Source organism: Coffea arabica, chromosome 4e (assembly GCF_036785885.1).
Source record: "Coffea arabica cultivar ET-39 chromosome 4e, Coffea Arabica ET-39 HiFi, whole genome shotgun sequence".
Lineage (NCBI taxonomy): Eukaryota > Viridiplantae > Streptophyta > Magnoliopsida > Gentianales > Rubiaceae > Coffea > Coffea arabica.
Window position 1 is genome coordinate 17,957,242 of NC_092317.1, and position 72,089 is coordinate 18,029,330.

The 72,089-nt window shown below is 35.3% G+C and overlaps 3 protein-coding genes across 8 annotated transcripts; all 3 read right to left on the reverse strand.

The window, feature by feature from the left end:
- Window positions 1–14,840: 14,840 nt before the first annotated feature.
- Window positions 14,841–26,654, reverse strand: LOC113742112 (uncharacterized). The gene is made up of 5 exons (XM_072046525.1): window positions 26,622–26,654; window positions 25,877–26,084; window positions 25,681–25,714; window positions 18,050–18,112; window positions 14,841–15,188 (listed from the first exon to the last, which is right to left on the reverse strand). Exons 1-5 carry the CDS (start codon window positions 26,652–26,654, stop codon window positions 15,179–15,181), a joined length of 348 nt encoding a protein of 115 aa, XP_071902626.1. The 3' UTR covers window positions 14,841–15,178.
- A 1,411-nt stretch (window positions 26,655–28,065) lies between these two features.
- On the reverse strand, window positions 28,066–29,924 carry LOC113742014 (probable aquaporin TIP3-2). Of its 5 annotated transcripts, none has more exons than XM_027269688.2 (3): window positions 29,196–29,924; window positions 28,824–29,074; window positions 28,066–28,695 (listed from the first exon to the last, which is right to left on the reverse strand). In XM_027269688.2, exons 1-3 carry the CDS (start codon window positions 29,332–29,334, stop codon window positions 28,300–28,302), a joined length of 786 nt encoding a protein of 261 aa, XP_027125489.1. In that variant the 5' UTR covers window positions 29,335–29,924; the 3' UTR covers window positions 28,066–28,299. The 5 variants fall into 5 exon arrangements, with proteins under 5 accessions (XP_027125489.1, XP_071903847.1, XP_071903845.1 ...); XM_072047746.1 differs by having other exon boundaries at window positions 28,824–29,089; window positions 29,256–29,588; XM_072047744.1 differs by having other exon boundaries at window positions 28,824–29,089; window positions 29,196–29,552.
- A 16,408-nt stretch (window positions 29,925–46,332) lies between these two features.
- Window positions 46,333–48,792, reverse strand: LOC113740871 (probable leucine-rich repeat receptor-like protein kinase At1g68400). 2 transcript variants are annotated; one of them, XM_027268387.2, is made up of 3 exons: window positions 47,743–48,792; window positions 47,264–47,653; window positions 46,333–47,141 (listed from the first exon to the last, which is right to left on the reverse strand). In XM_027268387.2, exons 1-3 carry the CDS (start codon window positions 48,602–48,604, stop codon window positions 46,501–46,503), a joined length of 1,893 nt encoding a protein of 630 aa, XP_027124188.2. In that variant the 5' UTR covers window positions 48,605–48,792; the 3' UTR covers window positions 46,333–46,500. The 2 variants fall into 2 exon arrangements, with proteins under 2 accessions (XP_027124188.2, XP_071902841.1); XM_072046740.1 differs by having other exon boundaries at window positions 47,264–47,656.
- Window positions 48,793–72,089: the final 23,297 nt, after the last annotated feature.

Consider the following 72,089-nt stretch of genomic DNA (forward strand, 5'->3'; position numbering starts at 1 on the left):
AAACTGAAATCTAAAATTTGAAATCTAAATCCATTTAATTATTGAATAGTTAAGTACTAAATTTGATACATTTGAATGTATATCATATTAAATAATAAGTGAATAATTTATCACTTATTTTTGGGATCAAGTTTTGCCTAGAAAATTCAGTGCTACTTAATTAATTTAGATGTACTATTTTTTACTTATCAAACGCAAATAAACATATTAAAATCTGAACCCATTAATTTTAAATGTTAAATTGAGTTATCAAACAGGGTCTAAGTTTTTTGCCAAACTTAAACCAACTTATCGAATAATGTATGTCACATTAAAACAAGAGTTATACCAACATTACAGATAGCCTCTAAAGTTATCAAGTCCAACATGTGATGAGATCCATGCATATTTTACGTCTTAATTCTTAAGCCCTCACAACGCACTAAAAAAAAAAAGATAATATAGCTAGATTTTCTACGTGACCACGCGTGCTTTATTCGTGAACTTATTTAAGGCAATGTATTGTGGACGATAAATGAACAGTTTGTTATGAAATAATAAAATATTGTGAATATTTATTATATTTATCTCATCCTCTAAATGGTGACATATATTTCACGTTGTTCGAGACAATAAAGCTATTACGTCGTACGAGAAAATTGTATCACCATCTTAAAGAAGGTATCTATTATACTTTTTCCTATAAATAGGGATTACCTCCTTTGTAACAAAGGAATAGAAAACTGAAGTTTCATTTGAGTGAATAAAATAATAGTACTTTTCTCTTATCCTGAACTATTTAATTTCCCTGTTTTCTTAGCATATTACCCACCACATAAATAACTCAAATTCTATATCACGTTAGTATTAGTTTTACAATACGTTATCAGTACGAGACTCTATCGAAATTCTATCGATGTCAGGCCAACTAATAGGCACTTTCTTGGGCAATTCCTCTAGTAAACTTCAAGTTAATATTTCTCACATCTAACTCATTTCAATTTTAATTATGGCTAACCTTACAAAATAAGAGTTCATTTCTCTTGATACTTTTGGAATAAATAACTTATCATGGGCAATAGATGTGGAGATTCATCTTGAATCCATGGATTTTGAAAAAATTATTGCCCAAGATAATGATACAACAAGTCAAGACCATGCAAAAGTTGTAATATTCCTCCGTCATCATCTTGATGAAGGGTTAGAAACGGAATATCTAACGGTCAAGAATCCGTTTGATCTTTGGAATAATTTAAAAGTTCAACCACCTAAAGTTGGTCGTTCTTCCAAAAACTAGATATGACTGGTTTCATCTACGGTTGCAAGGTTTCAAAATCGTTACTGAATATAATTCAATCATGTTCAGAATTACCTCTCAATTAAGATTATGTGGTGAAAATGTAACTGATGAGGATATGTTAGAAAATTATTTTTCACCTTTCATGTCTCGAATGTGCTCCTGCAGCAACAATATCGAGAGAAAGGATTTAAAAGATATTTTGAACTTATTGCATGTCTTTTGCTAGCTGAACAAAATAACAAATTATTATTGAAAAATCATGAGTTCTGACCAACAGGTGCTAGTCCATTCCTCGAAATGAATGTGACTCAATCTTCACATTCTAGACATGACAGTGGTCGTGGAAGAGGCCGTGGACGTGGCCACGGTTGAGATCCTGGTAAATATATGTCTTACCACCATGACCATAATTATGGCAAGAAACAAAATAACCGTCAAAAGTCGGTTGATAAGAAAAATGATGAGAAGATAAATTATGAAGATAAATGCTACAAATGTAGTATAGAAGGCCATTGATCTCGTACCTATTGTACGACGGAGCATCTTGTTGAACTTTATCAAGCATCATTGAAAAGAAAAAATAAAAATGTCAAGACAAATTTCATCGATCAAAAGAATATTCGTGATAATAATGATATCTATGCTAATTTAACACATTTTGATGTGGCTAATTTCTTTGCACATTCTGAAGATACCAAATGACTATCCTGAAGATGCAAAATGATGTGACGAATACCCAATGAATGTTTATATTTTTGTTCTTTTATTATTTTTGCATCTTTTATGTAATTTACTTTATGAGTTATGTAATTTATAGATTTTATTAATGTTTAAGAAGAAATCGATGCCAAATGCTTGGAATTAAACAATGGTAATGATGACATTTGTCTCATTGACAGTGTAACTACGCACACCATACTTAAACATGAAAAGTATTTTTTTCATTTGGATATGGGGAAAACAAATGTCAATACCATATGTGGTAGTACCAAATTGATTGAAGCCTCCGAAAGAGCCCATATATTTCTTCTTGAAGGAACTAAAATTGCCATCAATAATGCACTACTTTCTACTAAGTTTCAAAGAAATTTGTTAAGTTTTAAAAATATCTGCTGAAATAGATATCACATCAAGACCATGAATGAAATAAATGGTGAATATTTATTAATTACAAATATTACTTTTAAAAAGAAATATATATTAGAAAAGTTGCCTTCACTCTCCTTTGACGTATATTATACAAAAATAAGTGCAGTTGAACTACATCACCTAGTAGACCAAAAGTCTACTATTTTCAATAACTTTATGATTTGGCATGATCATCTTGGCAATCCTAGTTCCATAATGATGAGACGAATAAATGAAAATTCATATGGCCATTCATTAAAAAGTCAAAAAATCTTAAATTCTAATGAATTCTCATGTTTTACTTGCATTCAAGAAAAATTAATTATTAGACTATTATTAGTTAAAGTAGGAATTGAATCTCCTACATTTCTAGAGCGAATTTATAGTGATATATGTGAACCTGTAAATCCACCATGTAGACTGTGACGGCCCCACCTCCCCCTAAGGCGAACCAAAGGGTTCGGCGGACCGCCTGCCCAACTCTCGCCAGGACTCACTCACTCACTACAGACAAAATAAGATAAAATCTCGAGAAAAAGTAAAACAAAACCAATTTCCAAACTTGAAACGCATACTTACATTCATTTCTTTCCCGAAATAAAATGCAACCCAAATATAACAAGAGCTTTCAGTTCCCGTACTTCGAATCCCTATTCGACCACTAGAGCGAGTACAAGTTGCAATAAAATTCAAAAGGACTAGACGATACTATTCTATACAGGTCTCTCGCCCTTGCTCGCATCCCCTGTAAGGAAAACAAAACTAACGGAATGAGCTAAAAGCCAGTGAGGTCTCGTATGTACAATTAAAGCAACTAAACAAGACATTAATCCGCTAATAACAAGTCATTTAGAAAAGATTCACAATATAAAGCAATGATAACACATTCATTAAAAGGATACATGCTCACATGGAACCCTTCGTTCTTTCATTCACCTTTCATTCCCTTATTCCTCCAATCATTTTAAAATGCATTTTGTAAGTGAAAACCACTCCATTGATATTGTTACTCGTTCATTCATTTCTTTCTTCCCCCTTCTGGACATTGACCAGACTCCACCCGACAACGTGGTAATGCTCGAGTCTACCAAACTTTCACCCAGGGTCACCAAATCACCCGACCGAGTCCGCTTCTGGCTCGAGTCGACCGGCAACGAAGGGCAAGGGTCCAGTTCAGCCACGAGGCTTACATTCATGTACAACTAGCATATAATCAAATAATCATTGAAAATTTCACATTTATTTAGGTCGAGTGCGATAAAGTACACACTCGCCTAACAAAACTTAAGTTCAGCAATCATTGAAAACATTTAGCAGTTAATCAACATCCACAAAAAGTCACATAGTCAATGGAAACATAACGTACAAAGAACACTCACCTATTTAAGCAAAATAACGTCCAAAGTATTCGTCCGGGTGATACCCTCAATCACCAAGGAACCCTAATATAATCAAAAGAACACATTATGCTTCAACCATAAAAAACCTAACTGATTCAAAGAGAATCCAAAGACGTACTAGTGCAGTATATAAATGTGAGGTTTAAAGTAAAAAGTGTACATTTAGAATTTACGGCCGAGAAAAGGAAAATAAAGAAACCCTAAATGCACACCTAAAACCTCGCTTGATAAAATTAGGTTTTGCGGCCGAGAAACCCTAGGCAATTCTTCTTTGTTTCGGAAAGAAAATGAGTAAACATTTGAAATTCAAAACTTGACATTTATAACTAAGTATCATGCTTAAAACGGTTGTCACATTCACCATGCGAAAAGGTACAAGTTCAAATGGAATCTAGTTCAAGTAACACCATTAAAGTGGACCTACGTAAGTCTAAGAAAAGTAAGTCCAACGCATCCCCAAATCACATTTCAAATCTCACTTTTACTTATTCAAACTTCAAGAAAATAAATGGACAGCATTTCCCCTTAATTTCTTCACTTTCCATCCTACAATCAAATACCAAATCTCATCCCAAATCAAATATAATTTCACATATAAAACACCTTTCGGCATAACAACCACAACCGAAACTATACTTATCGGATTGAAACGAATCTTATGGGGTTTTGAAGCCAAAACATAAACCTACATTTCTTATGAAGACCTCCAAAGCCAAATCATGCCGTTTCATGGTCAAAAATGGAAATCCCCACGAAAACAGAAATCTGTCCGCGAAACAGGGCTCATGGGCAGTCAAGGGTATTTTGGTTATTTCACATGCTACAGTACTCCAATTGAGCTGAAATTTTACAGGTAGATATCTAACTCAATTACCAACAACTTTCATTTTTTGGGCAAAGGCTGATTCGGCCTCCTTCAAGGACGAACATGCAGTGTAAAATCAGGGCAGATTACTAACCCTAAGCTGGAATTTCCGCACAAAGTCTGAAATTTTCCGCAAACAACTACAACTAACACACAAATGCTTCATTTCTCACCATATCAAGCCATCATTCATGGCCAACCAATAACTATCATATAAAAACAGAAAAATTCCCCAAAAAAACAGAAACTTATCTAACTCTACCTCAAACCATAAAATCTTCCATACAATAACATATTTAACCACCACAAACCACTAATTTGACATTAGCATGAACAAAGAGGAAGTTGGTAAGCAAAGTATCTTAACACCTCAAGAAAGATGATAACTTAGGGTTTTCCTTTCACAAATCCCTCCACTAGAAGCTTTAATCCTCCTTATCTAGCAACTTTGATGGTGTATTTTGCAACTTACTTGGTTAGAACTCAAGATTGAAGCAAACTGAAGTTGGCAAATGAAGTTTTCTCCCTTGGTTTTTGTCTTCAAGAAGCTCGGCCAAGAAGGTAAAGAATGAAGCAAAAATTGGTCAAAATTAAGGTTTTAGTAAAGGTAAAGAAAGTTAGGCAAGTCCAACTTCCAATCGTATCGCGACACATGGCACTTTTAATGGTTCAAACTTATCTTCTTTCTTCCAATGGTTAATCTATCTAGCTAATATCGAATTATGTCCTAGCACCTTGTCAAATAATATCTCTGAATAAAAATTCAATTAATCGCCAAAAAGTTATCGTACTAAGCGCATTAGCGGGTCCCACGTCTAGAATGCACTTCAAATTAACGTACACTAACTCATACTAGGAAAAATGATTTTAAAACTATACCTACTTATAAAAATGCATAGAAAATTTAATATTTCCAAGGAAAGTATAAAATGTAGGCAAAGAAATAAAATAATACTGAGCAAATGTGAAAATTTTTGGGTTCTCACATGGACCATTCAAATATTTTATGGTGCTAATTGATGCATCAACAAGATGGTCATATGTATGTACTCACAACCTGGCACTTGCGAAATTACTTGCACAAATAATTAAATTACGAGCATAATTTTCTAATTATCCAATTAAGAGAATTCGTCTGGATAATGCTTGTAAATATTTGTCACATGCTTTTGACGATTATTACATGTCTATTGAAATAACGGTTGAACATCCTGTAACTTATGTTCACATACAAAATAGTCTAACTGAATCATTTATTAAACGAGTACAATTAATTCTAGACCATTGTTAATGAAGTCTAAACTCCCTCTATCTAGTTGAAGAGATGCTATATTACATGCAACAATACTTGTGAGAATTAGGCCGACAAGTTATAATACTTATTCCCCCATACAATTAGCATTTGGTGTTACTTCCAATATTTTTCATTTGAAAATTTTTGGTTGTGCGGTCTATGTTCCAATTGCACTGCCCCAACATACTAAATTAGGCTCCCAACGAAAATTGTGATATGTTAGATATAAATTACCTTCTATAATTAAATATGTTGAACCATTAACTAGCGATTTATTTACTATAAGATTTACAGATTGTTATTTAGATAAATCATATTTTCCGACATTAGGGGAAGAAAAGGATCAACTGAAAAAGAAAATCACTTGGAAATATCATTAGATTTTCATGATTCTCATACAAAACAATGTGAACCGAAAGTTCAAAGGATTATTCATTTGCAAAATATTGCAAATGAATTACCAAATGCTTTTAGTAATGTCAGAAGAGTTCCTAAATCATATATGCCTGCAAAAAATGCTCCGGTTAAAATTGATATCCAAGAAGGACAAATTACAAGTGCTAATAAATCTATAGCACACCTGAAGCATGGAAGACCTCTGGGTTCCAAAAATAAAAATTCTCGAAAGAAAAGAGAACAAAATAACAATAAAATCGAGAAGTCACTAATTGATCATAGACTTCAAAATATTGTAAGTGACAAAATTCAACCTCCTTAAGAGGTTACTCCTGAAGAGCATACCTCTAAAAAGGATGAAATTATTGAAACTTCAATAAATTTTGTCACTATAGGAAAAAGTTGAAACCAAAATGAAATAATTATTGATGATATTTTTGCATATAATGTAGTACTTAAAATTATGGAAGAAGTGAGGATTATGAACCTCGATCGGTTGGTGACTGTCGACGAAGAAATGATTGGCCGAAATGAAAAAATACTATCCAATCTGAATTGGACTCATTGGTTAAAAGAAAAGTTTTTGAACGTATAGTCCAAACACCTGAAGGTGTAAAATCAGTGGGATATAAATGGTATTTATAAGAAAAAAAATGAGAATAATAAAATTGTGAGATAAAAAGCAAGGAGCTCAAAGATTTTCACAAAAACCTGAGTTTGATTATGATGTTGTGGATGCGATCACATTCAGATATCTTGTGAGTTTAACAGTGTATGAATATTTAAATATGTGTCTAATGGATGTAGTCACTGTTTGTTTATATGAGAATCTTGATAACAATATCTACATGAAAATCTTTGAAGGATTTAACATGCTTGAAGCATGTAAATGAAATTTCAAAAATATTTATTCTATTAAATTGCAAAGATTTTTGTATGGGTTTAAACAATCTAGACGTATGTGGTATAACTATCTCAGTGAATGTTTAATTAAAGAAGGTTATACCAATGACCCAATATGTCCATGTGTTTTATAAAAAAAAATGGATCAAATTTTGTAATTATTGCTGTGTATGTTGATGATCTTAATTTAATTGGAACTCTTAAAGAGTTTCAAAAAGCCGTCGAGTATTTGAACAAAAAAATTTGAGATCAAGGATTTTGGAAAGGCTAGATTTTGCCTTGATTTATAAATTGAGCATATAGAAATGTGAAAATTTTTTCCACCAAACTGTTTATACCAAAAAGTTATTAAAGTGGTTTTATATGGATAAAGCACATCCATTGAGTACCTCGATGGTCGTCAAGTCTCTTGATCCAGATAAGGATCTTTTTGGACCAAAAGAGGAAGATAAAGAAATTCTTGATCCTAAAGTATCATATCTCAGTGCAATTGATGCACTGATGTATCTTGCTAATTGTACAAGACTAGATATATCATTTGCTATAAATCTATTAGCAAGATTTAGTTTCTTTCCTATAAGACAACATTGGAATGGTATTATACATATTTTTTGCTATCTCCAAGGAACAGTTGATCTTAGTCTATTTTATTTGAATAAATCTCGACATAAATTGTTGGATTATACTGATGCTGGGTATTTATCTGACACACATAAAGTAAGATCTCAGATTAGATATCTATTTACATGTGGTGATACAGCTATTTCGTGGCGATCCATAAAAGCAGCCAATAGCTCTCACTTCTTCTAATCATGCTAAGATAATAGCAATCCATGAGGCTAGTCGAAAATGTGTTTGGTTAAGATCAATGATCTATTATATTAAAAAAAATAGAGGGTTATCCTCTAAAAGAGAAAATCCTCTGATTGCATTATATGAAGATAATGTGACTTGTATAGTGTGACGTCCCCACTTCTCCCAAGGGCGAACCCAAGGGTATCCGCGGGACGCCTGCCCAACTCTCGCCAGGACTCGAGACAAATTCAATTCAAACCTAATCTAATACTAACAATGAAAGTCTGAATAAAGGTACGAAGTCACTTCCATACATAAATATCCAGTCTTACATCACAATTTCAAATTTACAATCACTTTCCCCAAAATACACAACATCCAAAAGTGTCTAGTCGATTACAATTAAAACACTAATACAAAAGTGCCTCAAGTCGGCATTTGCTTAACTCCTTCCAATCGGGTTCCTGTTACGGAAAACAAACTAATGGGATGAGCCAATACTCTGTGAGGCCAAGAAACACACATGCAAACACATAATCCAAGTAGTAACAACAATTACATTGTAAGTAAAGCTATCAAGTTCGAATAATTCACATTTCGAATAGGAAAAATAAACAGAAACAGTTCAAGGATACTGTAGCTCTCAGGAGCTAAATTCCACGTAGTCGAGTCAAAGTCTTGATCACAAATCATGCTGACACTCCGTCAACCACATAAGTATCAAATCCGTAGATACACCACTTTTCTTCGAATCCCGTCACCGTTACACCCTTTTTACCGGGCCAACTCATCAAAGTTTTGATAATACTCGAGTATATCATGGCAATATTACACGAGTAATGCCGAGCAAGATCTCTCCAATAGATCATACTCTACCAATATCTCATGGTTTGCTAAGCTTATCGACCCATCCAATGCTAGCTCGATTCGCAAAGTTAACCAAAGAGTTTGGGCGTCCCCCGAATACGAATACGAATACGAATATAAATACGAATATAAGTCGATGAGCAACGCTCGAATCGACGATTCCAAATACGAATCACGAATACAAATCACATATACGAACCACAAATTCGAATCACATCCACATTACTATGTACAAATCGGATATGAATTCACACAGCAAAATATGAATATAATTTCATTTGGAAGAGAACGAGTGCGGTAAAGTACACTCTCGTCTCAAAATTTCAAATTCATATAACGAATAAGAAACAGATAACCACTTAACAACAAGTTCATACACTTGACACTCACCAATCGAAACAAGGGAGTAAGTGCGTAAACGAGCCCTTGGGTATTCCCCTCAAGATCCTCTTGAAGGTCTCCTTGAACACCTGAGCAAATAGTAATTGTCTATTACACACTATCGCTTAAAACCCCTAATTATCGAGGAAGATTGCACACTTGTACAAACTAAGAAAATTTCACGAAAATGAGCCTTAATTACTCGTAAATCGAGACTCAAAAATGGGGTTTTAAAATACAAGTGAAATCTAATTTTCATCTTTAAAATCAAGTGTAAAACGGTTTAGCAATATCAAAGGAAAATAGAGAGTTTGCAACCCTCAATTTCCTTTAAGTTCGGAAATTTCAGATTTGTCGCCCATACTTTGAAAAAATCGTATCTCATTCTCTATAAGTCCAAAATTGGAAAACTTGGTGCCGTTGGAAACTACTTCCAAAGTACTAAAAGTTCCTATAAGACAATTTTCCATGATTCCAAACGGAAGGTATTCAAAAATTAGCTCAAAATTGCTGTTCTGGGGCACAGAAGACAGGTTTAGGTCGATTTTTGGCCAAATTTGTAAATTCGGCAAAATTTACTTGATCCGAACTAACCTCTAAAATTTGGAATTCAATTAGAGTTACAAACAAGGTTTAAAACAAAGCAAGCGGAACGAGAATTGGAGATTTGAGCACCGAGATACGGTAGCTCAAAGTTGCCAAAATTTGGAACCTGTTTACCATTTTCCAGATTTGAATCACTGTTTTTGGGACAGCGGTTGAACATCGAAACGAACTTGAAATGGCACCAAATTTGGCAGGTTTATCCTACCATATAAGGGCTATTCCTATACCAAATTTCACAGGAAAATTCATTCGGGAAGTCAGTTAATGAAAGCACGAAAACTCCAAGAACTTCAAGGCAAATCTGCCTTGTATGTTCCATTTTCCGTTTTCAAAACGTTCGGCCAACAAAGTACCTCAAGCACGGTCCATGTGCATAGACAATGTCTAAGAGGTATCCAATACACATTTTTTAGGTAATTAATCACCAAAATTCCGGATAACAAGTCCCAAGTCATTGTTAGTTTCAAATCTGTCCAAAACACTGTTTTCGTTCACAAAGTCAGTTTTGAATTTCGATCATAAATCACTCAATTCAACTCGGAATTGAGTTTGGTTTGTGGCGTTAGAAAATAGACTCATAAGGCTATATTTTTTCAGAAGAAACCATTTTTAAAATCTGTCCATAACCAGCTCATTCGTGAGCATCAAGTTGCAGCTCATGTGCTGCCTTCCAAGAAGCAACGAAACAGGACACTGGATTTCAAACGAATGGTTTGGCTTGCTCAAATGGAACCAGGACATGAATTTTATGCCAACGGAAATATGGAAATGTCTAGTTTCCAATGCCACAAACGGCACTCGATTTTGACCTCGGAGCAACAAGTTATGGCCAAAACAAGAAGACTGCCTGGGCAATCCGGGAACAAAATTCCAGTTTTCTAACCTTTCGAAATTTCAACATTTGAGTGACCAAATCAAGTTATTTTTCAATGAAACTTTTTAAAAAACCAATATAACATGTAAACAACATAAACAAGCCATTAGAACCTCAAAAGTTTGCACAAAAGTGGTCGGACAAGGCAGGGGTAAAACGGTCACTTTTGCTCCAAGCACCCCTTTTGATTTTCTACAACCATACAACATTAATCCACTAATTTAAGCACTAAACCACCATTAATTTCATCATCAATCATCAAATCAGTCCATATATCCAAGGTGGGAGTTCATAGAGCCCACACAACCATTTTTCAACATATCCAAGCTACCCATATGCATGCATACTCTTAAATGTCCATTACTACTCTCAAAAAAATAAGAATTTAAGAGTTGATCGTTACTTACTCGCTTTGATGTTCAAGACAGAAATTTTGGCTCTCCTTAGCTCAAGAAAACCCACGGATTGTAGCTCCTTTTCTTAGCTAGATGTAATCTCCAAGTGTTGAGCTATGTGTGGTCAAATTTTGGTAGGATTTGGTGATGTTTTGTTGAAGAAATGAAGATGGAAAAATGGAAAACTTTGAGTTGTTTCTTTGCTTCCCTTGGCCGGCTGTTTGGAGCAGAAAAAAAAAGAGCTAAAGTTGAAAGTAAGCTTCCATGAGAAGCTTTATAAGTTGCTTCAAAATCAATTAGGAATAATGCGCGCACGAGCGCGTTTTATGCTCGAATCCTCTTAAGTTTGTTGCACTAGTGCACTAAACCTCTAAGACACTTGTATTCATATTAATATTATTCACTCTTAATTGTCCTAAAATAAGGGTCTAAAGTCCCTCAATTAAATAGCGCGTGTGAAACCCGTATTTCCAAATCAAGCGCGATAAAGCGAAACCTCCAAGAATTTCTTATAACGATAGTACTAATAACTATCACTTGAGTACTTAAACATAAAATTACCTATTTTAGGACCATTGTGTAAGTCTCCAATTTTTCAAACTTATTGTACTCTCAATCGGTTAAAATTTCCAAACACGTTTTCACTATTTTCACTAAACGAGCTTCCAAAATTAATTTTTGAAACAAGTCACTTTAAAAATATAATGAAACTATAATTCCATGTATTTAGGTCTAAATAGGTTAGAAAATAATATTCGGAGTAAATGGGCAATTAAATATTTAAATAAGCTCGAAATGAAATTTAAAATAATAAATTTTGCGAGTCCTCACATGAGTAGAGTTTTAACTCCTCAAATCTCAAATTAACTTTTCTTAATCTACTATTGATCATTCTTACTTCTCCAAAATTAATACACTCTCGATTCAAATATAGTCTCGAAAAATGTGTACTCGTTGTTCCGAACTAAACGAGTTTTCGAAAAGTAAATTTTCTAACAAAACGCTTTAAAACATAAGAGAGGCGTTTTTCCATATAAATGAATTTTAAGTAGTCGAATTAAATAATTCGGAGAAAATGAGTGAATAACTATTTAAATAAACCAGTAATATATGACGAAAATAAGAAAATTTTCGGATCCTCACATATAGCCCTATTGAAAGGAAGATATATTAAAAGAAATAAAACAAAACATATTTCACCAAAATTCTTCTTTATCCATGATCTGAAAGGAATGGTGAAATCGATGTGCAACAGATCCGATCTAGCAATAATCTAGCAGATTTATTTATGAAACATTGCCGACTACAACGTTTGAATGCGTTGATTAAGAGATTTCAAATGATGTTTGAATCAGGGGGAAAAATTTGAATACAAGAATAGTGTACTCTTTTTCCTTCACTAGGATTTTTTTTCACTAGATTTTTTCCTAATAAGGGATTAACGAGGCATATTCTTTGTATAATAGACATTCAAGGGGGAGTGTTATGAAATAATTAAATATTATGGATATTTATCACATTTATCTCATCCCCTAGATAGTGACAAATATTTCACGCTGTTTGAGGTGATAAATCTATCACGTCTTACGAGAAGTTTGTACCACCATCTTGAAGAAGCTATCCGCTATACATTCTCCTATAAATAGGAGTTACCTCCTTTTTAACAAAGGGACAAAAACTGAAGTTTCATTTGAGTGCATAAAAGAATAGTACTTTTCTTACTTTTCTCTTATTCTGAACTCTTTAATTTCTTTGTCTTCTTAGCATATTACCCATCACATAAATAATTCAAATCCTATATCACATTAACATTAGTTTTAAAACACAGTCTAAATTTTAAGAAATCAACAGTTGAAAGTCATCAGAAGAAATAATGGTCATGAACATAAACGGAATTGCATTGACAATGTAAATAGTCTATTAAGAAATCAACTGATATTTGAAGCCATACTTAGATCTTTAATTTGGTTGTCCCAATGTAGACTAATTTGATGTTTCTATGTAATGTTTCTATTTATATGAATATGTTTTCTTATTATATCATCAAAGGCTTTATGGGCTTGTTCTTACCTGATTTATAAAGGCTGATTTTATAAAAATTGATTCTTAAAAAACAGAGTTTTAAGAATAACTATGAAATCATGGGTGGTTTGAAAAAGAAATATCCAAATAATGCATGGGTGGTCCAAAAAAAATGCTGCAAAATCTACTTTTGACTAATTCATCATCAAATTACCCTTACATGTTGCAATTAGAACTTTAGGTACATGAGTAAGTAGGATTAATCTTTTCTATATTGACAATGTATATATTGTTAAATTTGGACAAGTGATAACTATGCAAATTTTAAATTTGAAATCTAATTTTTACACATGTATTATGGATCCAACGGTGATAGTGTATGTACTATCAATGTATATAAGATTTACTCAAGTAAGTATCCTAAACTTTTGAGGGTACAGTTTTAGATGAAGACAACTATATAAAATTTAAATTTGAAATTCAACTTTTGCACATGCGATATAGGTCGAGCGATAATAATATATACACTTTCAATATAGATAAACTTTATTCATTTTCATATACACCAAAAAGTAACCAACAATCGAAATCCAAAAGCACCATATGACATGTTTCTGATTTCCAACTTTTTTGGATCCAATAAACCTAAAACCGAAATACCAAAATCTGTTACAAATACCATCAAATAGATTTTTCAGAATCAAAAGTTGAAATTGGGTCTCCAAGAAATGATATTTGGATAGAGATTATCTATCAAAATTTTTCACTTGCTTCATACACATTTTCAACCACCTTTTTTTATCTCACATATACCACGTTAAAAAAGTAGTATACTATTTTTTTTAGAAAATTATTCCAAATAATCTACTATCCAAGCACTTATACATCATGAGGTAAGAGATTTGTTTAAATAGAACCAAAATTTCTATGACCTTAATCTTAGCTCTGTTAAAGGTACTTTTAGTTTTTCATGTTTCACTACTCAAAAAAGGTCTTCCTTCATTAAGGTTTATTTTTTCACTTTTTGTATCATTACTTTCCAATGTTTTGTGCATTTATATCTCCTAAAGTCGCCATCCATTAAAATTGTTCTTGATTAAAGTTCACCCTTTTTCTGCATCATCACTTTCCAAGTTATTGTTCTTTTATATCTCCTACAGTCGCGCTCCATTAATATTGTCCTTGATTAAAATTCAATCCAACAAAAACTAAACCTATAAGAAACTTCTCCAATTTGAGAAGTGAATAAAAAGTAAGAAATTATTAAAATTGATTAAGAAATCAAAATTAGGAATATGAGAAATTAAGAATGAATAACATAAACACTCCCATATTTACAGGGAGAAAATGTTTGTATTAAAGGAATAAATAATAGGATAATGGTAATTCAATTATGATTTATAAGAAACTAGGAGAGGATCACCGCACTATGTGCGGTGTGAAGTTACAAGTTCAATATGCGCAATGGGATTTTACAAGGCTAATATGCCCATAGCCCTCATTGGCTGTATTTTTCCAATCAAAAATTATTTTTTTATCATTTTCTGTGTGTGGTAGATAATGAAGCATTTTGCCGACATTTCAATTAAGAAAAGAAATAATACTAATAAAGTTGAAGAGCATAATAACACATAATTGAGGTAAACTCTCCGATTGTACGATGTATCTCATTACCTGTGAAAAGTTACAATTTAAGATATAAGATACATTCATCCCAAAGTACAGACTACTATATCTAGAATTGCCTCTCGTCTTTTCTTATCTAGCGTTGCGTTCAATCAGCCAATTCTAGTGGAACTATGTATAAGTGGTGAAGAACCCAAAAAAAAAAATCATCTATACTATAACAAGTGGCTGTTGAAGTAAATAATGAATTTTGCTAAAGATATTGGAAAGGAGAAAACAAAGCATCAAACATTCATGACAAAACTCCATGAGCTTCCATTTGCTTCCAAGTTCCAGCTATCTAAATATCAATCAGATCTGCCAAGAATGAATTATATTAAAATTTAGTAACATTTTGTATAAATAGTAGAATGACAATCTTGTTAAATCACAGGTAACGTACCCGCAGTTTTTGCCACACTTCATTGCAAAATTTTAATGAAATACTAAAGCATGAAATATAAAACAAAGTCGTCAAGAACACATTCCCTACTCCTAAGTTTGAGCCACCATTATATTTCAATAATACCTCTTGCCATTCAACCTTTTCTCAAACATTAATGTTGGATATATAAATAAAGAATAGAAAGCTAATAAACAATAGATGCATTCTGAGCCACCATCATATTTGGATAAATACCTCTTGCCAGTCATTTTTTTCTCAAACATGAATTCTAGGTAAATAAATAAAGAACAGAAAGCCAAAAACAACACATGCATTTTAGCCTATAAATCATGTAGATATATTTCATTCATGCCACATTTTCACCCAGACAACATGAATGAACATAGGACATCAATTTAAACTAAAAGAAAATTTTCTCTTCTTTCTTAAAAAGCTCCAAAAGATTCAAGCAAAAGCTACAAAGAAATTTTAATATATTAGTTTGGTATTTGTTAGAGTTTATTTTTTAAATCCTGAAAGCAATTTTATTCTCTTTGTAATTCTGAGATTTTAATTTTCTTTTTTATATAAAAGTGTTGGAAAATTCTAGTTGTCTAATTGAGAAAAGGTGGAGAAGATAAGGGGTAATCACCACCATTTTGATCATTCCCCAGTTATACACAATTTGGCTAGAAATTTAGGGCGGCACTATTTAAACTTACAACTGGGATGCAGCACATGAACATTCTTTTTCTATATACAAAGATCTTATCTTAGAGGTTCTTTTAGCCATTTCAGTTAACATCATTCTGAGGATAGGACAGCGAGTAACAAAAGCTACAATCAGTCAATGTACATCATTTTCTTAGAAATTACTACGTCTAAAGTAGGGCTGCAAACGAATCGAGCCGCTCTCGAGCGGCTCGAGTCAAGCTCGAGTCGAGCTCGAGCCGGCTCAATTCAAACTCGAGCTCGAACTCGAGCTCAGAATATTAAGCTCGTTAGCTCGCGAGCCGGCTCGCGAGCTTGAGTATATATATATATATATATATATATATATATATATATATTTTTTTTTTTTTTTTTATTTTTATTTAATAATAAAATTATGTATATTATATATATTTATTTTTTTTTTATTTTTTATTTTCATAGTAAAATTACGTATATATCCTTAATATTTTATTATTTATTAAGAAAAAAATATTATTTTATTTATTTTTTAAAAAATAAAATAATTATTTTTTATTTTTTTCGAGCTCGAGCTCGAGTTCGAGCTCGACTCGAGCTCGACTCGAGCTCGGCTCGACTTGATTCGAGTCGAGCTCGAGCTTGAAAATTGCCGGCTCGTCGAGCTCGAGCTCGAGCTCGAACTTGGTAAAATTTAGTCGAGACTCGGCTCGATTAGCCCAAAACTCGACTCGACTCGGCTCGTTTGCAGCCCTAGTCTAAAGAGTAATTCAAAAATGACACCATCAAAGCAGAGAAAAAATTTATAATGATTTCATCCGGAATCATAACTTTCAATGAAATAGGGTGAAAGCAAATGCTATTAAACCTCAACTTGCAACCTCTTATTGATGAATTTACTAAAATAGGTAAAATACTAAAGAAACTGACTCTAAATCTAAAGGAAACGTGGTACCTTCACAAAATTTCATACTCCAAGAATGGTAATTTAAATATTGTAATGCGGTCAATGACCACTCCAAGCATAAATGCATAATTTAATACTTCTAAAAAAAATGTTAATTTACTTACCACTTCCTAGCCTGTACCAAAAATCTAATATTTGGTATTTCTCCTTCAGCAAATATTTTACTACCTACAAGCATCAAAACCATTTATATTAGTCGTATTAAGCAAAAACTGCCCCTAGGCAGAAAGCAATTGGTTAGTTTGTACAACAAAGATTCATAAGATAGATATTGATAAGTCCTATCAAGAAAAATACTAAATCAAATTAGATTAACTTTTTCTCAGGGGATAAAAACAAAGAACCTAAATAAAGGTGCACTTTGAAAAACGAATTTCTCCAATCCTTTGTACTTTGTTAATATCTTGTAATAAACATTTGGAACATATTAGAGCATAAAAGATAATTATAATTAATATATTAGACCATCAAATCTAGCATAGGGTATGTGAAAACACAATAGGAAGCAAAACAATAGCAACAAAGCCTGAGAATTAGCAGGAACTGAAGAATTTGTTATGCCAAACCATAAACGGCATTAAGCACTAAACATATGAATGCATTTCCAAAGTTTCACATCCAGTTCATATCAATGCAGTAGGGCAACCCCTAGTCCCTAATGTGACTTTTAGAAGTTACCAAAAAAAAAAAGTAATTTGCAATGTCAGAAGACAACAATGATCTAAAACTCAAAATAGCAAATAGTTAAACTCAAAAAAAAAAACTTTTAAAGCTAATTTTATTGCATGCCAGGTGAATCTGTGAAAGGATTTGGACCGCTATATGCTGTCTATAAAAGGAAATATACAATCACATTGAAATAGGTAATATGAAGTCATTCATTGGTCTTTTTCTCAAGCATGGAACTATATCCGTAATCACAAAAGATTGAAATAGGTAAGACGAATTAAATTGAAATAGGTCAGCGAAGTAAAGATAAGATTTTAATTCACATTTTAATGGAAGCAAAAGTAAGAAATTATCCAGCTAATTAGTGCAAAATAACAAGGGGCAAAACTATAGCTATGCAGTAACTTGATCCATTTTCTAGTTAATGATATGATTTAAAGTCTTTAATCAAATTGTTAATTTACTCACTGCTTCAAGCCACTGCCCAGCATTTGATAGAGATTTCCTATCCTTGGGCAAACCTTTGACTGCCTACAAACACAAAAAATCAATTAAAATTGCTATTAAAGAACTTCGATCATTTATCAACTTGAGATTCACTATATAAACTGTCAACAAATTTTACTAAGAGACTTATAATTTTCTGTACTATAAAAACAATTATTAACAAATAGTCATTAAAATACGTATCATCACAAGATGCCTTTGGTAACTCGAAACTTTGGCCAATGATCAATTTCACATATGAGTTCGTGATTGTTCAAGAAGACATGCAATTGTATATAATTAGTATAAGATATGCAAACATGCACTACAATAGACATGCATGCATGCACTATTATTCTAGCTTAATCAAGCAAATTGATTAAGAAACCAAAATTAAAGAAAACGCCAACTGAAAAAACCAGAAAAGGGAAAAGAAAAACAAATCCAAATTTTTTTATCAAAAAAAAAAACAAAACCATCAAATTTCGCATATGATGATTTCAACCAACTAAACCTCTCTTCTTTTGGATAGTTCTGTCTAAACAGTATGCAAAACATAAAGGAGGACTGAGATTGGAACCTGAACTATTAAAATCTCTAAAAACATCAACTGCAACTGCAAACTGCAGATTCGAACCTGAAATATAATGCAAATGCATGTTAAATAAAAATACTAAAGCAAATCATATGATTTTTTTCCTAGACAAAATCTTCTTGTTTGAGGCAAATCTTGTCCACATCACGCCTGTGCTACCATATGCTATGCTATAGGCACAATAAAAATCTCCTCTAGATATGAATAAAGCAAATGACTTCCCAAAAAAAGGTAGAACTAAATCTTGGTGAATATATCGACATGAATAAGTGTTTTTTACACCCTGCAATCTTCAAGGCAATAAAAAAACACTGATTCCTAAAGCTAAAATGTTTACCCAAGCAACAGTAATATGTCGAGCTATAAAGACGCTAAACCAAGTTAAATAATGACACTCTAGCAAAAAAAAACACAAATCAAATAATGATCTAAACATTTTAATGATATTGCAAAAAAAATATCAAATACTTAAAATTCATCCCAACTTCCCTAGATTCATAAACTCTGTATGTGTAGAACAAACTAACAAAAAAGAAATTGAACTCCCGTTTAAAAGTACCAACAACTAGAGATCTTTAAAAAAAGACATCTCTGAAAAAATTACAACAACGATAGATAATTTTTGGATGGTAAAAAAAAAAAATTTATTGAAGAAAAAAGAAAGATCTAGGAGGGGAGATATTCCTATGAGTCTACTTTCTCTCTCCTTGAGAGCACCTTTCTCTCTCCTTGAGAGAACTTTCCCCCCACTGGTGGGTTTTCAAAAACTTTTCAAACTTCTAAACTCACGATTCCCGGCAATGCTCTAGATTTCAACAACTTTCCTATACTCCAAACTCCAGAATTCTTGATTCTAGTTTGGACATAGTAATTGCACGAGTTATTGCAAAAAGTAGTGGTATGGCTGGAGTAATGGAAATATCTATTACAGAGGATTGAGAAGAAACGTAATTATGAAGTTGCAAGCTATGTCGTTCTTGATAGCATACGCTGATTCTCGCAGCTACGGCTCCAGATGATGAGGTAATGTGTGATTCCTGAGCTATTCATGTTTTAGTATTTGCGTGTTGTGGGTAAAACTACTGTTTTTCTGGTATTTGTCCCTGTTCGGCGGTAAGCATTTTTTGTTTCAGTAAAGTCTGTACTCTGAGCTTCTCCTAGTTCGGAAACCTACTCCCTCCTCTTTCTATTCCTCTTGTCCCCTCTGTTCTTTGTGTCTGTTCTCTCATCTCCTTACCCAGTTGTGGGTTTTTTCCCCGTAGTTCCTAGTCTGTTTCTATGGAGGCGGATCTGAGTGATATGATGCAGAAATTCTCTTTAGCTGGTAATGAACTTACTGGAGCTACTTTGGACTTAGGGGATCTAGAAAGTGGGGTTAGAGAGTGTAAGGACAGTATAATAGGGAGAATTATGGGTGAGAAGGTGGTGAGCTTTGCAGGGGTAAAAGGGTTCGTCACGGTTGCATGGGGGTATCCCAAAAATTTGGGGGTAGTAGAGCTGGGTCCGAACCTTTTTCAGTTCAACTTACCGAACTCTGGTGATAGGGAAAAGATCCTTGAAGGAGGACCTTGGGTAATAGATAACCAAGTGTTGGTGTTGAACAGGTGGATGGAAGGTATAGAAGGTAATATGGAAGCCTTTAAATTGGCTCCTATGTGGGTGCAAGTGTGGAATTTACCGATTCATTGGATCACTAAAGAGATTGGTCGTAAGATAGGGTCTGTGTTTCACCAGGTTAAGGATGTTATAATCCCCCAAATAGGGGGAAAGGAAGGAAGGCATTTGAAGGTGTTTGTGATTGTGGATTTATCTAAACCCCTGCTGAGAGGGACCATAGTTAAAACTGAGGGAATATTGACTTGGGTAGCGTTTAAGTACGAAAGATGTCCTGATTTCTGTTATAAATGTGGTTTCGTAGGACATGGTGAAAGAACTTGCACCGTTCAGTTAGAAACATTAGGAAGAAATATGGATAATCAGTATGGCCCCTAGTTGAGAGCAGGAAACACTAAGAGCTCACCACAGACCAATCAAACTAGACCTGAGGTGGATAAGGATAAACGTTACTGGAAGTTCCTCAATGGAAATTTAGTTGAAATAGCCCAGCCGGGTAGTGTTCTGGAGAAGAACCAATTAGAGTTGAATAAGGTCTTGGAGAGGGAGAGGCATGATCGTCAGAACCTTTCTAAAGACCTGAATGGGATGAGGATTGATGGTGGAGAGTCTGGCCTCTTTCAAGAGGAAGAACACACAGGGGGTTCACATAGGCAACAAGAGATGCAGAAACAAGCTGAGGGGGGTAAGAATGAACAGGAAGGGGCTCTAGTTATTGAAGCAGCCAAGACCCCCCTTGTAGAAAGTAGTACTGAAATGGAGGAGGATAGCTCTCTTGCTATACCAGGTGCTAGTAATGGTGGCAATTTGGAGGGAGTTCTAGAGGGTGAGATGCTGATACAGGAGATGTTTAATAACAATGGGAAAGTGCAGGAGGCGATTAGGAAGCAGTCAGCTAGGTTGAATAGAAAGGTGTCTGCCCCAATCAAATCTAGAAGACCTTTAAGAGAGCTGAATAGGCAAGGAAATATTCAGATTGGTGGGGGGAAGAGGAAAACAATGCTAAAAGATGAGGATATGGATTGTGAGGTAAGTGTTAGTCAGACCTGTAAGAAAGCTAAACCCCTTGAGATGATGGTGGTTCTAGAGCCTAACCAAGAGGAGGAGGGGCCCTTCCTTAATGGGGCCCCCAAGTGCTTATGAGGGTTGTGGTGTGGAATTGTCAAGGAGTGGGGAGCCCCTTGACAATTCCCCAGCTGAGGGAGGTGAACAACCTCTTCTCTCCAGACATTATTTTTCTGAGTGAGACTAAGAATAGGGAGCAGTACATGGCCAGAGTTAAAAGCTGGTTAAGGTTTGACAATAGTGTGGTTACTGAAGCTATGCATAGATCTGGTGGTATGTGCCTGTTTTGGAATGATAGTGTTAGAATCTTAACCACTCTCCAAACAGCTTTTACCATTGAAGCTAAAATAGGAGGTAGAGAACCACAGGATGATTGGTGGTTCATAGGAGTGTATGCTAGTTGTGATGATCAAGTTAGAAAACAACAGTGGAAGGTGTTAAAGGATAGGAAAAGATTGTGGGGGGAAAAATATGTTATTGCTGGAGATTTTAATGATATTATTTCTAATGAAGAGAAATGGGGGGGGTGTCCAGAGAGAGGAGAAGAGTTTCATGGCTTTTAAGGACTTTATTGCTGAAAATAGTTTAGTGGACTTAGGCTACGAGGGTCACCCCTGGACTTGGAGCAACCATTGGGATCATATAGGGGAAGTAAGGCAAAGACTAGATAGATGTCTTAGTAGCTGTGAGTGGAGCCAGAAGTTTGAGGGGGCCGTCTGTAAGCACTTAGAGTCTTATGCTTCTGATCATAGTTTGATAATGTTGGACTCTGAGCCTGCATATAAGAAAAAGAAGAAAAGATTTTACTTTGACAAGAGATGGCCTCAGAATGAGGGTTTTCAAAAAGTTATTGAGAAGGCCTGGAGTAAGGAGGAACAAGGAACTAAAATGTTTAAAGTGACTAGGAAAGTGAGAAATTGTAGGGTGGAAATCTTAAAGTGGAAAAACACCTTCCAAGCAAATTCTAAGGTTAGCATTAAGGACATCAAGAGCAAACTAGATGACAATGAGAGGTCCAGCTTGGAGAACAAAGGGGTCATAAGGAAGGATCTGAAGGAACAACTGAAGAAGGCTTTTAGGGAGGAGGAATCTTTTTGGAGCCAAAAAGCAAGAGTACAATGGCTTAGAGAGGGTGATAAGAACACTAGTTTCTTCCACGCGTCTGTGAGAGGTAGGAGGAACAGGAATAGTATCTCTAGTGTCCAAAGAGATGATGGTTCATGGACAAAGAATGAGGAGGATCTTGTGGATAAATGTCCATGTTTTATAAAAATCTGTTTGCCAGTGATGGGGTAGGAGACAGTTCTGAGGTTTTAAGGGGTATTACTCATACTATTACTAAGAAGATGAATTTCAATCTGACCAGACCAGTTCATGAGGAGGAGATTAGATCTGCCATTTTTTCCATGAACCCGGATAAAGCACCAGGTGTAGATGGAATGACCCCCCTGTTCTTTCAAAGATCCTGGAATTTGATCAAGAAGGATATAACCCAGGCAGTCCAAGATTTCTTTGTGTCTGGTTGCATGTTGAAGTCCATTAATCATACTGTTATCTCTTTGATCCCCAAGGTCCTGAATCCTACATGTTTGAAAAACTATAGGCCTATAAGTCTGTGTAGTGTGTTGTACAAAATCATTTCCAAAATTTTGGCTAACAGATTGAAACCAGTTCTTGACAAATGTATCAGTAAAAATCAGTCCGCCTTTATCCCTGATAGGCAAATTCTTGATAATGTGATTATAGCTCAAGAATACATGCAATATCTGAAAAACAAAAGGCTTGGGAAAGAAGGGTATATGGCTATCAAGTTAGACATGGCTAAAGCTTACGATAGGGTGGAATGGCACTTCTTGAAAGCAATGATGCTCAAAATGGGTTTTTGTGAAAAATGGGTACACTGGATTGCAAGATGCATGGAGACTGTTTCATATTCTTTCAACTGCAATGGAGAGGTAAAAGGATATGTGAAGCCAGGTAGAGGGATAAGGTAGGGTGACCCACTGTCACCTTATCTTTTTTTTATATGCTCTGAAGGTTTCTCAAATTTACTCCAAAGATCTGCTGAGGATAGGAGCTTGAAAGGTGTGAAAATTAGTAGGCAGGGACCAAACATTACTCATCTTTTCTTTGCTGATGACTCACTCATTTTTTGTGGAGCTGATAAGCAGCAAGCTGAAGAACTCATGATAATCTTAAAGGTGTATGAACAAGCTTCTGGACAATTGATCAACTTAGAGAAGTCATATGTGATCTTTAGTAAGAATGTAGATAGAAGGCAGAAAAGTGAGATATGCAGTATCCTAGGGGGTATGGAAGAAGTGAAACAAGGAAAGTATCTTGGTCTACCCATGGTGATTTCAAGGACGAAAGACCAAATCTTCGGTTACATAAGAGAAAACATCAACAGACGATTGGAAGGCTGGAAGAATAAGCTTTTAAGCCATGCAGGGAAGGAAGTTATGCTTAAAGCTGTCACAATGGCCATGCCCACATATGCTATGTCGTGTTTCAAATTGCCAAGGAAACTTTGTAAGGATCTCAGTTCAGCTATGGCAAACTACTGGTGGGGGGAAGCTAATGGGAAAAACAAAATGCACTGGACTTCTTGGAGGAAAATGGCTAGGGATAGAAAGGAAGGAGGACTGGGGTTTAAGGATTTGGAGGCCTTCAATAAAGCTCTATTAGGAAAACAGATCTGGAGGTTAATCACCAAGCTTAATCTCCTTATGAGCAAGGTATTGAAAGCCAAGCATTTTCCTAAGGGGTCAATCTTTAATTGCAAAGTGCAAGGCTGTGCTTCTTGGTTTTGGAAAGGTCTGATAAGTGTGAGGGAAATGGTGGAAGAAGGTGTATTGCGGAGAATTGGTAATGGGAGTAGCACCAAAATATGGGAGCACAAGTGGATACCAAAAGCTCCGAATGGCAGGCCTTCTACTCCAAGACCACCAAACTGTGAATATGACACAGTCCAACAACTAATTACTAACAGAAGATGGAACACAAATATAATCTTTAGACTTTTCAACAAATCTAATGCAGAAAGGATACTTAGTATTCCAATAAGTCTAGCAGGCAGAGCAGATTCTAATTATTGGAAACACAGTGAAGGGGGTGTGTACACAGTAAAATCAGGCAACAAGAGATTAATGGAAGATAGCTCAGGCACAAAAACAAAAATGGAGAATGCTGGAACAAGCCTTGATGCGGGTAGTATCCAAAACAAACATCTTTGGAACACTCTGTGGAAGCTCAATATCAAGCATAAAGTTAAAATCTTCATCTGGAAGTGTATCAATGGTGCTCTACCAGTCAGAGAGGCTATACACAAGAGAACTGCATTAGGGGATCCAGTGTGTAAAAGATGTGGAGAAGAGCCTGAGACAATTGAGCACACCTTACTGACGTGTCCTCTAGCACAGAAGATTTGGAAAGTAGCTCCATTAATTTGGGATGGAGCTAAAGATCAGACAGGGAACTTTCAAAAATGGTGAAGTACAATTACTGAGGCTAGGAAAAGGCAAGAAGGAAAAAGCCACATGGGACTTACGGCTAATATACTGTGGCAGATTTGGAAGGACAGAAATAAGAGGGAGTTTGAACAACAGACTTGCAGCCATCCGTGTAGTGTTATTCAAAAAGCACACAAGGAGTGGCTAGAACTAGAGGACTTAGAGCCTATGAAGAACTCTAGGAGTACAACAGAAACACTGACAACCCTGGAAGAGGACTGTCATGCATAACAAAGCCATGATCTCATAATTCTGAAGATGGCAACCAGAAGATCACAAAGACCTGCAGTGCTGGGAATTGGAGTTGATATTACTAGGATGCCAACGGAGGCAAAGGAGTTGTGGGCCTTAAAAGACAGAAGTTCAGGAGACAAAAATATTGATGATGCCGCAGCTGTTCAATTGATTTTATGCAAAGCATTGGACAGACAGTGGCGCAACATCAGTATACAAATTCACAACAAGGACCTACTGAAGCGCCTTAAGTTTGGCAAATCCTCAGACTGCAGATTGACAACAATCCTTGAAAATATATTATGTTTAAAGTCTTTGTTTCGAATGTGCTCTTTTTGCTTAGTTAGTTATGATGATAAGGATGTTTGTGCTAATGTTAGCTCATATGCCTTAGGCATTTTGTTGGATGAGGAAACTCTTGTTCCTCCGTGTCATTGAACACGTGTTGTACATATGATCGGGCCTTTGCTCGAATTGTAAATTCTCTTTTATAGATCAATGCAAGTAAACTAACGTTTTGAAAAAAAAAAAAGGAGGGGAGATATTCAAAATAAAAAGAAAAAATAGCAGTAAGAGAAAATAGAGCGAAATACCTGAGCAAGAAGATGAAACCGCTACCATGCGAACCTGCAAATCCAAACAATAGAAGAAAAGACGGTAGCAACAAAATAGATGGTAAATAGTTACTTTCATAAAAGGATAAAAAATAAAAAGCTATACAGAGAAAGATTGTAAAAAAAATAAAAATGAAAGTTAACGTAATTAAGAGAGAAAACCAAAGGGAAATACCCTTTAACTTGTAAGAAGAAGACCAACGTGTGACCTCTATTTTGTCTTGCACTGTTATTTGATATTCAATTAAAGAAGAAAGAGAAGAAGTGAAAAACAGAGAAAGAGGAAGGAAGGGAGAAAGAACCTGAGAAGAAAGGAAGAAAGCGACGAAGCAAAAGCAAGAAAGACAATGAGCAGCGCAAGCGAAGACTCTCAAGAACCCTATCTATCCAAGAAGGAGGTGAAATCTCAATTTTGTCCTCAATTCAATTCGCTCAATTAATTGAAGACAACCACCAATTGACCAATGACGAAGCGCCACGTCAACTCAATTGCAAACCTCCCCGTTCCCCAATAGACTAGATATGTTAATAAGGGAGTAAAAAAGGATCACTATAACGAGTAGGTCACAGTTTTGAGTTATCAAGAAAATATGTGTGAATCTACAATTACCCCCCCCCCCACCTTAACCCCTGTTTTTAAAAAAAAAATGGTGGAAAAGGAATCGAAATGGTTGTTATCAAAAAAAAAAAAGAAAAAGAAAAAAACCAAGACAGAAAAGTAATTGATATGTTCGAAAGTGTCCAATTCAGCAAATTTATCAAACTGGGAATTGAGTTTTATTGTGCACATCTTTTTTTTTTTTTTGGACAAAATTACACTTTTCATTTCAAGCATGCCGCAGCTTCGGTTGTGTAAGTGACGATACATATACTTTCCGGGGATATTGAACCTATATTATCACAAACCGCAATGCCCGCACCTCCCAAATGACTATCTGAAATAAATGAGTCATCTGTTGAAATGATAATTTACAATGGAAAAGTCACTCCTTATATATACTTTTTCTGAGTATCAACAATATCTGCACTATCTTGACCCAACTGGATTATGTAAGGAATTACAGAAAAAAAAAAAGCATTATCTAGATAAAGGAATACTTTGACACCTTTTAAATTTTTTTAAATCACACGATGTGAAGTTTGAACTCCAGATGCACCTCATTTAAATTACATAGTATAAGGTTTGAACTCTCGATTTACAACCTTTTTTATTGACCAACTTGCACAAGACAAGTTGATTGTGATGGCTCGTAATAGAATATCAAATTGCTCATGAGGGCAGTTGTCATCCAATTTGTTGAAGGACAAGCTGACTTTCCTGTTTCTGTGACTATAAGACTAGCTGTTTGGCATGCACAGCCTCCAAAACATCCATGGGCTCTGAATTTATTTATTCCTACAAATAAGGGCTTGTTCTTGGCGATTCAAATTTGCCAAATTATCAATGCCAATGAAACAATTAACTCTTGGGGGCTGTTTTTGATTAAGCCAATCCAAGAACGATACTAAGATGGCACAATCAAAAATACATTTTTTCGTTCATTGATTATGCCAATCCAAAAAAGATACTGAGGTGCCACAATTAAAATTAAATCTCAATGGTTAAGCTCTTCCAAGAATTCACACTCAAGGAATAAGTAGATATTATCTCCTGATTTTTGCCAATCAAAAATAAAGCCTAATGGCAAAGCTCGGGGAATTATGTGATGATTTTGATCAAAATTAAATCCTAAACTCCCAATGGCAAAGCTCGCCATACTGTTCTACCAAATTTGCACTTAAGGGGAAGAAATCACCATTCTTGTCTAGCGAATTTATACCTACGTGGAAATGTAGGAATGTTTCCGGTTTAATCTTTTAACTTGAGTTTGAAAAATTGTTAAATGCTTATTTGGTGTTATGAAGAAGAAAGAAAAAGAAGCAAATATGCAGATTGTTGTCGTTTGCTTGATATAGAGAATAGTTTCTGGAACTTATGTACGCATGCCAAAGTTTGTAATCAGTAACTTATGGCTCATTAGTTGGAAACTTAAAAGTTTATCAAGTTTTTACATGTTTATGCATAAATCAAGACACTAGACAGACGAAAGAAGAATTATTTGATCCTTTTTTGAACGGAAGAATTTATTGATCAAAATGGAAGATTACTAATAGAGAACAGTTGCGTAGCATCTCAAATGTGACCAATATAATTTTCTTTTTACCAAACCGATAGGAAGTGAATAAAATAGATTTTGCAGTAACAGCATCTATATCCCCATGTAGTCAATCGATTGAGAACAGACATAATATCAAGACCAAAATTAATTTCCAAAATTACATAATTTTCCAAACTATGGAAAGATCTCTATCTTATGCAACACATGAAAAACAGCATATATAGTAGTGTTCATAATTGTTGGAAAACCAAACATTTAGTCCTTATTGTTATGACAAAGTACAAAATACACCGAAAAACAAGGCCCCAAAAGCATTCTAGAAACAGATAATTGGGAATAGAGCACAACAAAAACGACCACAACGTAACAATGCCATAGTTACAACCACTCTCGAGTTTATTAACAAATGCTCAAAGCTCATTTGCAAATACTACCGGCACTAGTAATCTTCTGGCGCCAATGGCTGGTGGTGGGGGTGGTGTGGAGGCTGATCTACATCATGTATGATACCGTACTCGTAAATTAGGGCAGAAAGAGCCGCACCAACAAAAGGTCCCAGCCAGTAGATCCAATGGTTCCTCCATCTCCACCCCACCAAAGCTGGCCCGAAGGCCCTCGCAGGGTTCATCGATGCTCCTTCGAACGGCCCTCCCACCAGTATGTTAGCCCCCAAGACGAACGCGATAGCAAGAGGTGCAATGGTGCCCAAGCTGCCCCTTTTCGGATCAAAAGCCGTCGCATAAACTACGTAAACTAGTCCAAATGTCAGAATTATCTCCATCAGAAGTGCATTCAAGTTCCCTTCTCCAGCAGCCACCGAGAACCCCATCGGTCTCTACAAAATCCAAAATCAAATTACAGCATGCATGATTAAGGCGCGATGGGCAACATTGAGGAATTAATACGCTAAAAACAACATTTACAGGAACTAGAGCTATGAAGTTAGATGCAGGCAGCTACTACCCTGCCATCGGTCGCGATCCTTAACAAAAGGGAGGCGACAACGGCGCCCAAAAGCTGAGCTACCCAATAGTAGAGCGCCCGAACAAAGGAGACCCTTCCACCGACTAGAGCACCAAAGGTGACAGCTGGATTGACATGTCCACCGGAGACGTTCATGCTAGCGGCCACTGCCGCAAAGAGACCAAGCGCATGGGCTAGTGCAACGACCGCCAGCCCGGATGCTTCCAAGGCCGTCTCCCTGTACATTTTATCTGCATCCACCATATCTATGTCCATCATCAAACATGAATAATCATCTACAACAATGAAAACCCACATGCATGCAGGGTATTATGACTATGTTATCAGTTTTCATGAGATAATTAGTCTTACCAAGAGCAAGCAAAGAGCCTTCACCCGCGAAGACGAAGATGAAGGTGGACAAAAACTCACCCAAGGTGGCCCTCATGGAGTCCGGGTGGGTGGCCTCTTCCGTGCCCCCAAATGCATACCTACGTGGTCTCATAGCCATTAATCTCAAGATGGATGATTAGTTAAACCAAAATCTGATCAGGCAATCCTCTCCAGCACTAGGCTACAGCTTTCACACTCATCTACCAGACTCGCTGCTCATGTATATAGTAACTGTTTAATACTTTCTTGTTGAAATTTTTGAATTATGTGATGAATAAAAAGGTGGTAATGGGATTTCTGCTACAAGCAGCCGCCTCTCAAGCCAAGGCTGGTAATGGGAAAAGAAAGAAAGAGGGAAGACTGAACGAGACCAAGGAGAAGAGGAGATATGGATGAGTTGATAGAGGTTAGTGAAGACAGCTGAGTGCTTAAATTACCAAATGGAGTTTGGACTGGAGTGGACACTTGGGAGATGAACTGCAGGAAAACTGACACGTTTGCTATGCGTTGGCGGGCATTGGCTGCCAAAGACAGCACCGTTTCAACCCAACACCGTTTCCTCTAAACTCTTGGCATAAATTCCATTCAAACTTGCAAATGAATGCATTCCTCGATCTCACTTATCTCATCCATGCCCCAGCCTCATGTATAATTCCTTCGTCTGAAAGCATTTCTGCTTGTTTTCCTTAACCTCATCTATCTTTCGCTAGTCACTGAATTGTACTCGAGAGTTCCACAACATGGCAATTAATTTCATCATCAAGAATGTGTACAATGCACAACTCTAAAATCTTTAATGAAATTGCACAACTGGCTATTCAATCAGGAGATAGTCTTGTGACTTCAATGATTGAATACGCATCTATTAACCAAGTTTTACAATTTTCTTTATGGGCTATTGTTAATGGCAGCAGATGCTTTGTAAAGAAAGTAAAACCAAGTGTTACTAACATAACCACAGTGCAATTAATAACAATATGCTTTTTTCTTGTATTAATTTATTAATTTCAAAATCTTTTGTACATCTGAAAATTTTATCTTGTAATTGGTCAATTTTTCTCTATCACTTTTTTTTGTTTTAAACTATGTGATGCTTTATGGATTTGCAACATATAAATTAGACACATATTGAATAGATATAGCCATTGATTGAAGAAATTAATTTTCTGACACACGAGGCATGCCATTCATTGCATGTCGGAATAAGTCAAAGGCTTCGCCATATTAAAATTCAGAGCTATCGAAAAATCTATAGTCAATTATACTCCCTCGTCCCGTCCCATTGTTATTATCATGTTTTCAGTTCATTGATGCTCCAAAATAAAAGTCATCATTTCAAATTTAATACATGCTTTTCAAATTTGTAATTTAAAAAAACAACTTTTTAAAATTTCAATACACATCCATTAAGAAAATATTTTGAATTCAAAGTATACACATGTAAATTTACCAATGCCATCTCATCTAAATATAATGATTACCATATTTTCATAAAAGTTGAATTTTCGAAAAACTACTCTAATATTGAGACCAAGGAGTAGTTTGCCACCAAAAGGTGCATTTTGCCACACTGACGCCATTCAACATGCTTCGTTATCTTAGCCTATTCACCTCAATTATTTCATTGCCTTCACATTATCAGAAGAAGTTAGCATTTTCCGTGGAAAAGTAGAGCTTATTTAGGTTTTTTAGATTTACCTTTTCCTTTGAGAAATTTTTTATTGTAGCCATGTAATTAGAGCAATATCATTCTCTAAAGTTAAAATATGTTGGTGAATTGTAGGACTCCCCCTCTTAAACTTGAACATGCATGCTTGTGCTCTCCTTTTTTTTTTTTTGGTATATTTAAAATCCGATCATGAATGTTTCAATTTTTTCGACCTCAGCTTCCCTCATTCGTAGTTCCAGCAGCATAACTAACCATTGCTACTGCAACAATAATGTCCCATCTTACCAATTTTGTGATTTCACAATTTGGATTTTTTCCCAACAGTACCCAATTATATGACAGGTTTAAGTGCACCATTCGTAACCAAATTTTGTCAAAATGTCATCTATTCCACTATACTATTTTTGTTACCAATTGACCTTCTAAACCCCTAAAAATGGTTGATTGGGCCATTTCGTCAATTTTCTCAGCTAAAATAGACAAAATTTATGGGCACTGAGCTGCACACCATATCTGCTGTCGCATATTCGCCACTTCATAGACGGAATGTAGTATAATGAGCTAAATAAAACTTTAGAAAAGTTTAACAATTGATGCACATTTTGGATTTTTGTTGGTAGTTAAAGAGGAAAAGTTATAGCAAAAAGTTATAACACCTATATCTTAGCATTCCTTAACCTTGTGCAAAAATAAAGGAGCGCTTTAGCAAGAAGATAAATGGATTCATATTTAAGGAGAAAAAAGAGAGAGGCAGAGTTTGCTTTGGTTTAGTGGTTAAATTTGATTCTTTAAAAATTTGAGGTTTCAGGTTCAAATTTCCCTTTGTCCTTCTCTGCTTTTTAAATTCTATCCTTCCCTCTACTAAAAAGTAAATTAAAAGAAAAGAGAGAAATTTTAAAAGAAAAGATACAAAAAAGAGTCATAATAAAACCTTGGAGGAGATATTGTATTGGCAAAGACGTAAAAAGAATTTGCAAATATAAAGAAATTTCTTTGAAAAGACAGAAATTCTCAGGAAAAGAATTCAATATTTCTTTTTCTAATAAGAAATATTTTCTTTTCCAGTTCCCCAATGCAATATTTCCTTAAAGGTTCTATCTTGACTCGTTTTTGTTGCTTTTCCTTTTTTGTCAATATTTAAATCTAATTTCTTACTGCAATACTTCTATTGCAATTCTAAAAAGATTTAGGAATGCAATGATTATTTGTTTTCATTATTACTTTTTGCCAATGAACTCCTCCTTTTTTCCTTTTTAGTTTGAAATTTTTTTAATGAAAAAATGTGTATCAATGATCACTTATGTAAGACCCAAGTCCCACGGCAGTGGGAGAGAAAGAAAAGGAATGGTGTTATAACAGACGCAACAAAATTGAAGAACAAACAAGAACACTAGAACAGTTTTGGGGGAAATCAAATTTCTATTAGGGTTTGAAACGAATCAGAATTACATACATAATGAATATAAGGTGTATATATATATACAACCAAACAGATTGGACCCAAAAATAGGTTCAAAACTAAGACCCAAATAACAACTCAACGAAACCGAACATAGTCGAATCGCCATAAGTCGAAAACCTGATTCAAGACATCCCAACAGCTCAGCGAAACCGAACATAGTCGAATCACCATAGGTCGAAGACCTGATTCAAGGCATCCCAACAAATGGTATACAACTCTAGGACCCATGAGATAATAACAATCCGGATTAACTATTTTGATTTCTTGGATCGCTCAAAGGTTGTTGGACTAACCCTCAAGTCCGAGGTGTGACAACTAAACTTTTCTAAAATCTCATTTAGCAAACTATACTACTTTTCGTCCATGAAACAAGAAAAATGTTCCTATAAAGTGTCCGGCTCGCATGCCATGAATTTCATCTATTTTAACCGAGCAAATGGAGAATTGTCCAATTGATCACTTTTAGACGTTTAGTAGACAATTTTGTAATTTTTTTTTAGCTAACCCTGCACACTGGGGAAGGCGTCACTCTTATTTTATTATATAAAGTAAAAGAATTTTAGTGGATCAATTTCTACAAAAATAGTATGGTGGGTTAGATGAGATTTTGGAAGTATCTGATGACTGATGGTGCAATTTACCCTATGTAATAATTAACCTGTGGTGTATCACCAAATTTAAATTCTTTTTTTAACATGATCAAGTACTATATAAAGTCCCGGTTTCATTTGGTAATTTAGTAATTTAGATTTTTGTCCATTAATATCCTTATTATATAGTATTTAAACAGTGATGTGACTCTAAATTTGTTTTTGTTCAAACGACAATAGATTAAATATCTCATAATAAGGTATTACTTACTTACATCTGCTGGGTAACTGCCCTCTTATCCATCTGGGCTCCATTCTGCAACCAGAGGAAAATCCTCTTTCCACCTAATTTCAGTACATATTGATGGCAAATTTTACTAAAACATGATGCGCATAAAAGACATATCTGTGAAGCAATGCTTTAACGTGTGAATATCCTCAGTGTAGTAAAAAAATGCTGTTAATCCTATCTACAATCACTCTGCAGTCAGATTTTTGCAACAATTCCATGACCAGCCTTGTTTTGCCTATGTTAAATCCAGCATTTGCGTTCAATATGATGTCTCCTGGTCTTGAGGGTTTCAAGAATGTATCCCTATCACGCCCCAAATGTAGGTCCCTCAATCGAATTTACAATCTAGTGAGACCTTACTATCATAAATACAAGACATCATGATTATAATCTATAAAAATTTAATAAAATTTAAAATTTACAATTATTAAAGAGATACATATATTTCTCTAAATACATCTACAAAATACTTTACTCTAACTTCATAGAATTTATATATCCATCTATTTACCTCTCTCATTTATCTTCTAACTATACACAATCTGGCTTTCTTGTTCTGCAAGGAAAAAAAAAAAGAAATATGGGTTGAGTGACATACATCCAATAAATAATACTTACTCCCCCACTAAATTATGTAGCTATATACACACTGTACATATTCAAATTTGATCATGCAATACCACAAGCATATATCAAATAAAAACATTTGACATCTTTTCATATTTTATATATATACTAGTTTTTTAGCCCTGACGCCATGCGTCAGGTAGCTGAGACTCATTATTTTGCTGTTATGTTTGTGTGTTTTTTTTCTTTGTTAGATACAGTAGTCATGTGTGTGAGTGTATGTTTTTTCCTAATTGCACAAATAAACATGACTTTAAAATCAGGTTATCTTACACTCTTACTATAGCATTAATCAGTAAGTAATGCCTAAAATTAGGTAGAACTAAAAGGCATATGGCTATACATGTAATGTGTAGCCTTGCTTATTAGTCACGTTACTTCTCTAAGACAAGCAATTTGACAATTTCCATTTTTTTTGACACTTTCTATTTGCTAGTACTTCACACTTAACAATCCTTTGGAAGAAAGAAATAAAGAAAGACAATTATAAAATGGGTTTGTCATTTTCTTTTGTTTGTTAGACTTGAATGAGCATTCAAACATATTTAAAAATATTTTCAAACCAATGTAAAATTGAATTAATATTTTTTATATATTCAGTGGCTTTTTTGTTTTACATTAATAGGTCTATATTCATGACACATAATTTTTATTCAACTCTATCCCACCATGACCTCGGTTTATATATACTACCATGTCTCCTAATCAGGGTTTCATATTGGATCCTATTCTTTTTGTTGCAATTTAGATGATTGTTTGATTGATAGATTAAAAGTGTTCAAGAATGGAGGGAGCAACAATGGTTTCTTTGAACAGGACATCATCCATTGAAAATGAGCATGGGACTCTCAATATTGAACAAGTTTAACTTGCAAGGTGAATATACATATTTTCTTATTTTTCTCTCTTTCTTCCCTTTTTTAGGCTGTCTATATCTTTTTTTTTTTTGGAGATTTTGATGATTTTGGTTTTGATAATTTGTATTTATTGAATCATTTTTTCATGCTCAAAAGAAAAAAAATTGGACCTATTGTAAAAGTTCAAAAACTATAATCCATTTTCTTAAATTGCATTTTTTTAAAAGAAAGTTTATCCTGTTGCCAAAAACAGATTGAACAGACCCAAGAACAGAATAAGAGTAAATTGCTGACCGCCAAAATGTTCCCATCCAAGAGGCCTACGCGGACAGGAGCAGGAGAGAAAGTGGTAATGAGAAGAGAGCAATGATTGAAATTGAGATCAAGGAAGAGAGACGGAAGGTAAAGCAAAAAGCGTCCACCGATTCAACGAGGCTATCTGCACCCACGTTACCTCAAGCCACCCAAAAATCATGCAACCAACAAACACCCCCAGAGTTCATGAAAATTACAGAGTAACCAGACCATTTGCCCATGCGAACAGGAGCGAATTTCCAACAAAACCACGCCACCCATCAGCAAAAGACCAAAATACCCCTCAAAGTCACAAAAATAACGGCATAACCGGCCCATTTTTCACTGTTCACAAGCGGATTCTCGCTTTATATATGTAAGATATATATATATATATATATATATATATATATATATATATATATATATATATATATATATATATATAACATTAAGAGAGAGTGGTATATATGTAAGTAGTCTCCATCTGACATGGCATTTAGTCTCGTAGGTTCTAGAGGTAATTCCTGTCGAACGTGGCATAGAAATACATAACATGACATGATCATATTCATAGAAAATTCTCGTAAATCATATAATATATCCATCATGTCATTTCATTTCATAAAATTTAATTCATAAACAAATACATGCAATATCCAGTCTCTGAGAACTCAATTTAGAGATTAAACCCCTTCTAAGAGAGCGACAAAGAGGTTTTTTGTAAATCACTTGACCACATAACATAATATAAGTCAATCGGTCGAGCATAATAGCTACCATGATTGTCAATTGACTCGTCGTAACAACTACCATGACAACATAACATAACAGGATTATAGCCCCTGCTATTTATTTCATGACCGTTTAGACCTTTTTGTAATATAAATTCATTTCACACATTACATATGTACTTCTTTCATTTCATGAAAATATGTCATTCATTTCATATTTCATAGTATAACAAAGTATTTCAAGTAGGCATACATGATCCATTCTACATACAGAAAAGTAAGATTTTCATGTGAGAAAACTCATATTTAATATTTTAGAAAAACACATAGGGATAAAACACCACATATCTCAAATTGCTCAATTGAAGGAATTCTTAATCTAGCCTTGAACTCGCATCAAACATATAACCAACGACATAGATGCCTTAATTAGTTCATATATCTTAGTCCTTAAAGTGTTCATTTCTATCTTGGATAATCTTAGAAAACTTGTCTAAACATTTTTGTAGAAAGCATATGATGAGTTTTGTAAAATGGAAGGTTTCCCGTTTTAGAAAGTTTATTTTTTTAAAATGCACCAAAGCTCAATTGTCCATAAATAAGTGTTATTTATTTATTTATTCATTTATTTATGTATATAAGTTATTTACTTATTTGCTTATTTATGTATTTAATTTATTTATTTATTTAATAGTTATTATTCATTTTTATAGAAATGGACCATGCACTTTTTTTTTGGCCAAACCCCGTAAGGGGATAGGTGGCCAGCCTAGAAATTTTATTAGCATAGAGGAGTACACATAACTGAGAGTATCATGAAAAAATCAAGAAGAAGGGGAATACTACTCCCTTACATGGGACACTCGGATCTTTGGAAAGCCTATGATATCAAAATTAACTAGCGACATAATTCTAGCTGGTAGTTGCTGCATAGATCCAAAAAACCTATCACACTCTGAAGGTAGCGATGCCAACCCATCTGCCACTCTGTTCGTCTCCCAATGGACGTGAGAGAGACTTGCCCCAAGACAATCGAGGAGCCATCTTGTCTGACATATAATGTTACATAATGGCCATTTCCCAATAGTGGTCGAGTTAATCAGCCTCACCAACGCTTGAGAATCTATCTCCACTTGGACATTTTCGTAGCTATTGTCGAGACACCACCGCAATCCATGCAGAAGTGCTTGTCCTTCGATGAGTAGAATTTCGCAATCACCGAATTCCTTGTAGAATGCCCCAATGACTACCCCATCATGGTCGCGCAAAGCCCCTCCTCCTGTAGCCCTATTATTGATCACGTTCGCATCTGTGTTAAGCTTTAAACGGCCCTATGGTGGTTTGATCCAAGTTATAGCTCTAAAATGTTGAGCAGGTGGGGCCTGCACCCGGACGAAAATCGCGCAGTAAGTGTTAAGGTCGCCCTCTATTTGCCATAGCGATAATTCCCTTGCTGCCCCTAAAGATATTAGAAACTAGTTGACTCGATGGATCACCAACACGGTTGTGAAAGCAGTGTTGCCAAATCTGGCGTCATTTCTTCCACGCCTCAGAAACCAAAGTACAATGACTTGAATGGCACCCCTGATATGGTTGATTGTACCCTTAGCTGCTGACTATGCCTATGTGAGTAACATGGAGGAGACGCAGGAGAACTCATTCCACTTCAAACCAAACGCCTTGAAGAAATGCATCCACGGTTTTTGTGCCACCGGTCCATGGAGGAAGACATGCGGTAACAATTCTACCGCTAAATTGTAGCAACCGCATTTGGAAGCTAGCAAAATCCCTTGCCTTTGAAGTCTGTCATCTAGTGGAAGATATCCCGATAATAATCTCCAGCAAAAAAATGCCATTTTTAACAGAAGTAAATCGCTCCATATTTTCCGACACACAATTGAAATGTACCTCTTCTTGCAGACTTCCTGGCCGAGGATGTGGTGAAGACTCCAGTGGCAGATGGTACCCAAACCATCTCATCTTTGGCGGTAGGTCGGATAATGTTTCTGGAGATGAGCGTGACAACGTGTGGAGGCAATGATTGGCGGAGTTTAGATAGATTCCAACCATCATTAGTATAGAACTCTGCAACTAAACAGTGCTGAGGATTTGGTGATGAGTTGATGGTGACAGGGGGAACCTCTAACAACCAACAGTCATTCCAGAAGTCCACAAATCCTTCACATATACACCAGTGGATATTCTCTTCAACGATCTCGCGTACCGAGCAAATGCGTTTCCAAATTGTTGAGCCCTTCATGACCTGCGCCGTTAAAGGGTGAACACCCCGTATGTACTTGTGATGCATGAAATTGGACCAAAGAGGTGTATTTTGACGTAGCTTCCACCACAGTTTCATGGCAAAAGCCTTCTCCATGTCTGGCAGAAGACGGAACCCTAGGCCACCCTCCTCCACGGGGAAGCACATATTTTCCCATGAAGTCCAGTGTATGCGCCTACTATCTTGATTATCCTAGAGAAAGCCATTGAAGAGTCTCCCTAGCTTGGCAAATATTGCTTTTGGTGGCCTGATCACCTATAACAAGTACAACGGGATTGTGGACCATGCACTTATTTAACAATCAAATTTAAATTTGGGTTTAGGTCTAAAGCTATGTCCTACCCTAAAATGTATTTCTTTTTACTCAATTGGACTTAAAGATAACCTTGAGCATTTGATATTTTATTGGGTTCTTTTGCAAAACTTTGATTATTATAATAAAAATTGGGTTTCAAAACTTACTTAAAATATATGAAGAATTGGACCTTTAAATTTCATGATCAAAAGTGAGACCTATTTTGAAAACACTTCAATCTTATTCTTAAGTTATGTAAAATAAGTGCATTGTATTTGCTTGGATAGGTCTAGTAAGTCCAGAAAGTTATTCCTTAAATCAATTTCGGTTAGCTCATTATTGATTTTGTCTAGAAGAGGGGATAATATTTTATTATAGCCTAATTCCTTTTGGCCCAAATGGGTCTTTAGCTATATTTAATCCTTAGCTCTAATATTGATGTTCATGCGACCTTATTCCCATGAATTCAAAGCATCATAATTATAACTTATAAAACTTCACTAAATTTTAAAATTTACAATTACTAAAGAAATACATTCATTTCACTAAATAAATCTACAAATATGTTACTCTAACTTCCTAAAATTTAAACATCTATCTATTTACCTCTGTCACTTATAATCTAAACATATATGATCTGGCTTTCTAGCTCTGCAAGAAAAAAAATAGAAATGTGGATTGAGCGACATATGCCCAATAGATAGTACTTACTCCCCTACCCAATTATGTAGCTATATGCATACCTTACATTTCCAAATTCAATCACACAACACCACATGCATAGATGAAATAAAAATATTTGGTATCTTTTCATATATTATAGACGCATATTTCATTGAGAGTCAGCAGCATATATGTAAGTGGCCCCCATTCAGCGTAGCACTTTGTCCCGTAGGTTCGAGAGGTGACCCCCATCGAACGTGACATGGAAACACATAATATGACATGACATGATCATATTCATAGAAAATTCTCATAAATCATATAATAAATCCATCATGTCATTTTATTTCGTAAAACATAACTCATAAACAAGTAAGTGCAATATTCAGCTCCTGAGTACTCATTTTAGAGATTCAACCCTGCTAGAAGGGCGACGAAAAGGTTTCGCACAAATTACTTGACCACATAACATAATATAAGCCAATCGATTGGACACAATGATCACCATGACTGTCAATTGGCCGAACATAATGGCTACCATGACAAAATAATATAACAGGACTAAAGCCCCTGCCATCTATTTCAAGACCGTTTACAGTTTTTTGCAACATAAATACATTTCACACATCACATGCATATTTCCTTCGTTTCATGAAAATATGCCTTCATTTCATATTTCATAGCATAACAAAGTATTTCAAGTAGGTATATATGATCCATTTTACATATAGCAAAATACGATTTTCATGTGAGAAAACTCTTGTCCAACATTATAGAAAAACACAGAGAAGTAAGCACCACCTATCTCAAACTGTTTGATTGATGGGATTCTTAACATGTCCTTGATATTGTATCAAACCTATAACCAGTGGCATAGATGCCTTAATTAGTTCATATATCCTATTCTTAAAGTGCTCATTTCTATCTTGGATAACCTTAGAAAACATGTCTAAACATTTTGTAGAAAATATTTGGTGAGTTTCCTAAAGTGGAAGGTTTCTATTTTTAGAAAGTTCCTAGTTTAGAAAGTATTTTTTAAAGATGCCATAATTTGGTTATCCATAAATAAGTGTTATTTATTTATTTTTCATTCATTTATTCATTTATTTAAAATATTTATTTATTTAGTTGTATACATAGCTTATTCATTTATTTATGTAATTTATTTATTTATTTATTTAATATTTATTATTCATTTTGTAGAAATGCGTTGCTTAGTTAAAATCAATTTAAATTTAGATTTGGACCTAGAGCTATGTCCTACCCTAAACTGTATTTCTTTTTGCTCAATTCGACTTAAAATAACCTCGAACCTTTGACATTTTATTGGGCTATTTTTTAAAACTTTGATTATTATAATAAAATTTGGGTTTCAAAACTTATTTTAAATATATAAAGAATTGGAAATTTAAATTCCATGATCAAAAGTGAGACTTGTTTTGAAAACACTTCAATCTTGTTCTTAAGTTTCGTAAAATAAGTCCATTGTATTTACTCGGGTAGGTTTCATAAGTCTAGAAGGTTATTTCTTAAATCAGTTGGTTGGCCTATTATTGGTTTTGTCTAGAAGACGGGATAATATTAAATTATAGCCCAATTCCTTTCGGCCCTAATGAGTCTTTATTTATAATTTAACTTGTAATTCTAATTTTCATGTGTAAGCCCATACTATTTGGCCCAATTTGTAACAATTAGACACATCTTTGAATTTTTTTGACCTATTTTTACCAAATGGCCTGATCCATTAATGAATTAAGTCATCCTCCTAAAAATTTCCCAAATAATAGAAACCCTAATTTTCCCAATCCTAGCTATCAAATCCTAACACGAAACCATAAGCACAAATCATCCTTACCATCACCGTCGTCTTCACAATACCATATTTTAGACTGTCCACTAAGTTGTGTTGGATTTTAGAGGTGGCCTGTGCAGGTCCTAGAGGTAGTTCCTGCTCTTAGGTCAACGTAGCACTTAGTTCCTCCACTCCCTTTTGTAGTTCAGCCCAAATCCACTAGTCTAGTCTCACCCCATGAGGAGACCACATGAGATTTGCTCTAATACCATAATATCACACCCTAGACTCCTAGTTCCAAGATGCGACTAGAGTCTCAGTTAGGGGTGGGCACGGGTCGGATACCCGTCCTAATATGTTTTGGCTGACTCGACCCTAAAATATCGGATCAGCCATTTTGCGACCCTAACCCACTCCTAATATTTTCGAGTACCCGCTATTCGGGTACCCAAAAAAAAGGGGCGGGTCATAGGGTACCCGCCCCTAAAAACAAATTTCAATAAAAAATATTTTTCACTTAATTTCAACATATTTTTCAATAAAAAAATGCTTTCTAATTAACATTGGTAGAGATATTATAATCAAAATCCATACGTCATCATTCTCACACATTTCATCCAATAATCAAACCGATCTCATAAATTTAGTACATATTAGAATTATAATATCTAATAGATAAAATGAAATTTTATGATAATTTTGAGTACATCACCATTCTCACGCATTTTTATAACATAACAAACACAAGGATAATAAGTGTTTGGCAACTTTTCCAACTTCCTTAAGGATGTTATGGTACAAGACTGCATTCAAAAGGAGTCGATTGTGGAATCAAGTTCGGAAAAGAATTGAACAGAGCTAATAACTTTTTAAGTATAATCAAAATAATCTTGAAAATTTTTCACCAACTTTCTTACATCTTTGGAATAGACCTTATTGCATTAAAGGTGATGAAAAAGAAAAATAAATTTCTTGCACTAAAATAAAGGAGACAAATTTAAGAGACACAATTGCAATAAAACAAATAAATAAATGAAAGACACAAATGTTTTAATTATCTAGCTAATAGAAAATTGGAGCTCCAAACAAAATTTTTTGATTGAATTGATGAAAAATTTGCAAGAAAGATAGATGGAAGAAGAATAAAAATGAAAAAGGATGAAAAGGATAAACAATTTTTATGATAGAGTTTCACTAATTTTTCTTTGTTTTGTTCATTTTAGTTCATGTTTCACCAAGAATACTCATTTTTTTAAGACAAGATGAGGAGAGGCGGATCATATGAGATTAGAATATGAGGTTGTGAACCACTTTACTTACACTTAGGATTAAAAATTATAAAAATTATATGATGAACCCTTATTTTTTTAATATTTATATAATATACCCTGCGGGTCGGGTACCCGCGGGTTTTAATTTTACTGATCCGTATCCGTATCCGTTTTTACGGGTACCCGACCCACATCTGCCCCGCTAAGAAAAATTGGATTGGATATCCTATTTTTCGGATCGGATCAGATCGGGTTCGTCGGGTTTCGGATCGGATCAGATTTTTTGCCCACCTCTAGTCTCAGTAGTAAAATCCAACTATTTGGGATGCGTCCTTGCTAGCATGAGTACTTAGAATCTATTTAAGTATTGGTCTATAATAATTTACAATTTTTATGTGGGATGAGGCATCACATTCACCCCTCCTTTTTAAACTTCACGTTCTTGCAAAACCCAATCCAGTACCATATTTCAGATTGTCCTAGAGGTAGCTCCCACCCTTAGGTCGACGTAGCATTTAGCCTAGCACAGCATTTAGTTCCTCCACTCCTTTGTGTAGTCCGGCCCAATACCACTAGCCCAATCACACAAGATTTGCCCTAATACTATAGTGTCACACCTGCAGGGCCCAAGATGTGACCAAAGTCTTAGCAGCCAAGTTCAACTATTTGGGTTTTGTTCTCGTAACCCAAAATATATATTCCAAGTTAGATTTGAGTACTTAGACTCTATTTAAGTACTAGTCTATAGAACTTTATTTTTCTAATGTAGGATAGGGTATTACAATCCTTCTTCATCTCTACCATTCTTTCCTTTTGCTTCATAATCTTATTCCTAGTTGCACCATTGAGGGTGGATTTTTTCGCATTATTGAGGTTTACAACATTCTTGTGGTCTGTCTCTCAATCCAGGTGGCTTTTTAGCATTTGTGAGGTTAATTTTGTAATGTCAACTTGAGATCATATATTAAGAAAAGAATTAAATCCTAGTGGCATTTTAGTATTATTGATGGGAATTTTGTAATGTCGATATTTTTCTATAAAAGATAAAATATAAAATTTCATTCTATTAAATTTCTACTAATGGTAGAAAATACATTGAATATGTCACAGATATAACTAATCTTAAAAGTCATTAGATCTAACAAATTAAATATAGAAAATAACTAAGAAATTTACTGTGAAATTCCAATGAATCTCGAATTCAGATAAATCATGAGCACTCAAATAGATATTGTAGAAATAGCAAATCTAACAATTGGGGAGAACTCTTAGAATTCTCCCAACTATCAAATTCAATATTCAAATTTTAAACTTGACAATTGGAGATAGGAAGCGTATAGATTGGGTAGGAGTTAAAAAAACAAAAAATCACAAATTTGGCATGTAGATTGAAAAAAATTTTCTTAGACTTAATAGAGAAATGACAAAAAAAAAACTCTTTTCAAAATATTTTAGGAGAGAAGAAAACTCTCATTAAAAACTCCAGGGGAAAACTCTCGATAGTAAATATTAGCACAGAGAAAATTCTCGTTAAGAATACCCTAAAAAAACTTCATTGAACATAACATAAAAGTAGAGAGGGGCAGACCTAGACTTGAGACAAAGATCTCTCTCGTGGAGGAAAACAATCATTGAAAGACTTTGTAGAGAGAGTAATGAAATGGTTGAAACAAAAAGAAGACCGAAAACATTGATCTTTGTAATGTTAATATTGAGATCTTATATTAAAAAAATAGTTCATCGCATTGATTTACTCATGAAACAGAAGTAGACTTGGAATGGAGTTACTTTAATGTTGTCTATCAACAATTATATCCAGGTCTCAAATCAAAGAAAAGAATTAGATTGCAGAAAATAAATGTTCTTTCACATGTGGAGATAGATACACAAATAAACAGCAAGACATGATTTATAGATGTATCATATGGATGTTATCCTTGATCTATGGCTGATTCTTCATTAATCTTTGAAATCCATGCCGAAAATCCTGGTCTATTGGGAAATTTAGTTCAATTAAAATTGGACTCCTAGTACGAAGCCTTAATTTGGTTTCATTTCCTTTTTGAGCGAGCCTCTCTCCTTTGCAGAGGGCTGACATCAAATTTCATTTCCTTAGGTTGGGTTGTGAGTAGGGCCGGACTAATTTGATTTTGACCCAACCAACCCTATAATTAATGGGCTAAGCTAGAATTGTATATGGGCTGGCCTAGGTATGAGCTAAAAAAAATCCAGTTATAAAACGGGCTGATCTTGAACAACACAAAGCTCAGCCCAATATTAGCCTGGCCAATTTTTCTATATATTTAACATAAAATATTAAATATAAATGTTTATTAACTAAAATTAATATTTGTAAACAATTACTCATTGTCTAAAATTTTACTACTATTGAAAAATGTGTATTAATAATTATGATTAATTTTGTCCTTAATATATTAAACTTTGATTTTATTTAATTAATATTTTATATGTTATGAAAAGTATAATATTTTAGATAGAAAATTGTTGAATTTAAACTACCTTGTATACAAGACCGAAGCTCAATAAAATACAAGGGTCAATCTTGGCCTAAAACTTGAAACATGAATGGGCCAAGCCCGAACTCAATTTCTATATCTATCAAGCCTAATCCTAGGTTACTTGTTCTTGAACCGAACAAGTGATTGCTTCTTAGCATTCAATCAAGGGGTATAATGATTTTTAACTTATTTATTTAGCAAAAGATTATAACTTCTTGAATATACAGCAAAGAATACCTTTATCAACTTCTTCGGTAAAAAAAAAAAAGACTAAATAAATAATAGATTCAAATACACTATTAGAGTTAGATACACGATCTATATGTAAAATTTGAATTTCAAATTTAAATTCGGATTAATTATTCTACATCTATCGATAAAAATGTATACACAACAGTGTATACAAGAATACGATTAATCTATCTACTAAATTTCATGCTCAATTGCTCAACAGAAATTTTATTGCACTAAAAGGATGTTTGTAAGTGGTTTCATACTACCGAATGGGTTGCAAAGTTTATCATATTATACTTACAGTTTAGTTAAGATTAATCAAAATGAGTTAATGGGTATGATAGGTCTATTCCATAGTTTTTGTGTTTAACTACGTTTTAGAAGGGAAATATTACTTACCCATTATCTCATAATTTTAATTAAAAATTTAAAAAAAGTTGAAGAAATACTAGAAATACTAGTGGAGAAAAAAAATAGAAGAATCCATACTTGGATTTTAGTTATCAAACACTCTGTGTGTTTCAACAAAAATTCATTATTATTGATTAGTTAATCATAGTTATAATGATTGTCATTGATGAATTTTTACGACACTGCTTTTAAACTTTCAATGTTGTTGATAATCAGTAAGGTCGTGAACAAGTATTTGAGCCACACTACTATTGTAAGTTAACACCACCACAATAGGTCCGTTTAACTCTGAATAGGGTTGAAAGACGAACTAACCTACTTAATACTCGAATTGAGTTTGACTTGCTAAGAATTGTGTTTGGTTCACTAATTAATCAAATCAAATTTAAATATTATTTTGTGTTCGCTAAACTTTCAAATTCGCTTGAGCTTTGTATGATTAGTGTAAAGATAGATTTACTTGTAAAAAGTTCAATCTGCTCAATTTTGATTGAGTTCGACTCAATAAAAAACTCATTTGACCTCGACTCATTAAATAACCAAGTCAATTTTAAATAAATTTTAAGCTAGTTAAAATAATCAAATAAATGCAAACACTAGAGTTTTAGATTTAATTAAATTCGTTCACACCCCTAAATATGAAGCTATCGTGGCTAACTTGTACATGAGATGTCTACCATCTTAAGCAACAAACTAGAAAGCACCTGAAGATTTCTAGTTTTATAAATCATTGATTCTCACCGCACCATATATGTTAGTAAACTTATGTGACTTCCATTCCATACTGAAATTAGAAACTTGACTTCAATTGGATAAATCCGAGGAAATTGTCTTGTACATGACAAAGCAGATAGCCTTCAAAGAACACAATGCGGATAAATTTATATAGTAAAACACTAGTACAAATTAAGTTAGTCATAATCTAACGAACTACAGACATTAGTACAAGATCTTTTCTGCTCCTCACCTCTTCTAGCCAGTCCAACGAAACTACAAATTGATCATAACATAGTACATTTACAGTTTTAGCTCATCTGTTACACTTAATCTTGTTATACTTATGTTACTCTATGATTCATGATGACACTTGTTACCACAAACTTGCAAACATTGAAGGTACAAATGTAACCTTAAACATAGTATGTATCATGATTGTGACACCAAAAGGTGTAAGAAAAATTCCAAAGTCGCTATTTACTGATATCAAGAAACAAAGAAAGAGAACAGAGGAGAAAAGAGCCCTCCCTGTAACTGTTGAATGTCTACCAATTTAGCAACCATTAACTACGTAACTTAGACTTGGGTAGTATCCACCTCTTCTATCCTTCGCAAGATTTCATTCATTTTAGGTCTATTTTCCGGTGCTATATCTGTACACTCTAGAGCTATGTTTGTGAGCTTCAACATCTCATCGTACCCTTCCTTTTCTGCAAGAATCTCCATATCCAGTATATCTGTGGACCAATCGTTGTTCACAACTGTTCTAACCCAATCTGAGAGATCATCCACCACATCATAGTCCTCGTAGCTTTCTTGTGCTCTTGTGGCCCAATTATGACCAGCTGGTGTCTTGCCAGTTATGATCTCTAACACAAGAATGCCGAAGCAATAGATATCTGCCTTGGCTGTCAGTCTTTTTCCTTGACAAAACTCGGGGGATTTCGCAACGGCCAGCTTTTGAGATGATTTCCCGGAAGGTAGAAGAGGCAAGAATCCATAGTCTGTGAGCTTACAGTGGTAGTAACCACCTTTAACTATCCCTTGATTAGCATTCGTGTAATCCTGGAGAAGAACATTTGAAGATTTGAGGTTCCCATGAGGCACTTTGTGAGAAGGTAATGACTGGTGAAGAAAATTTAGTCCCTTGGCAATGTCCTTGATGATGGATAGTCTTGTCCTCCAGTTTAATGGTTGTTGTCGAAATCTTCTGTTGTCTGTCACACCCCCAAATCAAACAGGAGCAATTAACTTAGTCACAAGTTACAAGAATACAAAGAAGGATGAAATATTGTTTAATTTGTTAATTTTGATTGTAATAACAAAATTAAGAACCTACCATGTATCAGCTGGAACAAGTTTCCCTGTGGAACATATTCATAGATAATAAGCTTCTCCTCTTTGGAATAATAAAATGAAATTATCTCAACAAGATTTTGGTGTCTGAGCTTTCCAAGCAGCTGCAATTGCTGAATGAATTCCTTGCTGCTTAGATCATTCATGTCCTTGAGCCGCTTCACAGCAACAAGAAGACCGCATTCCAACATGGCTTTGTAGGCAGTTCCCAGTTTTCCCCTTCCAATAACTTCAGCTGATGCCCTTAGTAAATCATCCAGGTCAAAAAATGGCCTACTTGTATTGAAAAATTCTAATTCAACCTTTCTCTCTGGATCGTCTGTGCTCTCTGACCAGTGTGTTTTCTTTCCCCTAACATCTGTAATACCTTCTCCTGCTGTCAACAGTTATTCAACATATTAAAGTTTGTACTAGCTCAAGTTTATATGTACCAAACTTGGACTAGATGTATAGTATGTTTACCTGGCTGCTCAGTCTTTGTCTTTTTCGGGTAGATTCTTCTGTAATAGCAGAGGAAAAAGAGCATGATACAAAGAGGAACCAATGCTGCTGCAGCTGCAATTAGCGCAATACTCCAGATTTTGAGTGACCCTTTTCCACTTTCTGGCGCTGGTGGTGGCGGAATTAATATAGGAACTGATCCATTTGAGGGCGGAGGAGGAGATGAGACTTGACAGCGGACTTGTATAGGTGTTCCACACAAATTTGAATTAAAATTGTAAGAGCTCTTTGGGAATCTTTTGAGGGCTGCTGTTTCTGGTATTGGGCCGGAAAGTTGATTATGAGAGACATTGAAATTAATCAGCGTTGCTTGATCAAATGGTGGAATTGAACCTTGTAGAGAGTTCACTTGCAGCTCCAATTGGATTAGCTTAGGCAGTTGAGCATAAACAACCGGTATGGGGCCTGAGAAATGATTATTCGAAAGAAACAAGAATTCCAGGTCCTGGAGACTAGACAGATTGGGGAGAGGACCATACAAGAAATTGTCTCTGAAGCTGATCTTAGTCAAGAATGTCACATTCTGCAGCAGCATTGTTGGAAGGGAGGCTTTGAGGTTTAGTCCATCGAGTACAATATGTGTGACATGCGAATTTGAGCAACCGATTCCTGCCCATCTGCTCTGGTTCTTATAACAGGGGGGACCTGTCCAATTTCCATGCAGATTGCCATTGGAAGAACTGAAAATCTCCCTCAGTTGAATCAATGCATTTCTTTCATCAGGAAAAAACTCCTCCACAGCTCCACAACTGGGGAACAAATTAAGCACCACAAGTAAGAATGCCACTGCAGTTACATGAACAATACTGAAACAAACCTTCATTTATCAGTTCCTTAATTTCCTCTAAACTTGGATGATAAACAATAAAGGATGCTGAATTCCAACACGGAACATGAACTTTCAGGAGAATCATATCATATAGATGATGATAAAGGAGTAGGACTTTTGAGATAGAACACAAAAGTCATAACCTCCCTAGCTATATTCCCCTAAATCCTAATTATTCCTATGCTATGCCCAAATTACAATTACAATACTAATAATCATCAAGAAAGCTTTGACGTAATGGGCAAGGCTAGTTTGCTGAAGATCCCGGTGATAGGACGCTAAAGCGGATACATCAAAGTAGTTTTCACTTTATTTTAATTTATGTACATACTAATTGGATAGTATATATCCAATAGACATGGCTGTCTTGTTGGCCTTTTTCATTATGTTGACAAAATGCACATGACATTAGAGGTAATAGATTTGTTTATGCTGTCTTATTATACTATTAGGTTGATTAAGTGAGAAGAATTTGTAAACTAGTTAGCATTGTTGTTGACAGCTTAATTTCAAGACTAATCGTATATTCTTGTCAAGATTTGAGGAACAGATTCCCACTCTCGATTGACGCCAATGATTATATCTGTGATTTATATGTACTTTTTTCTATCACGCACATAAAGAAAAAATGGTAGAATCAGTACAAAATTCTAACTTAAATTATTATAGGATGGAACTAGCATAAAATTCGAAAATTATTATTTACTGAATTGTATACACGTTAGCCTAAAAAAATTAAAATTTTGCAGATAAAATAACACCAAATTTCACTAGCGCACGAAATATCACCCAGTCCATCTTTTAATTACTGCACAAAATATGAAAACACTCGAGATACTACGTGCCACTCTAAGCTAGTATTGCTTGCTGTGAATTATTGTTGTCTTGTGACATTTCTGAATATGCTAACTTTTGAGTTCGAGAATTATGTAGCTCTCACGAAGGAGAACAAAATATTGGTCAGTTTGTTGTTGCAACTGCTGCTACCAAATCTCACCAGTTCATTATCCCTGTCTATCTATCTCTTTGTCCTGAATATATCTTCGAAGGTAACGTCCAGTACTATGTTTGTACTTTTTTTGTTAAGTTCGTATTGGTATTGTAAGCATGGCAAATACCACCAATGAAAAGTCACAATGATTGATGAGGGTTGGTGGATATTGTTTTGTTGGAAAAATAAGTCCCCAAGATTTAACAATTGGTTAATTAGTGCAATGAATGAGGTAAAATTCAACTGGATAGGTAGAATGGGAAATAAAATCTGCACTGGATGGTTGAATTTGCCAAGAGGACAATGACAAATAAAGAAACTTGGCATCTTATCAGTTAGGAATAGAACTTCAAAACTCGCACCTAGTGTAGGACTTAGGACCTCTAACGATAGGGGGATGTGTCGGTCAATTTTTAACATAAATTATGCTCTTAGATTTATATAAGAAATGTACTTTATACTTCGATTTGAAACGCCAAATCTTTTTTTTCCATTAATGCGTCGTCAATGTTTAAGTTGAAATAGGTCCAACATTTTTGTTAAAGAAGATAATTAATAAAAGATCTTATTTTTTAGGGGACCAATATAGAATGCGGAGGGAATAAATAGATCTTAAAAGAATAATTTATGTATAGAAAGGCATTTTGTTAAATCTAAGGGGGATAATGCAACTAAAGGAGAGAATTTTATAAAATTCAAGGGTTGCAAATATAGTGAAATTTTAAAAATCTTAACTATAAAATGTTTTAAAGTTATTTTAAAAAGTTTTAAAGTCATTGTATAAAATGTACCATTAACTATAAAATGTACATTTTACCTCCTACTTTGACTAGTCAAGCGTTTGAGGAGTTTTTGGCCAAAATAAATTTCTTTTTATAAAATATTCTTAGTGTGATTCACTTTCAAATTTTATTCTCATAATGATGTTATTATTGCCACCTTGTTATTCAAATTGCCACATAGATTAACAAAAAAGGAAAGCTTCAATCTAATAGTAAATATCCTCAAAAATAATCCCAAACTAATGTTGTTTCAAATTTTATTCTCATGTTAATCTATTTATTGCCATGTAGATCCACAAATTAAAGGAAAATGACCATGTGTGAAAAATTTGTTCGAAGTATCCAATCTACCTACAATTGTACTCTTGTTTTCTACTATCATTTTATCTCCTATAATTTTACTTAATTATTATATTGCAATTCCTTTCTTTTTTCTTGTTATTTGTAATTATATCTATGATAAAGTTCTAATTTTATTCATTTTAGCATTTTGCAATATTTTTTATTAGAACACGTGCAAAAAAATTCTAGATAAAAAATTGATCAAAGTTGAATTTGACATAAAAAAAATTCCATATCAAAAGCGAAAAGAAGTGAAGAAAAATCTCTTGCATTAAAAAATCATAATTACTGGACTAAGAATTCAGCCTTGACAATATCAAGAGTAACATAATATAAGAGTCAAGGCTAGTTAATCATTGATCTTTGGAAGAATAGCCATTGAGTCTGAGAAATAACCGGCCTTCGTTCTTGTTCATTGATTAAGACCACAAAGAATGAGAGTAGAAGCAGAATAGTTAATGTAATGGGGAGGGATCCTTATAAAAAAAAAAAAGGAAAATAAAATTTTCATGGGATTAATTTTTCATTCTGGGTGTGTACATTGCAATATGCACACTAGCAAGGAAATAAGGTTTTTAATTGTATTAATTTGGGAATATTTTATAAACAGAAGATTATTTTAACCAAAAAAACTCACCGTATGAGATAACCTTTGTCAAGTGTTTGAGATGACCTTTACATCCAGAAAATTTGATTAAATGACATTAGAGCCCATAGATGATGCTTGCATGGACTATGTTACATAGGGGTGAACATCGAATTCGAAATCAGTAATTCGGTAGGTTGAAATCGGTAATTTTCGGTAAATGTATCTAGGAAAATTCAACCTAATTTGCAATCAAAATAGAAATTTTTGAATTCGAATTCAATCCGATTTCAATTCGGAAAACGAAAATTTTTCATTCTAGGTGTGTACATTGCAATATATACACTAGTAAGGAAATAAGGTTTTTAATTGTATTAATTTGGGAATATTTTATAAACAGAAGATTATTTTAGCCAAAAAAACTTACCGTTTGAGATAACCTTTGTCAAGTGTTTGAGATGACCTTTACATCCAGAAAATTTGATTAAATGACATTAGAGCCTATAGATGATGCTTGCATGGACTATGTTACATAGGGGTGAACATCGAATTCGAAGTCAGTAATTCGGTAGGTTGAAATCGGTAATTTTCAGTAAATGTATCTAGGAAAATTCAACCTAATTTGCAATCAAAATAGAAATTTTTGAATTCGAATTCAATCCAATTTCTATTTGAAAAATGAAAATTTACTAATTTAATGGAATTTCAGAAAAGCAAGCAGATTCAAACCAACTTTGATCAGCAATACTATTACACTAACTGAGCCACAAACAAACATGAACTGAACATGAGTACTATTGTACTGATATTCCACAATCTATAACAAACATAATAGTTGGATCACCAATCCACAAACTATAAACCAGTGAAACTAAAAATTCACACTCCACAGTCCATAATGCAGAAATAAAAGTCGAAACTAACTTGTCCAGAAATCATAAACTACAAATCACAATCTAGAATTAAAAGTCAATTGTCTAGAAACTTCAAGAAGAGTTGGTTCAACTCTCAAAACTCAGAAGTTAGCATTTGTGACCTCTCAAAGGTCAATTATAGTTGGTTCAGCTCCTACCTTTAGCAACTCTACAAGAACAAACAAAATTCATGAAGTATCATAAAGGCGATTATTAGAAATAAAGAAATACTTCAAATTCTGCAATAATAATTTTGATAGCCTACCAAATTCGAAGGCTTCAAGCTCTTCTAGATTTTCTTCTACGTTCAATTCTGTCTTGGAGGATTGAAGCCAATCTTGAGCACATATTAAACCTTGTACAATTAAATGTATCAAGAACACGACCTCTGGTACTAAAAGCATATTCGAAGGCAACAGTAGAAATTGAGACTGCTAACACAGCACGAGCAACTTTGGAAATCTAAGGCTGTTGGCCTTCCACCACAATAAGATATCAAATCTCTCATCATCTTCCTCACACTGCTCATTCAAATATTTCTCTTATTCAGATTTTGCATCCCTACCCCCAAGTTCCATTTTTCTCTTCTTAAACTCCAACTTGTACCTATCAGTGATTGTTTTAGAGGCATCTCCATGAAATGTAGTTTTACTCCTTTGAGAATCACTTCAAAGTGAAGAAGCATGAGAGACAGAATGTGAGGTAGGTGTGCTAAGCATCTTGTAGTCATTAAACAACTCAAACCTTGCATCCTTTGCAAGGCCAACTAGTGTTGTACCATCAAAATCACCATGCATTTGGCAAACCACAAATTCAAGGTATTCAAGTTTAGTTTGAGGATCAAGAATGGAGGAAATAAAAATCAGCATATTCATCTTTTCAATCTTTCCCTAATACTTGTCATATTTCTCCTTCATTGATCTTGCCATTGAACTCAATTCATCATTACCACTTGTTGCCATTTCAATTAAAATGCCATGAATGTTACTAATATCAGTGAAAAAATTATTTGAAGTCACATATTTGGAATCGAAAACCTTCATAGTTAGCTAATAAATGTTTTCCAAAAAAATTACCAAGAATCTAGCTTTTGTCCAATCAGATTTCGTTGGCAGATTTTCTAACTCTTGAAGCATATAAGGATCTTGCTCCTCAAACCTCTCAAAAGCTCACTCAAACCTTTGAGCTGTATCTAGCATTAGATATGTAGAATTTCACCTAGTAGATACATCCAAACTGAGCAATCTTTTACATTCAATTTTTTCAATTTCAACACATTCTTTGAATTTTTTCAACCTAAAGATGACTGCCTAACATATCTAACTACTACCCTGATACAATCAACTGAATCCCCAAGTTTTTTGATGCCATCATTAACAATTAGATTCATTATGTGAGCTACACACCTCACATGAGTCCATTTCCCCCCTAACATAGCTTTTCCCCAAATTTGAAGTTTTTCTCGTAAATACTGGACAGCTAAATCATTGGAACTTGTATTTTCAACTGTAACAGTTAGGATATCATCAACTCTCAATTCTAGTAGACATTTTTCTATGGCCTTACCAATTTCATTTCCCTTGTGACTAGTAATAAGACAGAAATTTTGGTTCTTTTTGTTCAGTTTCCAATCATTATCTATGAAATTGGCAATGAGACACATATAGTTTATCCTTTGAATGAATGTCTAGGAATCTGTGGTTAGACAATTTTTGCCAATGTTATTCTTCAAGAGATGTTTCAACTTAATTTTTTTCATCTAAATACAACTGATAACAATCTCTAGAAATAGTCCATCTCAAAGGAATTCTAAATGATGGACAAGCAATCCGCATCATATATTGAAAATCTCTTCCCTCTACATATTAAATGGCAACTCATGAACAATTATCGTATAAGTTATGCTTTTTCTAATGGCTTCCGCATCAAATTTCCAACTTATAACTGCCCCACTAACCTCTCTCTCTAAGGTTTCAGTTTCACCCAAACATAAAGTAGCCTGACCAGTTGGCTTATTTTTAGGATTTAGAGAACATTTAGCTACATAAGTATTAAGGGGAGTCCTACCATTACTTTTGGGATTCGCAGCTTTGTCCTTCTCATAGTACTTGTAGATTGTATAATGAACTCCTTTCACATGCTTTACATGAAAATAATCCCAAGCTTTGGACCGCTTCTTGTACTCTCCTCTTTTCTTGCCAAAACCAGATTCTTCACTGCTTTGTGTAGTAGGACTAGGAAGAAGATTTCCAAATGACCCTTCTTGTTCCAACTTCTTGCGACTTGGATTACTCTCACCATCAATAGACATAGTTTCAATTTTTTTGTAAATCTAAGCAAGTAAATTATAGAATTAGTGCAACAATCAATTATCAATAAATATGAATTCAATTAGACAATGAAATAAGAGATTAGAACTAATGAACTTAGTCTAGAGTAGAATCTGTTGGCTCTCTTGAAAATACAAAATTATGCTTTTAATCTTAGGATGGAACAAGGAGACACATGGAAATACTAATTACTATGCTAGTGCAGTAGCAAAAAAAATTCTTTTTGTGTTTGTGCGTGAGTCAATGGCAACAAAATTCTCTCAGTTTCACCCAAAATTACACATGCTTCAAAAATCACCCCTTTAACCTCTCCCTCTAGGGTTTCGGTTTCATCCAAAATTGCACATGCTTCAAATTAATTAAATTTCAAATTTAGGGCAACTTATTAATCGACAAAGTAGAGTACTAAACTTACCTTTAGCACTGGTGAATCGTGGTCTTGGTGGCAGTAGAGGCGGTCCTCGTGGTGGTGGAGGCTCTGTGAGCAATGGTAATTAGTGGTGTGAAGAAAGCTAGAGATAGAGAGACAGGCGTAGGGAGTGAGGTATGGACTGTGGAGTGTGGAGTGTGAAGAATGCCAGAGATAGAGAAAGAGAGAGAGGTGTGGTCTATAGAATCAGTGGTATGGCCGAACAAAGTGAGGTGTGAGGAGGCTAGACTGAGCAGTGGCTACCAGCTAGAACTGGAGGAGGCTTAGGGGTGAGCGATGTTTGTCTTCAGTTGAGACTTGAGAGGGTGTGGCGCAAAGGAATGAGAAAGTAGAACGAATGCTTCAGTTAGGGTCTATGGAAGAGTTGTAACATATTTATTTCATATTATACTTTAATTAGAATTTCAAATTTGAAAACGGTAAATTTTATCGTTTTATCGGAAGAAATTCGAATTCGGTAGAAACCTCAAAACCACTTTCGACCCAGATTCAATACTTCCTAATTCAGTACCCCCGATTTACCAACCAAATTTCTGAATTACCGACTTCAAATCACCAAATTTAAATCGATTTCGGTCGGTAATTCTATAATTATAGTAGTTGCTCACCTCTAATGTTACACTTTAGGTAGGAATATGGAGAATCTTATTAGAGGAGACAAACCACACACAGGTTGTATGATATTTAAAAAAAGAATTAAAGATGGGATAATACAAAAAAGCTGATGATTAGTTCTAGAATAAAAATTTTAAAAAAAAGATCCCAATACTTCTACACAATTTTTGCATCACTCCTATTTTTCTTTTTTAACTAGATTGGAAACAACTTGGGCTCATAACTTCCCCTTACCTTTTAGTTCTTTTTCTTTTTGATAAAACAAGAAAACTGTATTAATGAGATTATTGGATATCATCCAACACAATGTGCTTGACAAAGTTTGGAGGCAAATTTCATAGAGTTTCTGAGAGGTTGGCTATTTTTACGTGGCAAGCTAAACAATGTGCAATTTTATTAGCCTCTCCTGGAACCCACTGTACTTTAAAAACATGCTGATCTAAGAGAGCTCTGTGAATGTCCTCAATTATTAGGCCTAAACTAGATAGAACGTTCTCCTTGCCATTTATAAGTTTGATAATTGAAGACGTATCGACCTCATGAATAAAGCTTTGGATAGTTAGTGTCTTGGCAAGGTAGACCGCTTCTCTAGCAGCAAAGGCCTCATCAAGGTCAGCACACGCAGTGCCTGCTTGATGCTTTGATAAACTTGTAATGAACACTCATTCATAATTGCAAATGGCGACCCCAGGGCAATAGACCTTTGAGCATATGGAAACGGAAGCATCAAAATTGATCTTGAAATTGGGTGGAGGGGGCAGTCCGAGAACAACAATCCTATGGAGCCTTGACATGCGTAGGGGAAGAATTGGCTATTCAAAAATCTGCAAGATGGTGAAAAAGCATAGCTAACTATAGATAGAGCATCCTAGAGTTTGCCTTTGAAAAATGCACCATTCTTGTTGTTCTAGATACCATAACAAAGAGTTGTGAACAGTTCACAGTCCTCGTTGGAAAGTACCTGAATAATCTCCTTAACCATGAGCTCGACATTAGGATATCTGCAGGTTGAATAGATTTTACTTGAGAGAAAAGCCAGTGCCCAAATTTGGTTTGATGCTGGACACTAGAAAAGAAGATGGTGTAGGCCTCCATCATGTCCATTACATATGAGGCAAATGTGATCCACGTGAATGCCTCTCTTTTGAAGATTATCACAGGAAGGTAATGAATTATGGGCGACCCATCATAGCAAGTGCTTTGTTTTGCTTGGGATATTAAGGCCACAAAGCTTTTTTCGAAGCTTGTCAATACCTGAGCTACTGCATTGTTTCTCCTGTTGTCCTACTAGTATGACATTTGAGTCCATTATCAGATGGTACGCGCTTTTAACAGAAAACTTACCATTTGCTGAATAATGCCAGATCTACCTATCCTTGACTCTTGTTCACGTGAGAAGTATGCTCTTAATCAAGTCTACTTCATACTTCCAATAAATAGCATCAATTGGAGTGGAATTCCAACAATGGCAATCACAATCAATCAGTTCTGAAACTCTAGCATTCCTATCAAGTAGCTTTGGGGAAGAATAAGTGACAGCCCCACCTTCCCCTAGGGCGTTACCAAAGGGGTTAGCGGACTGCCTGCCCAACTCTCACCAGAACTACTAAGACGGTCATATATAATCTAAAATGTTCCGGAAAATATTAGCGCTCTCAAGCGATTTAAAAACCGCAAAATGGGAAACGAAAATTGAAATCGCAAATGAATAGTGATTGCCACGTCACTATCCAACCAGAATCCAATCGAATGTAGATATCACCATATACCTCGGAGAAACATTTCCAAACCAAATAGAATACATGAATAGGGTTTAATAGTGTTATACACATACGTTTGTAATTTACAAATCAAAAGGAAGATATTTAGATCAAAGTACATTTAGGATTTTTCCAACCATCGAGGAGCTTTACAAAAAATATATATTCAAACTATATGAAAACAAGCTCAACTCGTGCTTCAAAACAATATAGTCTCCCAAAAGTCATTCATATCCCTGTAAGGAAAACAAAGTAACGAGGGTAAGCTTATACTCGTGAGGTACCAACAAGACACACCAGTAAACAGCTTTTCTCACATAGTGATCCCAAAGCTCATAAACAAACAAGTCAATAAAAGGATACAATTGGCTCTCAAGAGCCACTTTCCACTTGCCGCACTTCATCTCCAACCCGTTGACACTCCGTCAACTTTTAAAGAGAAGAGCATCCCGTAGTTCCCCACTTTACTCCGTATCCCTTCCACCGATCACCCCCTTACCGGGTCCGAACAGGTCACAGCAACAAAGAGGGTAATACTCGAGTATACCATAAGGTCGAGGAGTTAACACTCCACTCGACTGCAGTGAACCGAAGGTCCGTTATTGATTCGCTCAAGCCCTTGCCGGCTCGACTCGATTAAAGACCAATGAGGTATGAGCTCAGGTAGTACAGTTAAGTTGTCGGGCAAAGCCCCAAGCCATGTCAAATCACACATGTGTACAATTTCACATTTGACAATAATAGTAATACAGATAAGAGATCGGGAGCGATAAAGTACACTCTCGTCTCATTCAAGCCATTCAAGTACACATACAAGTATAAATAACCATCTAAGCACTAGACCATATAATGGTACACTCACTAAGGTAAGTAAGCAAATTCACAAGTTAGCTTCAGACGTAGGCGTCGGATTACCGGCACGACCTATACAACAAGAATATCACAATTAAGACTCGAACATGAGTCAAATCAAATCCACGCACTACCAAAAATAAGGCCCAATAGAACGTATAAGTGCATAGTCAAGCTAGGGACATGTGCGAAAATGAAGTTTAAGTTGAAAAACAAAAGACAGTTTTGACGTTACTTAGCGGAATGGTCACAACTGGAGCTACACTTATCAGATTGGGGTGCAATTTACACTGTTTCGAAGCTAAGATAAAGGGATACAACTTTGATACAGAACACTCAGTCCAGTTCGTAGGGTAGCTAGGTCAAAATTTCAATATACCAAATCAGTATCGCACAAATAGGTTGCTAACTGCAGTATCGTTAAATGACCATAATTCAGGCTACCGAAGTCCAATTGAGGTGTTTCTAGGGCCGTTGGAAATCTAAGACCTAGCACTACAACTTTCATGTTTTGGCCAAAATCTAATTAGGTAAGGATCAGGGTGAAAAGTCACGGTCAGATTGGGTGAAATGTCCACCCTATCCAACGAACTCTTCCTATGGCAGTCTACGGTATTTCTGTCTTTTCTCAGGCTACACAGCTCGGATCAAGCTGAAATTTTACAAGAAACTAGTTAACACCATTTTCTACAACTTTCATGTTTTAAACTAAGCCTGATTCGGCCTCTAACATGCTCAAATAAATCCGGACAGAACAGGCCTGTTTGGAACCCTAAAGCTGAAATTTCCGTACAAAACCAAAATTTTCCGCAAACAATCGTAACTAACCTATATAAACTCCATTTCACACCATAAAAAACCATCAATCCATGAGTAAACAATAATTTATATATTAAAATAGAAAAATTCTCAATAAATAGGAAAATTAGACAACTCAACCATAACTTATGAAATAATCCACAAAATGACATGCTTCACCACTAGAAACCCTTAATTGATCATTATTATCATGAGAAGGAAGATATCTAGACAACTCACCTTTGCAACTCCAAGAAGCAAGATAACTAGAGCTTGTTCTTCACAAATGGCTCCACTAAAAGCCTTAAACCAGTTTATCAACTCACTTTTGTGGAGGAATTTGGAATTTAAACGGTAGGTTTGCAAGATTCAAGCAAGAAAGGAAGGAAAATTGAAGAAGCTTTCTCTCTTCTTTTCTCTCTAGTTGCTCGGCCAAGAAGCTTAGAAATGACGATGATTTTTGGTCAAAATTTTTTTAGTAAAGGTGAAAAAAGACTAGTCAAAAGTCCACCATCCAATGAAAATGCAACATGTGGCCTTTTTAAGCTTATCTCAACTCTTTGTCTTGCAATACTTAATTAACTAGCTAACCTCTAATTAGCTCACAATACCATGTAATATAATCCCTATATACAACTTCTCCCAATTAACCATGGTTACCGTACTTATCGCACTAGCGGGTCCCACATCCACTGTACACCACCATTAACACAGAAAATAACTTATATAGAAAAAATATTTTAAAAATCATATGTTCTCATAAAATTTCCAAAATATTCATATAAGATAGAAAATATGGAATTTAGGCACAAAAGACTAAAATAAATACCTAGAAAATAAGAAAATTTTTGGGTTCTCACACTCTCTCCCTCTTAAAAGAATTTTGTTGTCGAAATTTCTCACCTTGATCCACAAATAGTTCAGGATATTTCTTTTTCATGTCCTCCTCCATCTCCCAGGTCGCTTCTTCGACTCCGTGGTTCTTCCACAGGATTTTTACTAATGGAATTTGTTTACTCCTCAGCTGCTTCACCTTTCGATCTAGTAAATGTACAGGTTTCTCCTCGTAGGTAAGGGTTTCATCTATCTCAATCTCCTCTGGTTGCACAATATGAGTCGAGTCAGGGTAGTATTTCTTGAGCATTGACACGTGGAAGACATCGTGTATCCGGGACAAGCTCGGCGGTAACTCAAGCCGGTATGCAACTTTCCCAACTCGTTGGAGTATCGGGTAAGGCCTTACGAATCTTGGTTGAAGTTTCTTTCCTCTACCCATCGTAACACTTCGTAGTGGTGTAATTTTAAGGAAAACACGATCTTCAACTTCAAACTCCAAGTCTTTTCTTCGGTTGTCCGCGTAGCTCTTTTGACAACTTTGAGCGGTTTGGAGTCTCTGACGAATTAACTTAACCTTTTCTTGAGCATCCTCCATCCATGGAATAACTGTTGGGTTCAAGACCTTCTTTTCTCCTACCTCATCCCAGTATAACGGAGATCGACACTTTCATCCATAAAGAGTCTCATACGGTGCCATTTGAATCGATGAATGATAACTGTTGTTGTAAGCGAATTCCACTAATGTCATATGTTGGCCCCAACTACCCCCGAAGTCTAAAACACAAGTTTTTAACATATCTTCAAGAGTTTGAATCCTTCGTTCTGACTGCCCATCCGTTTGAGGGTGATAAGTGGTACTTAGGTTCAGTTTAGTTCCCAAGGTCTCCTGAAATTTTTGCCAAAATCTTGACACAAAACGAGGGTCTCGTCAGACACTATACTGATAGGAACCCCATGTAGTCTCACAATCTCCTCCATATACACCCGAACCAACTTATCCATGGAATACTTCATATTCACAGGTACAAAGTGAGCCGATTTGGTTAACCGATCGACGATCACCCAAATGGCATCATGTCCTTTTTGTGTTCTAGGCAAACCGAAAATGAAGTCCATGGTAATGTTCTTCCATTTCCATTCAGGGATCTCAAGAAATTGTAGTAATCCAAAAGGTTTCTGGTGTTCGGCCTTAACTTGCTAGCAGACTAAACAGGTTTGTACATATTGAGCAATCTCCCTCTTCATCTTATCCCACCAGTATAACCGTCGTAAGTCCTGATACATCTTAATACTACCAGGATGGATGGTATATTTCGATCGATGGGCTTCATCCAAAATCCCCCTCCTTAAATTCTCATCCTCAGACACTACTATTCGATTTCTAAATCTCAAAATTCCCTCAGGACTTAAATTAAAATCAGAAATTTCCCCTTTTTCCACCTTTTTCACCCACTTATGTACCATCGGATCCTCAGTTTGGGCTTCTTTGATTCGTCCCAATAGAGTGGAGGTCACACGGATATTTCCAAAAGTTATTTTCTTATGTTCCAACGTAGGGTTCTGTGAGGACCCAAATTTTTCTCACTTATAATTCTATTTTTAGGGTTTAATTAATTATTTGCTCACCCGTTTTCTTCGAATATTATTTTCTAACATCTTTAGACCTAATTACATGGATCTATAGCTTTGTTATATTTTTAAAGTGTCTCGTTTCAAAAATTAATTTTTAAAAGCCGGTTAAGTGAAAATAGTGCATGTGCGTTTGGAACGATAACCGATTTGAGGATACACTGAGCTCGAAAAATTGGAGATACGTGTCCTAGTCTTAAAATAGGTATTTTTATGATTAATTACTCAAGTGATAGTTAGTTGTACAATTGTTATAAGAATTTCTTCGAAATTTCGCCTTATCGCGCATAAATTGGAAGTACGCGTTTTTACGCGCGCGATTTAATTGAGGAACTTTAGACTCTTATTTTGGTACAACTAAGAGTAAATAATAATAATATTGATATAAGTGTATTGAAGGTTTAGTGCGCTAGTGAAACAAACTCGAGAGGAATCGAGTACGAGACACGCGCGTACGCGCACTAGTGAGAGTTAACTTTTGGCGCCAAAATTTGAATTCAATTACCAAGCTTTTCAAGGGTGCATCACACCAGATCAAAACCCCTCTCTTTTCACCTCAAGTACCGGCTAAACACTCTTTCTTTTCCCTCTCAAATAGCCGGCCATTAACAAGAAAGAAGAAGACCAATTTCTTCATCATTTCACCTCTCAAACTTGTACCAAATCACTTGAAATTTCTACCACAAGCTCAAAACTACTTGGAGATCATCTTAAGCTATCAAAAGAGCTACATTTCCACGATTTCTTGGAGCTTTCTTGTGGCCAAAAATTCTAATTTAGTCATCAAGAGAGATAATGAACGATCAACCTCTTAATTCTTGATTTATGGAAGTTAGATTACACTCATGAGCTCTTGGATTCTCATGGGTAGCTTTAAATTGTTATAAAATTGGTGAGTGGGCTCTATGAACTCCCACTTTGATGGAAAGACTGATTTGATGATTGATAATGAAATTAATGGTAGTTTAGTGCTTATATTAGTGGATTAATGTTGAATTGTTGGTAGAAAATCAAAGGAGGTGCTTGGAGCAAAAGTGACCATTTTACCCCTGCCTTGTCCGACCATTTTTGTGCAAAATTTTGAGGTTCTAATGGCTTGATTATGTTTTTTACATGTTATATTGGTTGTGTAAAAAGTTTCATTGAAAAATAACTTGATTTGGTCACCCAAATGTTGGATTTACAAAAGCTTAGCAATCTGGAAATTTATCCCAAATTCACCTAGGCAGTGTATTTGTTTCTGCTATATCTTTTTACTCCGCTGTCGGAATCGAGTTCTGTTTATGGCACTGGAAACTAGACATTCCCAGATTTCTAACGGTGTAAAATGGACATTTTGGTTCCATTTGAGTGAGCCAAACCATTCATTTGAAATCTACTGTCCTGTTTCTTTACTTCCTGGAAGGCAGCACACGAGTTGCAAATTGATGCTCACGAGTGAGCTGTTTATGGACAGAGTTTGAAAATCATTTTTTCTAAGAAATTGTAGTTTTATGAATCTAGTTTTCAACGCCACCAACCATGCTCAATTCCAAGTTGAATTGAGTGAGTTGTGGCCATACTTCGAAACTGATGCAGTGAGTAAAAATCCTCCTTTGACTAGTTAAATGGCCTAGCTTGATTTGGGGCTTGTTGTTTTGGAAACTTTGATGTCCAACATCTACCAAACTTTATATTAGATGTTCCTTGGACTTTGTTTCCCAAATAAACCAGATTTGGGTTGGTTGCATTGAACAAAATGTTTAAAAAGGGAATAAGGGCTAGAACACAGTTTTGCCTTGGGAAATTTCTTGAACTTTGATGGTTTAGTTAACTACCTTCCCGTGTGAAATTTCAAATGAAATTTGATAGAGGAGTGGAACTCATATGGAGGTTTAATTATGCAAAATTTGGTGATATTCTAAGACCATTTTGATATGCAAATGATGTCTCGAAATTACTCTTCGAATCTGGAAAACTTTTCCTTTCCCTTATCCGAATGGCCAATCTTGACTTGGGACTTGTTATTTCAAAATTCTTGGTGTTAATCACCTAAGAAAATGTATCTTGAATGTTACTTAGACATTGGATACACAAATGAACCATGTTTGAAAATATTTCATTAGCCAAATGATTTAGAAAAGGGAAATGGTAGCACAAGGCAGCTTTGTCTTGAAAATTTAGAAACATTCGTGACTTTGTTAACCAACTTTCCGTACGTATTTTTCCATGAAATTTGACAGAGGAATAGCCCCTATATGTTAGTGTAACACTACCAAATTTGGTTCTATTCCAAGTTCATTTCAATGTTCAACCAACATCCCAAAGTCAGTGATTTGAATCTGGAAAATAGGCCAACGGTCTCATTTTTCAGCAACTTTGAGCTGCCATATCTTGGTGCTCAAAACCCCAATTCTTGTTCCACTTGTTTTGTTTTAAACTTCAATTGCAAGTCTGATTGAATTTCAAATTTGAGAGGTTATTTTACATTGTGTGAATTTCACCGAATTTTCAAATTTGCCCAAAAACCAACCTTGAAACTGTCTTAGTATTCTACAGCAGTAACTTTGAGCCAACTTTTGAATACCTTTCATTTGGAATCATGGAAAAGTGTCTTCTAAAAACTCTTAGTACTTTGGAATTAGTTTCCAACGGTACCAAGTTTTCCAATTTTGGACTCATAGAGAGTGAGATCTGATTTTTCAAAATTTACTTGCTGAATCTGAGATTTCTGAACTTAAAGGAAATTGGGGGTTTCAAACTCTCCATTTTCCTCCGATATTGTTAGACCGTTTTACACTTGATTTCAAAGGCGAAAATCAGATTTCTCTTGTGTTTTTGAAACCACTTCCGAGCGTCGATTATAAATAATTAAGGCTCAATTCATGAATTCTCCTTAGAATGAATACTAGTACAACCTTCTCGATAAGTAAGGAATTTTAAGCGATGGTGTGTAATAGACAACTATTGTTTGCTCAGGTGCTCAAGATGACCTTCAAGAGGGATTCGGAGCGGACGTCTAGACACTTGTTTGGGCGCTTACTCACTTGTTTTGACTAGGTGAGTGTTCCATATAGGAGTACGTAATTTGAATAAGTCTATGACATATTCCATGATCGTCAAGTGTTAAGTGCTACATATTAAGTATTTACCATACCCATGCATATTTAAGTAAGGTATACTTGAATTATTCGACATGAAATGCTTGAAGAACAGGTTTACGTGACTACTTGAATTACTCTACATGAAATACTTGAAGTGCATATACTTCAATTACGCGACATAAAATACTTGAATTATATATTTATGTGAAGTGTTAAAATAATTAATTACGCTATGGCTGCATAAGTCGGTTGGAGTAAACCTCCTCGACTCTTAAGTGGTAAAAGTGAGAAACGGCCAAAGGCGGCCTATTAAAATGACTAATGTCTACCATTTAACCGTGATTACTACTGTTAACCGTTAACCGTCAACCGTTAACCGTTTACCATAATTACTTACCGTTTTCCTATCTATTTGATTACCTGGTACTTGATTACTTGATTACCGTAAATTATATGTTCACATGAAATTATCAAATATTACTTACGTGTTTATGTGTTAATTGTTGCTAGTAATTGCTCATATGAAATTATCCACCATTTTAAGGCGAGTGTGTACTTTATTTCACTCGACCTACAAAAAGAATAAATTTTTACCGTTCGTCAAGTTATTTGATTACTTGTGCATGTTGTAAGCTCTATGCTGAATTTGGGCCCTACCCTTGGTTACTAACCTACTCAAGCCAGGACTGGGTTCGGTCGGATAAGTTGGAACCCTGGGCCACCGTTTCGGTATACTCGAGTATTACCATTGGAGGGATAAGGCGATGGCCAGACAGTACCGTGGGGACCGGAAGTTATAAGGTGCAGATGACCGAAATGGTTCCACTGGAACACCGTATCCTTCAATACGTGTTTATTTTGCATAATGATAACCGTTTCATACAAATGTACCGTACCTGTGATATGCTCAAATTACTTGTACAATGATTATTGTCTCATGTTAATATGCCAATGTGTAATCTTGAACCATACATATGATATGCTCAATTACTTGATTTATTAGAACTGCTAGAGTGTCTTGGAACCTCACTGGGTTGTGTAGCTCATTCCACGTTTTGGGTTTCTTTAACAGGGTTCGAGACCAAGAGTGCTCGTGAATAGTATTAGATTGCTTTCTCTTAAAGACTTTAAGTTGTATTACAGTAGATGGCTGTTGTAAATATTCTTTTGGGTTGTATTAAGCTTGAGAGCTGATTAATTGTAAGTGTGAGATATTTTGGAGTACTTTAATTATATATTGAAGTTATTTGAAATATTTCAAACTTTTAAATTGTGAATTGTAGTGAGTCCTGGCGAGATCTGGGCAGGCGTCTCGCGGATACCCTTTGGTTCACCTTAGGGAGAAGTGGGGGCGTCACAGTTGGTATCAGAACTTAGGTTTCAGATCTTTGTAGTGTATCTTAGGTTTAAAAGTTTAGGATGCTGGACTGTGGGACTGATTTGAAAGTTAAATGACTATTTGTAGGGGCAAAAATCAGAGCCACTTCGCGTGGTCTCTGCGCTGGGTGAGTTTGGGCCAAGTGGTATTATGGTCCTTATTATGTGAATGAGTAAAGACTTAAGTGCCCCTCTAGAGTCAAGCTGTGAATCATGGATATGATAGGTGTAAAACCTTTATCTTGATACTTGGAGGAAATTAGATATGTATGTTGGGTAGGAATCTCAAATGGGGTGATTTACTCTTGGGACCGGCCGGCTCGAGATGTGAATTACCTTGTTTTGGATTCTTGTACTCGAGTACTCGAAAGCTGAGGGCGATCCTAAGGACTTGAGATCTCCATTTGTGGGGAATAAGAATGAATCGATGTTTCATGTGAATGGTTACAGGAAACCAGTAATCGTTTGGCTAAGATGGCACGATAATTAAGAGTAGGAATTGGAGAAAATTATAGCCCAGAAGATCCTAGTGTAGGATTGAAATTGAATGTGTTAGGGAATGGGAATCATCTAGGTCCAATTAATCGAACGAAGCACTACTTGTGATCTTTAAAGTGAGACGATGGGAGTAGATCTTAAGAGTTTGTGCCTTGGAGATGAATGTACTTTTGATAATCGCTTGTTTACTTTGACTTATTGATCTTGACTTGGTATGAACTTTACTTGACTATAACTTGTGTTATGATTCAATGAGCCCTAATTTGTATTTAATTGTATGGTGCTAATGCTATTTGTGCAAGTGATCTCATTCTTTTTTAAAAGTTGTTACTGGTATGTGTGTGTAGTTCAATTATGGCTTAGTGTGAGATTTATGCACATGCGTATAGATTATCTGTGAACATGGAAACTAGAGACGTGGAAACTAGAGGACTACGAAAGGGACGTCAACCTAGACAACCCCGAAATCAAAGAGTAGATAATGGGTCTCATATTGATCAAAATGCTAAACCAAGTGCTGGGAGAGGAAATAATCAAATGGAAGTAGTTTTGACTCGCATGACGGATATACTAGAGCTCTTAATAGCTCAACAGGGTCAAGGGATTGGACAAGGAAACTAACGTGGAAACCAAGAGATAGGGGAGGATCGAGTCTTAGAGCGGTTTTAGAAATTCTTTCCGCCCAAATTTTCTGGAGGACCTAACCCAGAAATGGCTGAGAATTGGTTAGAGAATATAAGAAATATATTCGATGCCTTGGATTACACAGAAGAAAGACAGGTTGCTTTTGCTGTATTTCAACTTGAAGGAGCGGCCCGAGCCTGGTGGAACGTTATAAGAAACAAGAGGGAAAGAGATCAGACTCCAAGGACTTGGATAAACTTTATACGAGAGTTTAATGAGAAATTTCTCCCTCCGCTTGTCCAAGAAAAGAGAGAAAACGATTTTATAAAACTTCGTCAAGGAACTTTAAGTGTGGCTGAGTACGAAACATGCTTCACGAAATTATCTACATATGCTCTAGAATTGGTGGCTATGGAACAGAAGAGAATAAGACGGTTTATCCAAGGATTAAATTTAGAAATCCAAGATGCCCTTGCCGCGGCACAGATTGAAACATTTAGCGACGCTCTCGAGAAAGCGCAAAGGGTGGAAAAAATCCCAACTGAGAGACTTTCAAGCGAGGAAAAGGGATGTATCTGATAATAAACTAAGAGAAATTGAACCAGCACCCAAAGTAAGAAAAGGAGTGGATGGCGTAGGACTATCACTTCATGCACCACTCATGATAAAGGAACAAAAAGGGACTACGTCACGAAGAGCTCCAGTAGGACAGATGCAGTCAAAGAGGACCACGCGAGCAAGTCAGGTCACAGTGTCTCGTCTGACCTGTGGATATTGTGGAAGGACGAATCATATCGAAGAAAATTGCTGGCTAAAGGGGCGAAATTGTATGGGATGCGGGAGCACCAACCATAAAGTTCACGACTGTCCAAGGAGGTATCCCCGAGGAATTACTACTCTACAAGGAAATAGAACTATCTCTCGACAAGTCAACGGGGAAGAAAACCGACCAGTGGCATCCGCAAAAACGCATGAAATGATCACAAAATAAGGTTCAGGGTTATATGAGATTACAGAATGTATGAATTTCGAGAACGAAATTCTTTTAAGGAGGGGAGGTTGTGAGGACCCGAATTTTTTTCACATATAATTCTATTTTTAGGGTTTAATTAATTATTTGCTCACCCGTTTTCTTTGAATATTATTTTCTAACCTCTTTAGACCTAATTACATGGATCTATAGTTTTGTTATATTTTTAAAGTGTCTCGTTTCAAAAATTAATTTTTGAAAGCCCGTTAAGTGAAAATAGTGCACGTGCGTTTGGAACGATAACCGATTTGAGGATACACTGAGCTCGAAAAATTGCAGATTGTGACAGCCCCACCTTCCCCTAAGGCGAACCAAAGGGGTTAGCGGACTACCTGCCCAGCTCTCGCCAGGACTAACGGTGCAGTTTAGAGCGATCTATTGCGTTCCGGAACTTATAACGCGCGTAAACAAGGCAAAAGGGCAAAATAACCCAAAATAAAAAAAATGAAATTCGGAATCGACCATGAATAGTAACCGACCCGTCAGAACGCAACCAAATATCGAACAAACATTCACATCTTGAACTTTAGCAAATACAATCCAAAATGACATACAAAAGTTGTCAAAAGTGAATATATACACGGTTTGCCAAATTGAAAGTGAAAACAGCCCTAAAGATACATTTAGGGTTTTCCTTCATATACAATACAAAAAAAATATACATCTAGTTCATTCGGCAACCATCTATCAAAATTCATTCCAAAAAGAGTCATATTCCATATTTCTGTAAGGAAAACAAAAGGGACGGTGTGAGCTAATTGCCCAGTGAGATACTATCACTTACGCAACCAAGTGCATATAAGTATCAAGCTTTCATTCAATATAGTAAAATAAGCAAAGGTACACGTCAAATATGGTGATAAAAGGATACGGATGGCTCTCAAGAGCCTTTTTCTCGTTTGCATTTCTTGATCGGACGTCATTGACCCTCCGTCAATGTTCAAAAGTAACCAACCGTAGACTCCACTTTCCCTCCACTCCTTCCACCTAACATCCCCCTACCGGGCCCGATCTCCAAACACTTGCACTTTGGTATTACTCAAGTATACCGGAATCGAGAGTCTCGCATACTACAAGATTCCATATAACTTTACCCAAGGTTCATTAATTGGCACGACCAAACCCTCGCCGGCTCGATTCAATCAACTACCAATGGGGTTGAGCTCATTGATAACATTTGTAGTCGTTGGATACTCATCCAATCAATTCACTTTCATTTCATTTCATATAACATTTCATGTAACATTCCAATAACATGACAACAATGATATAAGGCATATAAGTGAGAGTGATAAAGTACACTTTCACTTCAATCAAGTCACATTCAATTCACTTCAAGCAATTTACATTCAAAGCCATATAGTAACACACAAGTGAGTAGTACACTCACCAAGCTAGCAAATGTGGTTTCATGCACTTCCGTCAAAAGAACGTTGTACACCACGGTCACGTCCTAAAACATACAAACAAATACAATGAGACTCGATATCGAGTCATAAACCAAGGCCAAACATGACCCCAATAGGGTTCCATAAGCATATACAAACATTAAAGGAAACCAGAAATTTCGGAAATGTAACTAGCTTTGGCCCTGAAAAAAACAGTTTTTGTCCTCATTTTGCGGTAATGGCACCACTTTCACTACGATTATCGGATGAGGGTACAAGACCCACCATTTCGAAGCTAAAGGACAGGGCTACAACATCACAGAAGGTCACTCAACCCAGTTTTGAGTGCAAACAGGTCAAAAATGCAAGATACTTCATCAACAACGTAAAACAGATTCACCAAAACGCATTCTAGCGGAAACATCATAACTCAGGCTCTACAAGTCCAAATCCAGAAATTCCAAAACCAGCTGAAAGCTAAGAAACAGGGCTAAATTTCATCAGAAGGCCTCAACAACCAATTTTGAAGCAATTCCAGCCAAAACAACCAATTACAGGCGCAGTTCTCAATTTCGGGTAAAACCAGAACAGCAATAGTAATTTCGACTTATCTCATTCTACACTATTCCGATTGACCTAAAATTTTGTAGGCACCTCTAAAATGTCATTCCCTACAACTTTCATATTTTGAGCTAAGGCCAATTCGGCCTCTATCTAGGACCTAAAAATTCGGACAGAATGCTCCCTTAAGAACCCTAGGTTTTTCAATTTTCTTCCAAAACAGAAATTGGTTGCAATTCATCACTTTTTCCACCTCCTAGAGTCAATATAGACCATTTCCAATCATCATAGATAGCCACACAATCATGCTTATATTAAAACAGAAAAATCCCCAAAAATAATAAAACTTCATCATTTCAACCACAAATCAAGAAATAACCCATAAATTTGCATCTCATACAACCACTAAGCATGATTTAAGCATCAATTAAAGGAGGAGGGTGGTTCTTCACAACTTACCTTTAAAACAAGACAGAGAGAGCTATTGGTCACCTTAACTTTCCAAACAACTTCACCAATCACCTCAAAATCACTAAGTGGAAGAGTTTTATGGAGCAATTACAAATTTAACCGGTTGAAGTTGGAGATTGAGCAAGGTTGGAGACCAAAATTGTGGAGAGTTTTCTTTCCTTTGTGCTTGAAAGGAGTCGGCCAAGAAGAAGAGAAAATGGTGAATTTGTTGGTTAGTTTTTGATTTATTTGGTCAATGGTAAGAAAAGGAATAGTGGTCTTACTTCAAGACCAATCCAATGGTGACACTTGTCACCTTTTATTAACTATCTACCTAACTTGTCTCTCTCATATCAATCCAAATTGCAACCTCTACTTATCTCTTAACACCCGGTAAATTAACTCCAGTATTCAAAACTTAATCTAGTTGGCCGAATTTTTTCGAACTTTTCGCACCAGTGGGTCCCACGTCCGGTATACGCTCTTAATTCCTCAAAATCCATTCGATACTAGAAAAATCATCTAAAAATTATATCTGCTCCTTAAAATTATCTAGAAAATTTTTCTAATCACGAAAATGCAGAAAACAAGCCATAAAAATACGAGAAACCTAGAAAATGAAAATTACGGGTTCTCACAGAGATACGTGCCTTAGTTTTAGAATCGGTATTTTTATGATTAAGTGCTCTAGTGATAGTTAGTTGTACTATCGTTATAAGAATTTCTTCAAAATTTCGCCTTATCGCGCATAAATTGGAAGTACGCGTTTTTACGCGCGCGATTTAATTGAGGAACTTTAGACTCTTATTTTGGGACAACTAAGAGTAAATAATAATAATATTGATATAAGTGTATTGAAGGTTTAGTGCGCTAGTGAAACAAACTCGAGAGGAATCGAGTACGAGACGTGCGCGTACGCGCACTAGTGAGAGTTGACTTTTGGCGCCAAAATTTGAATTCAATTACCAAGCTTTTCAAGGGTGCATCACACCAGATCAAAACCCCTATCTTTTCACCTCAAGTGCCGGCTGAACACTCTTTCTTTTCCCTCTCAAACAGCTGGCCATTAACAAGAAAAAAGAAGACCAATTTCTTCATCATTTCACCTATCAAACTTGCACCAAATCACTTGAAATTTCTACCACAAGCTCAAAACTACTTGGAGATCATCTTAAGCTATCAAAAGAGCTGCATTTCCATGGTTTCTTGGAGCTTTCTTGTGGCCAAAAATTCTGATTTAGTCATCAAGAGAGGTAATGAACGATCAACCTCTTAATTCTTGATTTATGGAAGTTAGATTACACTCATGAGCTCTTGGATTCTCATGGGTAGCTTTAAATTGTTATAAAATTGGTGAGTGGGCTCTATGAACTCCCACTTTGATGAAAAGACTGATTTGATGATTGATGATGAAATTAATGGTGGTTTAGTGCTTATATTAGTGGATTAATGTTGAATTGTTGGTAGAAAATCAAAGGAGGTGCTTGGAGTAAAAGTGACCATTTTACCCCTGCCTTGTCCGACCATTTTTGTGCAAAATTTTGGGGTTCTAATGGCTTGATTATGTTTTTTACATGTTATATTGGTTGTGTAAAAAGTTTA

Bases quoted from the DNA above. Each gene is read 5' to 3' on its own strand.
- LOC113742112 (XM_072046525.1), bottom strand. From the start codon at position 26,654: ATGACTCATTTATTTCAGATAGTCATTTGGGAG. The intron at 25,715-25,876 runs GTATTTCCCTTT...TTGGATTTGCAG, and splicing joins TTCTTCTTACAAGTTAAAGG to GTTCGCATGGTAGCGGTTTC. The intron at 18,113-25,680 runs GTATTTCGCTCT...TTGTGTTTGTAG, and splicing joins GGTTTCATCTTCTTGCTCAG to GCAGTCAAAGGTTTGCCCAA.
- LOC113742014 (XM_072047744.1), bottom strand. From the start codon at position 29,334: ATGGCTATGAGACCACGTAGGTATGCATTTGGGGGCACGGAAGAGGCC. The intron at 29,090-29,195 runs GTAAGACTAATT...TGATGGACATAG, and splicing joins AGGCTCTTTGCTTGCTCTTG to ATATGGTGGATGCAGATAAA. The intron at 28,696-28,823 runs GTAGTAGCTGCC...TGGATTTTGTAG, and splicing joins GGATCGCGACCGATGGCAGG to AGACCGATGGGGTTCTCGGT.
- LOC113740871 (XM_072046740.1), bottom strand. From the start codon at position 48,604: ATGAAGGTTTGTTTCAGTATTGTTCATGTAACTGCAGTGGCATTCTTA. The intron at 47,657-47,742 runs GTAAACATACTA...AACTGTTGACAG, and splicing joins GACAAAGACTGAGCAGCCAG to CAGGAGAAGGTATTACAGAT. The intron at 47,142-47,263 runs GTAGGTTCTTAA...GGGGTGTGACAG, and splicing joins CTTGTTCCAGCTGATACATG to ACAACAGAAGATTTCGACAA.